The 60,810-nt window shown below is 31.0% G+C and overlaps 6 protein-coding genes and 2 pseudogenes across 8 annotated transcripts; 5 read left to right on the top strand and 3 right to left on the bottom strand.

The window, feature by feature from the left end:
- Positions 1–784: 784 nt before the first annotated feature.
- LOC137806326 (UDP-glycosyltransferase 89A2) lies at positions 785–5,091 on the bottom strand. The gene has a single exon (XM_068606367.1). It carries the CDS (start codon positions 2,353–2,355, stop codon positions 871–873), a length of 1,485 nt encoding a protein of 494 aa, XP_068462468.1. The 5' UTR covers positions 2,356–5,091; the 3' UTR covers positions 785–870.
- A 5,017-nt stretch (positions 5,092–10,108) lies between these two features.
- LOC137805766 (histone H2A.2-like) lies at positions 10,109–10,669 on the bottom strand (annotated as a pseudogene).
- Positions 10,670–14,516: 3,847 nt separating this feature from the next.
- LOC137806327 (uncharacterized) lies at positions 14,517–16,610 on the top strand. The gene is made up of 5 exons (XM_068606368.1): positions 14,517–14,934; positions 15,229–15,286; positions 15,375–15,458; positions 15,551–15,692; positions 15,770–16,610. Exons 1-5 carry the CDS (start codon positions 14,595–14,597, stop codon positions 16,046–16,048), a joined length of 903 nt encoding a protein of 300 aa, XP_068462469.1. The 5' UTR covers positions 14,517–14,594; the 3' UTR covers positions 16,049–16,610.
- A 3,922-nt stretch (positions 16,611–20,532) lies between these two features.
- Positions 20,533–22,473, top strand: LOC137806328 (GDSL esterase/lipase At2g03980). Its single transcript, XM_068606370.1, has 5 exons — positions 20,533–20,836; positions 21,150–21,274; positions 21,352–21,573; positions 21,684–21,936; positions 22,129–22,473. The coding sequence occupies exons 1-5, from the start codon at positions 20,593–20,595 to the stop codon at positions 22,314–22,316; spliced, it is 1,032 nt and encodes a 343-aa protein (XP_068462471.1). The 5' UTR covers positions 20,533–20,592; the 3' UTR covers positions 22,317–22,473.
- A 295-nt stretch (positions 22,474–22,768) lies between these two features.
- LOC137808835 (serine/threonine protein phosphatase 2A 57 kDa regulatory subunit B' kappa isoform-like) lies at positions 22,769–27,010 on the top strand (annotated as a pseudogene).
- Positions 24,910–28,706, top strand: LOC137806329 (uncharacterized). 3 transcript variants are annotated; one of them, XM_068606371.1, is made up of 3 exons: positions 24,910–25,077; positions 27,461–27,577; positions 27,684–28,706. In XM_068606371.1, the coding sequence occupies exons 2-3, from the start codon at positions 27,575–27,577 to the stop codon at positions 28,452–28,454; spliced, it is 774 nt and encodes a 257-aa protein (XP_068462472.1). In that variant the 5' UTR covers positions 24,910–25,077; positions 27,461–27,574; the 3' UTR covers positions 28,455–28,706. The 3 variants fall into 3 exon arrangements, with proteins under 3 accessions (XP_068462472.1, XP_068462474.1, XP_068462473.1); XM_068606373.1 differs by having other exon boundaries at positions 24,924–25,077; positions 27,461–27,582; XM_068606372.1 differs by lacking the exon at positions 24,910–25,077 and having other exon boundaries at positions 27,006–27,577.
- A 5,828-nt stretch (positions 28,707–34,534) lies between these two features.
- Positions 34,535–38,466, top strand: LOC137806330 (transketolase, chloroplastic). The gene is made up of 7 exons (XM_068606374.1): positions 34,535–35,189; positions 35,797–35,887; positions 35,984–36,089; positions 36,167–36,449; positions 36,685–36,833; positions 36,925–37,078; positions 37,311–38,466. The coding sequence occupies exons 1-7, from the start codon at positions 34,740–34,742 to the stop codon at positions 38,268–38,270; spliced, it is 2,193 nt and encodes a 730-aa protein (XP_068462475.1). The 5' UTR covers positions 34,535–34,739; the 3' UTR covers positions 38,271–38,466.
- A 10,020-nt stretch (positions 38,467–48,486) lies between these two features.
- Positions 48,487–51,596, bottom strand: LOC137806331 (phosphatidylinositol 4-kinase gamma 5-like). The gene is made up of 2 exons (XM_068606375.1): positions 51,107–51,596; positions 48,487–50,900 (listed from the first exon to the last, which is right to left on the bottom strand). The coding sequence occupies exon 2, from the start codon at positions 50,740–50,742 to the stop codon at positions 48,814–48,816; it is 1,929 nt and encodes a 642-aa protein (XP_068462476.1). The 5' UTR covers positions 50,743–50,900; positions 51,107–51,596; the 3' UTR covers positions 48,487–48,813.
- Between the last annotated feature and the right edge of the window lie 9,214 nt (positions 51,597–60,810).

Consider the following 60,810-nt stretch of genomic DNA (forward strand, 5'->3'; position numbering starts at 1 on the left):
TAATTGTCTCTAAGATTATCTGTATCACACTAGCAAACTTGATAGGCAACCAAAACTTAGTATTATTTGTTATTATAAAAAATTATGGGTGACTTTTTAAGCAGAATATTCAAATGTAAACTTATGTCAGATCATGAGTGAATTGTCTATATTCATACAAGGTAAAACAAAACAAATGATTCTATCATAATTTGTTTCAAAACTTAGTTTAATTCAAAAGCAATACATTAATCATATATTAATGCAAAAAAAAATAAAAAATTAATTGAACTCATGAAATAGTAATGCAAGTTTGTCACTAAATCTATTTAACTTTTCTTTTAATATCATGAGTTAATGTTGAGCTTAAACATATTGAGAATTATATATCTTTCTCACTTATGTCACAAATTCTCAATACTAATACCTTTTTGGAAAGTTCGTACTTGAGGTCTTCACATCATTTTAAGATTATCAAATTAAAATAACCTAAATATCCCTAAATGATATAAATTTTAACAAAAATAATTTACAATTCGTTTTTTTCAAATAACCCATGAAATATTTTAAAATTTTTGCCTACCAAAAACTATATTTCAATATAAAGAAACAATTATTTCAACCACTGGTATGAAATACTATTTCTAAAAAGGATTTCGAGGATTAGGATTCACAACCTAACGATCCTAAATATGATAATCACTTCCGTGTTAAACGATATTATTCATGAACACAATTTTAATTTTATAAAACTTGAATTGATAACCAATTTAGCAAGAATATTGAATTGTTGGATCATGGAATATACTTGAACCTCATCTTATTCAAATTCTTACACTACAAAAGCTTTCTAAATGTTTTCAATGACTCGTGTAACTTGAGAATTTGTTTTCATCTTCCTTGTTTATCCCCAAGTTGCAGCAACGCTTCAATGAGCCTATCGACCTCCATGGAAGAATCGCCACCTTCACTCACAGCCCTAACACCTTCCTCTCTCATTAACTTCGCTCTTTGCTTTTCGGGACTCTCCGCACTCATAACCCTCTTCACAACCCGACCCAACTCATCCGGGTCGGGCACAGAATCGCCTCCCTCACACACCCGCACCGCCACCCCTCTTTCCTCCATCAACAGCCTCGCGTTCAAAAACTGATCCGCCTCCATCGGCCACCCCACAATCACAACCCCACTCACCATTGCCTCCGTCACCGAGTTCCAACCGCAGTGACTCAAAAACCCCCCCACAACCCGGTGGCTCAGTATCGCCACCTGCGGGACCCAACCCGTAACCACCACTCCTCGACCCGAAACCCGATCCACAAATCCATCCGGAACCGACCCGTATCCTTCTTCCATTTGTTCCTCGGATGGCGTCGGCGCAACCCAAACGAAGCGCGTTTGGGATCTCTCCAACCCCAACGCCAACGCTTCCATTTGTTTCTTCTTCAACAGCTTCTGACTCCCGAAACACACGTACAACACCGAACCCTCTTCCTCCAACGCATCAAGCCAGTTTAGAACCTCGGACCCTGCGCTTGGGTTTTCGGCCCGGTTAGAGCCCAACGGCCCAACCGCGTACACCCGCGCGTGGCCCAGCTCGGCCCGGATGTGGTCCAAGTAAGTACTCTCCAGCGCGTGGAACGTGTTGAAGACGCAGGCCCATGCAGCGTCGTTGGAAAGAAAACTCTCTTTAACGAACTCCGCGTCGGGGTCAGACTCCCTGTAGCGGAGGAACACTGAAGGAAGGTGGTCCCGCTTAAACGACGGCGTTCCGGGAATTCCGTGAAAGTGAATTTCACTATTATTATTATTATTGATTTCGTTTGAGTTGTGCCAGCAGCGCGTGAAGACAGTGGTGAAGAAGGCGGCGACGGAGTAAAAGGCGATCCTGGGGATGGTGAGTTGGTCGGCGAGTTGCTGAGTCCAGCCGAGGAAGAATTCGGAGAGGAGGGCCGCAGGGGGATTAGGGTGGGTGGTGAACCAGTGGATTATCTGGGGTTGGAGTTTGGAGAGGGCGTTGATGAAGGGGTAGTTTCCGGCGTTGCCAACCTCACGAATGTTTTCTGCAGCCGCGGGGATTTTAGGGTGCGGCGGGAATGGGAGGACGAGGGTTTGGATGGTGTTTGGATGGGAGGATAAGAGAGGGGTGAGAATGGGAAGGTTTTTGGGAGTGATAATGATGGTGATTGTTATGCCTGCGAGCGCTAGGTGGTGAGTGAGGTCGAGGAGTGGAAGAATGTGACCCTGCGCTGGATATGGGAATACCAGGATGTGAACTTTGGACATGGTGTTCGATTTGAAGAGTGGAAGATCTGTGGAAGAAGAAGAGCTATGGATGCAGGCTTTTTTACTTCCTCTGCTTTCTCTAATCACCATGTTAGTATGGTCTTTCTTTACGTGTGGACCACACGACTCTATTATTCACTTGTTGACGTTGACTCATCACTCTTCCTTTTGGTTCTTTGCATTTATGTCCAAGCATTAGAGACTTTCTAAAAGGTAATGTTCTCAAAATGCCATTTTAATATGGTTCAACTATTTTTTACCTCCAAGTGATGCGTTTATTATTATATAAATAATTAACATCTCTTTTGACAAATATTCAACACCTATTCAACACTTTCAAGTACAACTATTACACATCTCTATATGCAATTAGTCTTAATTTTCTTCAGAGATCAGTATTAATCTTCTTCTGAGATCAAGATCTCTCCACAAGTCAGAAACACTCTCGATTAAACATTGGGAGCACAGAGGGTTATCTTCACATAATGAAGAATTTACAATATATGACTCACTCCTTAAAGAATAAGTGTTTTAGAAAGCAATATGAAATACAATCACAGTAAGACTATTCACACTAAGAATATGATCGTGTTATGTAAGCTTGATATTGTGTGTTATCTTCTTCATCTTCAAGGTCTTTATATAACTTTCATATTATGTTCGTTGAAGGTTTTATTTCTTTTCTTGTTCTCATAGTTGTTAGACGATTGATATGGAAACTCTTAGACCTAATTGGCTCTTTTGCATCTTGAACTTTAATTATATTTTGAGTTGTTTCTTTTTGTCCAAATGTGAATGTTAATACTTCAATGTTGTAATCTTGAGTATCTTCAACAATATCCTTTGTTGTGATGCACTATTCATCATCTTCTTCTCATCAGACGCTATATATGACAACTTCTCTGGTTATATATTGTGTGTCTTTGAGGATATGAAACAATTTGAACTTTTTTAATCCTCTGATGTGAACGTTAACCCTTCAATATTTTGTGACTAATTCTTCATTTAATTATGTTATGTTGTTTCTTCTTGAATGTAGTAGATGCTTGATAAGGAAACTTTAGTTTTTTCATTATTTGTGTGTCATTATCATTTGATATTTGCATCAATGCACTTTGAATTCCTTCTATACTTGTGGTTGTTTGAACATTGAAAATTTATCTGGAAAAGCTTGAATCACGTTCTCCACTTCTTTATCACAAACTCGTTCTTTCAAATAGTTTCATTGACTAAATGAACAAGAACGTTGTGCTTGATCTATTTGAATTTGAATATTCATACTTCATCTCATCCTTTCTAGTATCATTTCTTATATCCAACACTGAAATTAGAATGTTCTGATATGAGCTTTGAATATGCCTTCAATACTTCATTGAACTAAGAAATATTTATTTCTTTATATCTTCGTTCATAATGGCTAAAGATGGTTTCAATTAACATTTGTGAAAATCTCACTTTGTAGATTTATTTGTCTATCATTTAGATGCTCAATTTCGAATGTTCTTATTTGATTCATGAACACGTCTTTGCCACACGCTTGCTTTTAGAATAAATTTGTTGTGTGTATTTCCTCCCAACAATGAGTAAATGATGCTTTAATGCTTGATTTCACAAATCTTGTTCATCAACTTCATTGCTTCCTTGATCAAACGCTGAGTATGAAAACTTTGGATATTGACTTTTTACACATCTTTATGTTCCTTTGATAATTTCTAAAAACATTATGAGTATCAATAAACTTAATCATAATAATTCATGGGTATCACTAGAAAACAATATCTTTGGATAATCGAATCTTTTTGTTCTCATATTTTAATTCAAAAATATATTATCAAAGACTTTCCAAATCAACTCAAACTAACATTTAAGTTTAATTAGATTTAATTTGGTTTATATTCTTTTAAATATAATTCAAAAACTTGTTAATACATAATGATTCATATACTCTATTTTTCGAAACCTTCCCAGTTTAAAACACTGAATGTTCAAAAGCTTTTCTATACAGTCTAAAATTAATCATTAGTGTATAGAAAATTATATTTCCTTTTTGAAACATTAAAGCACATTGTATTTTCATAAAATCAGTCGCACCATGTATTTCAAATCAATTTGCAAACACATTTTATTTTTGGTTTCAATTTGTTCTTTTTGATTTAATTTGTTTTCGATGTCAAAACAAGTATAAAAAACTTTTAAGAACAATTATAAAATGTAAATACTGAGTTTGGGAACTTTCCTTTGAAGATCTTCCAACGTGCATCATCATTTGTCATGTATGACTTGAGTATTATCTAACACGTTTTAGAGATTTAATTGTGTCAGATTTCTCTAACACTTGTGCATTTAGCTTTGCTCTATGAGTTCTTTTATGTGTTTCGTCTAACTCATACTTTTGACATCGTTTGATGCTTTCAACTAGGACTTCATCTATCATTTTCTCTCTTGTTATCATTAGACAAGTCTTTATCTTGTTCTTTCAACATCTAGTGAGTCTTTCTTATCTTTTCAAGATGATCTTGACTTTGATTGTAGCGTTTGTTCACCCAAGTCCTTTGATTGTTATGGATATATAGTATTTGACAGTGTCAAATACTTGGATAACACCATCTTTCTCTTTCTTGGACAACATTTGTTATGTATTTTTAAACTCGTTGTCTACTTTGTTCATCCTTTTGACATCTCTTTATTTTCTAAACAACTTTTGATGTGCCTAAAGCTTTTAGGAATTGTCTATCACATTCGTTCTTTTCATCATCACTTACATCTGGAGGGAGTTTATGTACTTATATATTTTGCTTAGCTCTACAAATTGTCTCATGTATTAATTTCATCACAACATATTTGATAGTGTTTGTTATCATCAAAAACACTTTTAAACTTATAGTCTAACGAATGGAAGATCATCTAAAGGTTTTGTCTAACATCTTTTCATCATCAAAATTCATTTTGTTTAATAGCTAACTTAGTGGATAGTTTTCCTCTCGATAGTTCCTTTTATGCTTACAAGTTCTCTTATATGTTTTTTTGCAATTTGTTACATTGATATGAATAGTGCATGGTAGTGCAACCTCCAATACACCAACAATTTTTTTTTTTATAAAAAGCTTTCATGTTAGGCATCACTATGCTACTTGACATCTCAGCTAGGCTGACACCTCAAGTAACAACAATCATTTGCCATCACATGAAAAAAATATTATTAAAAAAAAGAAAAAAAAATACAAAAATATGGGGGGACTAGACAAAAAACCCATATGTTATTTTATTTATCTTTTTTTGCAAGCTATGGAGGTTTTTATTTACCTTCTTGTGTTTCAGGTTATTATTTCAGGTCCATTTTATGTGAGTTATCCAGAAATGGCAAGACTATGAGACACAAATCCTATGATTACTCCAACCCACATATCTAATAACTTTCTTTTGGATCTGAAACTGCTTGAAGCCATCTTTACACAAAGATCAAGACTACTTATTTTGGGGATTTCTTATTACATCCCATCATTTCTCCCTATAAACCATACTCTTTTTGAAAAATATCAAAATTATCCATTTTACATTTTACAATCTAAAATACAAATTTTGCATTTTATAATCTAGAATACAAAATTTGTATTTTAAATTATGCAATTTAAAATATAAAATGTGTATTCTAAACTGTACAATCTGAAAATCTGAAATACAAAATGAAAACAAAAATACATAAAGGTGCAGGAATATTAATATTTATATCGATTTGGGGTTGTTTATTCCTGTACCTCCATAGCTTCTCCAACACCATCATAGGTCAAACAAAAGATCATTTTATCTTTAAAAATACTTCTAGTTTCTACAATCTGGAAATGTTATATTTTTTTTCTATTTACACCTCCTTGATTCTATAATTTGGAAGGTATTTATGGGATTCTGCAATTTGAAATATTCTTTTCTTTAAAATCCAGAAGATATTCTTGGATATGGTAATAGTTTCTGGATTGTACAATCCATAACATCCCCTTACTATAATATGTATTCCAATCTAGAAGGTAAAATATAATTTGTATTTTAAATTATATAATTTAAAATATAAAATGTGTATTCTAAACTGTACAATCTGAAATACAAAATGAAAACAAAAATACATAAAAGTGTAGGAATATTAATATTTATATCGATTTGGGTTGTTTATTCCTATACCTCCATAGCTTCTCCAGCACCCTCATAGATCAAGCAAAAGATCATTTTATCTTTAAAAATACTTCTAGTTTTTACAATTTGAAAATGTTATTTTTTTTTCTATTTACACCTCCTCAATTCTATAATTTGGAAGGTATTTATGGGATTCTACAACTCAAAATATTTTTTTTTCTTTAAAATTCAGAAGATATTCTCGAATATGGTAATAGTTTCTGGATTATACAATCCATAACATCCCCTTACTATAATATGTATTCCAATCTAAAAGATATTTTTGGATCCGAAAACACCTTTTGGATTGTACAATTTGAAATACATATTATAGTAAAAGAGTATTATGAATTTTATAGTCCGGTATACATGAAAAGAAAATGAAAAATAACAAGAGAACATATAATGAGAAGGGTAAGGTTGAAATTAAAAAATATATGGAAATGTTGGGAGAATATAAGGAGGTGTAGGAAGAATTTGTCTTCTTTATTCACCGTGTAACTTAACATATTTGTCTCTTAGCACAAATTGTGGCAAAGCACCCCATGCTTCTGGTTCTAACAAGCACCCATTATGCTTGAATGTGCATTTTTCCCTGTTTTATACCACATAATTTTTTTCTTAAGAATGATAATTCATGTGAATCTTGAATCCTGAAAATTATGATTTCTAGGAATGTTTAAATTTTGAATTTGGTTGATAAAAAATATTGTTAATAATATTTATATCGATTTTCTAAAAGTTAGAGTAACGTGTTACTTTTATTTAAAATATTTATGTTAAAGATAAGGATATGATTTGATTATACTAGATTTATAATTTGATTAAATTAAACAGAGATATATGATATGATTTAATAGAGAAATGTCTTGTTAAATATTTTCCAGATATTAATTTAGTTATTTATTATTCTATCTCTTCTTCATTATAAATAAGAACACTCGTCCCTACCCTAGACATAAATTCATTATATTCCATCTCGATTTATCTCAAACATTGTTTTCTAGAAATGTTATTTTTAAAACGTAAAACCAAACATGGTATACAGTGTGGAATTGTACGCAAGTCATTTTGATGTTTTCTTCGACAAATGTGTTTAAATATTTTATTTGTCTTAAGTAATTAGTGATTTTTGTTGGAGTTTAAGGTACCATTATGGCAACTAAATTAAGTTTACTCTATCATTTTTTGCCTTATTTTATCATTTTTGTTATTAAACCTAGTATTATGTAAATTGTAACATTATGGTTAAGGGTAGCAAAATGGACTACTTTGGTAAAATTGGACGACTTGAAAATAGTAATTTGTCCCGTCATAGTATCAGTTGGTTCGCTACTTTTCAATTTTTTTTATTTTTTATTTATTTTTTAATCTATTAACTTGGTTATAATAATTGATATCATTTTTTTGACAATAAAAATACATGAAAGAGTCATAAAATTAAATCAATTTTTAATATTATAATGAAAGAAAGTTTAATATCTAACAAAATAAAGTAAATATTAATAATACTTCAATGAATCAAATAATGTATAAATAAATTAATGTAAATAAAGTTCTATATAAAACATTAACCACCACTAATTTTTATTCAAAAAGTATAAGATCCCTCTTTAAAAGTGTCAAACATAAAAAATGGTGGATTGGCAGACCAACCTGCATTGCTCCACCTGCAGGTTGACGGGTTAGATGGACAGAACCAATACGGATTGGCGGGCTCAAAAAGTTAACCCGTTAGACCAGATCCTTTTTGTCATCCCTAATTATGGCCAAGAACTCCCAACTGCAGAAAATGAATTAGACTTCTACCATCACCACCCCTGTGTTAGGCACAATGCCTCTAAGTGTAGAAATCCCAGAATCTGGTAGTTAACTTGGATGATATTTAATATTGATTTTTAACTTTTAAAAAAAATACCATAGCATTCAATTATATTTGAATCTCACAAAAAGGCTCGCTATTATATTTTACAAGTTTAAAAAAAAAAAAACTTAGAACCATTTTGTGATCAATGCAATAAGGGTAGTTGCATGATGGGAGAAAGATTGTTTTTGTGAAAAAGTTATCACACACATCAAATCAAATCAATGAAAGAAAGAGTTCATGAATGAGGTGAAGTTATTAGCTCGTGTGCAGCATTAGAATATGATGAATTTGGTGGAATGTTGAAATGATTATAGATGTTAATGCATATTATAGGTAAAATGATAAAACTGAATATATGTACTTTTGGATATGTAAATGCATATTATAGGTGCAATACATTAGATTTGAAATTAATTTGTAATATATATGATTATATTGAATTATATTTGAATATTGCATAGGATTATGTAGGAATAATGCAAATGATTTTTGTTTATATTTATGTCTTAGTCAAGCAAAGTATTTATGAATGTTGCATTGACTTATGTAGGTGTAATGGAATAAAAACATGGATAGCATGTAGAGTTAATTCATGCATGATTAAGTGACAAGTTTATCCATATATTTTGGTTTGAGAATGAATACAATGGACCTACAAATAATTACCATTACTCACGGATTTTGACTGAACAATAATTTATCCACATAAGTTGAGATGTAGGAAATTACCTACACATGATAATTGGTGGGTAAAAAATGTATGTACTTATCCATGGATGACTAACGGTAGGTAATTTTTCTCTGGATGCAATACAGTGCAAAACTCACCTACGGATAATAGCTTGTATGTATTAGCCACCAAATTATACTTTCCAAAGACAAAAATTCATCCAAATTTACCTATGAAATTTATTTTGTAATCTATAGGTAACTTATTATTATCTACATATTTTTTCTATTTCCTACAAATTTTTATTGTAGGTAAATGCAATTTTTTTGTAGTGTTCACTACAATGTTGCAAAAATAATTCTAAAATACTTAAGAAGAACTACAAATGTTGGACTATGGTATCTAGGTTGTGTTTCTCTAAACTAAGTTGGTTTTTCAAATTTAGACTTTGTAGGTTGTAAATTGAAATGAAAAATTACAAGTGGTATTTGTTATCTCCTTGGATCAAGCTTGGTGACATGGCATAGTAAGAAGCAAGCATTTTCAACAACTAAGGCTAAATACATTGTGCTAGTAGTTGTTGTGCATAAACTCTATGGTTAAAACAACAATTGCAGGATTATGGTCTTCAACTGAGTAGGGTACCTTTATTGTGTGATAACACAAGTGCAATTAACCTAAATAAAAATAGGTATAATTACCTTATTGGTCCTTACATTTAGGGTCAATATTCAATTTAGTATAGTGGTTTTTAAAAAAATCAATTTGTTCCCTGTGTTTTTTAAAAAGTATCCAAATTGGTCCTTTTCGTTAACTTTTTCCCAATGGCGTCAAGTGTTGTTGATGTGGTAGAGAACCAGATACACATTGGAATGGGTGTTATGTGAGGTGGCAAGTTTATGGGTTTTTGCATAGATTAACAAAGTTTAACATTGGGGTTTATGGTTTCTTTCATTTAAGGGATGCTTCAAAGGGAGTCCCCTCGTCTGCACCTCCTTCAATTGCACCTTCCACTCTATCAACCACCTGGACCTTGAGCATCTGCTCCTGCAACTTATGCATATGGGTATTTTTTTGTGAAAACAAGAGGTTTCGATAAATGAACAAACTCCTTCAAGCAACACAATTAAATAAAAGTACAGTGTTTCAAACATCAAATTCCCTTCCTGTTACAACCAAAGCACCCTAAACACTGATATACAAAACTAAATTAAAATATACTCTAAGCCTTCTTGGGGTATTGGTAGCTTTAGATGGAGATTTTGGCTCCTTGGAAGCCTTATCGGTCTTCTTGGGCAACAGAACATGGTTAATGTTTGGAAGAACACCACCATGGGCAATGGTCACACCAGAAAGCAATTTCCCCAATTCCTCATTGTTCCTCACAGCCATACTCTTCTAATAAGAAATTGGAGTCTGACCCTAACGAACCTTGTGACCGGCTTCTTCTTTGGCCCACCGCCCTTTCTTCCTCCGACACCCTTCTTAATCTTTCCACTGGCTTCCATGTCGGAACCCTAGAAATTAGCTGTGCTTGAAAATAAGAGAGGAAGTAAGGAAGGAGAAGGTTAAGGTTAAGGGATGTTGAGCATAGTTGGGTGTGATGAAGGTGGTGGCGACATATGGGTACAGAGATTTGCAAGATGAACAAGGAATTTCTCTGAGAAATTGGGAGGAGGAGGGTTTGTTTATGTTTTCAAAGGAGCGTTAGATGATTCTAGTATGGTAGCAGTGAATAAGTTGGAAAGTTTTAGCCAAAGAGAGAAACAATCCAAGGTTTCTTTGTTTTCTCTGCCACATCAGCAACACTTGGCGTCGTTGGGAGAAAGTTAATATATATGACCAATTTGGGTACCTTTTAAAAAAAACAGGGACCAAATTGATTTTTTTAAAAACCACTATACTAAATTGAATATTGACCCTAAATGTAAGGACTAATAAGGTAATTATACCATAACAATATTATAGAACCAAACATATTGAAATAAAACACTTTACTTTTTAATGGATTTGTGTGTTGTAACAATTGATTAAAATGACTTAATTCAGTTATGTGTTTTTATTTTATTTTGTATTTTAATATGTTAGATTATTGAATTAATTGATTAAATAAAATAATATTGTTTTTTCTAGCATTTGTCTTTCATTGTTAACACTACAAGAAAATTATGAAATAGAAACCAATTTTTAGAGACTAAAATAATTAGTTGCAATAATAACTAAATTAGAGACCATTTTAGAAACTAAAAAAAAAATTGGTTTCTAAATTAGTTTCTATTATTGTTAAATAGTTTCTAAATTGGTATCTAATTAGCTCCAAGGTTTTAGAGACCAAATTTAGAAACTAAATAATTGGTAGTTAAAACCTTAGTTGCTAATTATATATTAATTTATAAACTATTTAACAATAATAGAAACTAATTTAAAAACCATTTTTTTTAGTTTTTAAAATGGTCTCTAATTTAGTTACTATGGCAACTAATTATTTTGGTTTCTAAAAATTGATTTCTAATTCATGATTGTCTTGTAGTGTAACCTGTTAAATTTCATTTAATAAGCTAATTTGTGGTTGTTTTGGTATGAAAGGGAGTCAAAATTCTTTTGCCACCTATTACACTATCATCTGCTACTTTGACCAAGTTGATTTTTTATTCTGTAAAATTTTATTTCCAATAAAGTATTTGTCTCATTTGAATTAAAATATGTATAGTTTTAATTTCAAAATTATAAAGTAGTTACAAAACATCTACAATTCACTTAACCGCATAAAATCACTAAGTTAAAACTGATTGATTGCAATATATATATATATATATATATATATATATATATATATATATATAAACTCCATTTGAATGAGCATATTGCATTTCTAATTTCTTCTCAAGTCCAAGTATGGTCGTAGCAGTAAGAAGGTTTTCATTGTTAACTCATTAGTCAATCTAATATCCCTCTTAGTGAAAGAAAATCATAATTTGTTGATCACTCAGATTTTGTAATTGTCTTGAGCTAAGAGTGACTTGTAAAAGAATATTGCATTATGTCTTGTAAAAAAAATAATTTTTAGGGTAAACCAAGAATGACTTGTGAAAGAATATTAGTCAAGATAGAAGTGGCTTAGGAAAGAATATTGCATTGTACTTCACAACAATAGTTTGCTTAGTTGAAATTTAGATGGTTGGTCCAGAAGTGGACGTAGTTTGTGTAATTAGACAAACTAATATAAAAATATTGAATATTTTTTTCCTTGATCTTTGACATTGCATGTTATAACGGTTTATCTAGCTAATGAAGGAGGAAAATTTAAAACTCAACTTACAAAATCATTTAATATATCATAGTATATCCATTTACATATCATTTGGTCGTGTATACTTAGACGATATAAGCGAAAAACTTCAGAATTTAAAAACACAAGTCAACCCTTCCTTCTTTTATATACTTGTTTTCATGCTTTAAAGATGTTGCAAAAGAAGTCACACACATTCAATGTTATGTCAAGAGTATTTAATACGTCTTGAAGTTTTAAATCATGTTCAAATACAAGAAGAAATAGTAACTAAAAAAAGTCTCTCACAACGAATACAAAGATTGTGAAACAACTCTTTTAAAAAACAAGCTTGAAAAATTATAGACAATGTATTTGTCAAAACTTACAAATATAATATATTTAAGAAAACTAATTAACAAATTATTTGTCAATATAAATTTAGTCTCATGGCACTTATTAAATGAAACTTTAAAAAAGGTTTCGAAATGTTTCAAAACATAATTCAACACTCTCTTTTCTATATTTTGATAGTGTTACTCCTATATTACAAATTTATAAGCATAAACCAAATTAGCACATTAGATTTTGCTCTATATGATTGAAATAATAAATATATAATAATATCTAAATAATTGATTTCGGTTCAATTCACTTTACAATTAGAAATGTTAAACCAGAATACCATAAATTTAGTTATTGTAAAAATATTCAAATCAATCCAAAAATATTAAGATGTAATTAATTAACGATTTTCAATTTTATTTATTTATTCAGTTCTAAACCACCGGTATAGTTATTTTTTTTAACGAATAAATAACCAACCAAGTCAAAGGAATGGGCTAGGTTCAAACCTTTGTCCTCTGTCGAGAACAACTTGACACAACATCCAACTACTGTGCAAAGTATAATATTTATATAATAAATATTGCAATTTATATTATTCTAAAACTATTCTTATTTACATCCACTACTTATAATAATTATATAATTTAAATCTAAGGTATAAATAAATCAAAGTATGTTAATTAGATATCTTTTTTAATTTTTTTAATATAAACTAAGTCAACTGGATTAATTAACAATAAATTGATTTAAGAAGTAAGATCGTACCTCGATTGATTATATAACAAAAGGGTTTGTTATAATAATATAAACAATGATAATTCACAGCCCATTGAAATAAAACAATTATTTAATAATTCACTATATTAATATTTTAATTATTGTTTAAATTCAATTTTAATATATTATTAAAATAAATAACTGGACGTACCAAAATGACACAATATAAAGTACTTGAAATTGTCCTGATAAAATGTGAATAATATATTTGTTTTAAGTAAAAGGAGGAAAAAGGATGACATATCTCTGTCTAAAATAGGCAACAGGTATGTATCAGACTTAAAAGGCCTATTATGAGTAAGAGTTAAGAATGATTTGCTGTGAGACAAACTCCACAACTACTGTGACTGCTCTGTCTTTTGATTAGGAGTCTCATTACCTTTCAACTAGTTAACCTCTCCATGGTAACACTTTCAGTAAACAAAGAAAACCCTTTTCAAATCATTAATGTCTTCAGAGAAAATATGAGTTAATTAGTGGTGATGATGTTCTTCAATAAACTGTGCCATTTTCTTCTAACACCATCATGTCCCTTCTAATTACTAAGATTATGTTTGGTTGTGGCATAACTTCAACTCTAAAGAACACAAATTACATTCATCATTATCACTCTTTTAATGTTTCTTTTCTCTTGCAAATATTCTTGGAAACATTGATTCCAAAGCTGGTAACATGTGTGATATTATTTATGACTCTTGCTAATCACGTGTATGCATCATGATTTGTCATGTGAGAAGTTAGGCACATGGATTGTTGAGTATTCAACCTTGGTAACTTTACCATGTCTTAATCTGCTTATAATTGAGAGTAATGTTCATACCAGTAATTTGGTAAGTGAGTTTTCCTATATTTTTGTACTGTTTTGCATTAGAAAATGGTATGTTAGTAATTTTTTCGATCTCAAATCTCATAACATCTGTGATTAACGCACTTAAATTCAGAACATAATTGTTTGTTATAAACAAATGTTGGCAAATGCAGAAGTGTCTTTTATTAATTTTGTAAAATTGGGTACCCAATGGAATTGAATATTTCTTAAAATCTAAGAAGCCTACACATTTCAAAAACTTGAAACTCACATTTCACCAACCAACTTAAGAATTGTTCTTACTTTCCATCCATCTCCTTTTGAATCTCTCACTATTATGAACACCAACCCGTTTTGACATCATTCCCATTTATAACTATAGACTTTTCCTCGACTTTCCCTATATGCCTATGTAAGAAGGCATGCTATGGAGAAGAGAACAATTTCCCAAGAGTCACGAAAGTTGAGCCAAATCTTTTTCCCCAAGCAACTCAACAAAGTGTACCCTATTAGGCTACAGAGAAGCTCTTCAACTTCATCCATATCCTCCTTATCATCATCATTGTCACAAAACTCAGATGACTCTTCCCTTACAGATTCTTTGAATCTAGTGGATGACAATTTTCAATTTGCATTGAATTTGATTTCACCGAGTGGTCGAAGAAGAGGACCAGCAGTTACTACTACTACTCCTCACCAACAACAAAGTTCGCATACTGCTGAGCCTGGTGAATTGAGAAGATGCAATTGGATCACAAAAAACTGTGGTATGATCAATTTCTTTTGCACTTCAAACAGATGTTACTGCATAGAAACATTCAATAGGAAACCAAAGAAAAGTGTCAATATTCATGTGTCACTTCATACCATGTTAGTCCTTAAACAAGTATAGTATACATCTATATGTTTACACTAATTTTCATAACGATATTCATGTTTCACACTTTACATGGGTCTTATGCTGAGAAATCCAATATTACTTAGCACTTCTATTTCCAGCTTTTGATAGTATTTTCCCCAAGAAAAAATAGAATCAGAACTGATATAGAATACTTGTGCAGATAATGCTTACATAGAATTTCACGATGAGTGTTGGGGGGTACCAACCTATGATGACAAGTAAGTAAGATTTCTGTATGATATATAACGTTTTCTTTACCTAGTAAAATAAGCACTATCCAATTCTCTGGTTTGATTCGTGAAACAGAACATTGTTCGAGCTTCTTACATTGTCAGGACTGCTGATAGATTACAACTGGACAGAAATTCTAAAAAGAAAGAAAATTCTTAGGTAACATTGTGTGAGGAAAAACTCCATTTGTGTCCATGTTGCTTGGTTTGTAACTACATTAATATATCTATAAAATGTTATGCATGACACAGACAAGTTTTTGCTGGATTTGATCCTACTACTGTGGCCAAAATGGAGGAGAAAGAAATCATGGAAATAACATCGAACAAAGAAATTATGTTACCCGATTGCAGAGTAAGATGCATAGTAGACAATGCGAGATGCATAATGAAGGTAAGAACAAAATCTCTAATGTGACTTGACCAACATGGTTAAGTTAGTTGTTGAATTAATCATATTTCATCCCACAGATTGTGAGGGAATGTGGATCATTCAGCTGCTATATATGGGGTTATGTAAATCACAAACCAGTGATTAACAAATTCAAATTCCCAAGAGATGTCCCTCTAAGAACTTCAAAAGCAGATACGATCAGCAAGGACTTAATAAAGCGTGGCTTCCAATTTTTGGGTCCTGTGATTGTTTATTCTTTTATGCAAGCTGCAGGGTTGACAATTGATCATCTTGTGGATTGCCATAGGCACAATGAATGTGTAAGGCTAGCACAGAGGCCTTGGAGACATTTGTAACATATTCGAGGAGTGTTAACAACACACTTTTTAACATACTCTTTCTAAAAACATTTGCTATTATTGGTTAAAATTTTATTCAAAAATACAAATTTTCAACTGAGACTCATTATATGTAAAGTGAGACTTGCAATTTTGTGATTTACAAAAGAATCCTATCAATAATAAAGAATGTATTTAAAAGAGTGTGTTAAATAATGTGTTTTGGTGTTTCTCTTTGTAACATTCAGCAGTTTACTTGCATAAACTTTTCTTGTTTTTTTTTTGTATCAACAGCTATTCAGTTTTCCATACATACCTACTCTAGCAAGGAAAAAAACATGCATGCTTTCAGGTTTTTTCTTTGGGTTTTGGGGTCAGTTTTCCTTCTCTTCTTTACACAATGATCAAGTCAACCTTTGCCATTGTCAATAAATTGAAAAGGGTTTCTTGCTTGCCTTTGAATTTGAGTGATGATCAGAGTGAAATGTTGAAGCGTTGGTTGTTGTACATTACATGTTTGGTTTGGAAAGTGAACCAGACCAATTAGTAAATGAAATTGTTCTTGTTTTAATTGTTTTAAGTCTGTTTTTTGTTTGATTTTTATATTACCAAAAAACACTAGCTTCATCTATATAACATGGTATCCGAGACTAACTAGTTTCCAAGATGAATATGATAGTGGTATTATACAAGGTAGTAAAAGAGAAATGAAAATACTCATGGAACTAACTCCAAAACCTATAGTACTTGCTTCCTTCCTTTCCCTTTCAAAAAAATATGTTCCAAAATCATCTCATCAAGAGTAGAAAATCTTATAGAATATTGGTATGTCCCAAAAGATGCACAAATATCTTGAACAATCTCTCATCTCCTCTCCTTAGTCCTTACGATATTTTCAAAAGATAAACATATTTTCTGATATCTATATCTAAGATCATCACAACAAAGAGAGGCCTACTGTTAAAGAATATCTACAATATTTTAGATATACTAGTGTATCATTCAAGCCTCTTCCAAATAACATTACACAAATTTGGAAATCCTAAGAGACCTAATCTATTATTAGCAATGAAGGGTATATTGCTCTTCATTTTTGTGTAGTTAGATTAATTTTTACTCTTCATGGAAGAAAATGACTACTAGTTATAGCTTGGGTGGCCTTATTACTCAGATTATCTCCATTATGAGAATGTCGGCATTGAAACTATGCTAACTACTTGAGTTTCTCCGAATTACAATGTAAATCTTATTTAGATTGAATATTCAAGCAAGCTTCAAGATATTTGATGTCTCTTGTTGAGACGATGATGGTTCGTAACCTACTAGAGAGTCTGAATAAACTATCTATGAACAAATTTTAAAGTTTTGATATAAAACAAATCCTGCAAGCGATTCATATGCTCAATATGTTTAAGATCAAGCTAACCAAGCTTTAATGTGATAGATATCAAACTCCATCATAGTCTATCTTATCTTTCAATATTATCTATTTGAATTTGCTTATTATTTTTATTACATAAACAAGTCGTAAGTGAACACATATTTTTTAAATAAATCAAGTAACAAAATGTTCTTATCAATCAGATAACTTATCTGTTAAAGTAAATGCTTTAACACAAAACGATCATATTGAAAACAATTTTGTAAACAATTTATATAGAGATCTTAATCTTTCTATATCTACAAACAGTGTGCGAAATTATCTATATTTATAGAAATATATCTAAAGAAAAAGTTCTTAAGTTTAGATCAAGACTTTCCCATAACAAAAGTCTACCTTGAAGAAGATATTAATGAGAACGTCTTACCTGATCAAACCTACACAGTCATATCCAAGAAGTTATATAAAGTGTCCAAGGATGAAGATAAAGATATAATATGAGAGAATAATTGATGTGCATAATTTTAATCAACTTTATAACCTTTAATCATAGCTTTTTTGCATTCTAATTATGAATAAATTCATTATTTTAATTAGGATTCATATTTATTTTAGTCTTAATTGTTATTACTGTTAATCTTGGATTTTTAGTCACAATAGACAATCTAATCACTCTCATAGTATACACTCTAGTGGTGGCATAGAGCAAACGATCAAACAACTCATCTGTAAGACTTAACTAAAACACCTTAGTAACATCAAGTTTAATAAAGACAACGATGTAGAAAGAGTTTGATGTGAACGTATTAGACTAGATAGTCTAATAGAACCGCGTGATAGACGGTCTAATAAACGTTATCGTTATGAAGAAAGTTTATTGTTGCGAGTGGGCCTAATCAATCAAAATCCAAGTTCATTTTCTGAATCGAAATGAGAAACAAAAACCGAGTAAAAAAAATAGAGAATAATATCTCATAAATCAAAGTGGAAGCAAATCTTGTTGTAGACTCTTGTACTCAGAATTCGCTCATTTTGGAATTTGAATATTTTCTTAAACTGAGAATTCTCTCTAAGTTCTTGATTAGAACTTTTTGTCCTTATCTTTGAGTTTCTAATTCAAAGTGACACATCTTCCTTTACTCATCAATTTCTCTTTATTGTGGCATCAATGAAGGTAGATTGAAGTTTCTTCATCTCTAATCTCTTTCACATTTTCTATGCTGTTAATCATTCAATGGAAATTTTAGAAAACAATCCTATACATACAAGTAAGTTTTCCATCAACATTAAACGGTCTACTGCCTAAACATTTTTAGAAAAAATTGAAACTAAATGATGAACAAAAGTTTCTTAGTCAAATAATCCTACACAACCGAGCTTAAATTGAATCTGTGGGCCATTACAGGATATGGCGATGCAGGTGAGTTTGACAAAAGAGGAGAGAAGGGAGTTTGGGTGAGGGTGAAGATGAGGTTCTCATGAGGGAGAATGGATGGAGGGAAGGGGAGAGAAAGGTGTTAGATTACATTTGTGCATAAATGTGTCACTCTGTATGTAACATCATCATCACTCAACGTCGTTTATGTCAATTTAACTTAAGGGACCAAATTACATACTTTAAAAAAAAACTTAGGACAAAATTGATTTTTTTAAAAATTATTAGACCGATTGACCCTTAATGTAGGGACAAAAAGGTAATTAAACCTTGATTAAATCATGATTGAGATTATATCTATTAGAATATATAGATGAAATGTGAATACAATATGTTTGTATGATTTAATATATACAAGTATGAAAGTTTTAAAACTTTAGCTACTTTATTTGGTGTGATTGTGTTGTTGATCAGTTATAATGATATTGTGTTACAAGAAAGAAAAGAAGATGATATTGTAAGTATACATTGTTGTAGGAGGACATTCTCAATAGAGATTAGTTGAGAATAAAAAAAGGAAATTATAATTTGTAGTTCTTAATTCCTTTTCTTAATATATATATATATATATATATATATATAATATTTTTTTTTTACAATAAAATTTTTCTCTTTTTAGAATATATATATATATATATATATAATTTTTTTATGATAATAATTTTGAAATGTTTCGTTGTTGATCTAACTGTAAAAAAATGTCACACTTTATTAATAATTTAAGTTATTAAATTTTAATTTAGTACTAATATATACTGAAAATAATTTTTTATATTCACATTAATATGGATGTTCATTTTTTTATTTTATATTAAAACAATGTTAAAAAAAAGTTACTCCTTATTATTACTCGTACTTATAAAGTACAACAATTTTAACACTATTACAAAAATTAAATTAATTTTTAATGATCGTTAAGTACATTTTTAAATATTTTAAATACTTGTGATTTTAAAATTATTTGTAATAGTATTAATTTTCATTAATAAAGATTTTAAATATATTTTTTAATAATTTTAAATATTTATTGTTGAATAAAACAAATTTAAATTTTTAAAAAATGAATTTAACTTTTATTTTGACTTTATCAAAGAAAAATAATTCTAGATTGCTTATTTCAGTAAAAAAATTCATTTTTATACTTATAAAATAATCACACCATAATTAATAACGTAACATAATTTTTTTATATTACTTTTTTAGCATTCTTTATTAAATGTTCATTAATATTAATTCATAGCTATTAATTTTTTTAATCAATGTAGTTATTTAAAGTTTTTATTATTATTACATTTAATGATCCAACCTCTATATATAACATATTATTAATATTAAAAAATTAAATTAAACACAAAAATATATATACAATTAATTTTTAAATCCTTTTTATATTTTCAGCCTCTTAGAAAATGTAAATAAATTTTCTAATAATTAAAATAATTTAACTAAAATTAATTAATTAAAAAAAAAGTATTTTCTGTTGTTTAAAAAAGTCAAAAAAAAACCATACTAGAATTCAGTTCCCGAAAAATTAAATTCCTACTGTCACCCATACAATTAGAATTGTAGTAATGAATGAAATATATAATTGGCTCAATATGCTATCTCAGTACATTTTTATGTCCAAAGAGTTGTCGGTGGAGAAAAAATTTGTTCATAATTGACACTATAAAAGGGAAAGCAATTGAAACAAAGCAAAGCAGAGAGAATCTTTGTTGGTTCACTTGCACAGAATACACTCTCAAAATGAATATCTGCTATTTCACCCTTTGGTTTGTGTTAACTTTGGTCTTACCCTTATCATCATCATCATCATTACTCAACTCAAAAACTCCTGCTTTGTATATTTTTGGTGACTCTCTGATTGATTGTGGAAACAACATCCATCTTCCAAGTGGTGGAGATTCTTTTCTTCCTTATGGTATAGACTTCATGCATGGCAAACCTACAGGTCGAGCCACAAATGGAAAAACTGTGGCTGATTTCCTTGGTAACATCACTGTGCCATTTGGGTATTTATGATTCAACTTTGTTCCATAAATTGGTGTTCATTGTTGTTACAAGCTTTTCATTTCCCACAAGTTAAGTATACATACTAGGTTTTCAATTTGAATACCTATGACAAAATCCTAAGAACCACAAAACATCTTGTTTGATTTTCATTTGAACTTAAATTTTCTCAAAATTAACAAATGATGACTTCTCTTTTCAAAATATATTACATCTAACTTATATTTATCAGTTTTGTTAAACATATTTCATCGTATAGTATGCAAGTAAGTGTGAGTTTTCTTTCTATGCAGCTATACATTTAGGACTACCCTTAACCCCTCCCTACTTGGGTCTTTCGAATCATGAAAGGAACAAAGTAAGCACAGGCATTAATTATGCATCTGGTGGGTCTGGTATTCTGCCAGATACCAACAACGTAAGTTAATGTCACCATTATATTTATCAGTTCAGGTAACTTTTTGTCTTTGACATGATGTACCCTTTTGGTTGCAGATTACGTCTTTGACACTAGACAAACAAATTATGTTCTTTCATAGGACTGTTAAGCATAATTTGCCTAAGATGTTCGCTGAGAATGAAAAATTAGAGAAACATATTTCTGAATCCTTGTTTTTTGTCTCTACTGGGGTGAATGATCACTTCCATAATGAAACCTTCCGTGGCAACAAGAGATTCGCTTTTTTCCTTCTAAGTCAATTCACCCTGCGCATCCAGGTACATATTTCATGTGACAGAAAACTTGCAATTCGTGTTTGCATTTGTACACAAAGAATATCCATCGACAATAGTATCAAAACTGGGAAATTTCTTTTGTTTTCTTGCAGAGAATGTATAGCCTTGGAGCAAGAAAATTTTTGGTGAACAACATTCCCCCAGCAGGTTGCTTTCCATCAAAAGCTATCCACACGAGACCAATTGGAAAATGTGATGAGAAAATAAACAAAGGGATCATGTTTTACAATAAGAGGTTGCGTGAAGTACTCCATAAACTCCAATCAAAGCTTCCTGGCTTCACCTTTGTACATTCAGATCTCTATGGATTCCTTAAGAAAATGCAGCAAAATGGAAGTTATTATGGTAAGAAGAAACCAAATTGCATTCATCGTCAACAAATAGAATCTAGTTTAATATGTCAATAAATTAGCACACTTATTAGCTAATTCTTATCAGCTTCTACATGTTGTTATTGTTTGTTTTAGAATTTGAAGTTCTGTCACAGTTTTGTTCTATATTAGACCTATCAGAACAAATATTTTTTTTTATTTGCAGGAATAGTGGAAAGATGGAAACCTTGTTGCCCCAATACCATTTCTGGTGATCTCAAATGTAAGCCAAACAGTGTTCCTTGTGCAAACAGAGACACTCATCTTTTCTTTGATCCATTCCACCCCACCCAAATCGCAAACCAAGTATATGCATTGCACTGCTTCAATGAGGAGATTATTTGCAAGCCCTGAGGCTTCAAACTGTTCTTGCAAGTCTAGTTCTGTTCTGTGTGATTGCTTTGTTGTAATTCCTATCAAAATCCTAGCTAGTTTAAACCTAGCCGACAGAAAGTATAAGAAGATTGTCGACAAAAAATAATTATCAAATAAACATATTCTCATGTCGAAACACTGAATGTAAATGAGAGAAAAACTTATAAACGTCAAGATAAAATTAATGCAGTCTTCATAACAAAAGTCAAATTAATAATATATTGAAGCTCCAATGATCAAAGCATTTTTTCAAGATTATTTTGATTGATGTTTATGCTAAACTCGTGGTCCCTTAGAAATTTCTTGATTACCTTGTCATCTTCTTAAATTAAACACATGTAAATACAAATGGTAAAGTTTCTAAGAAAATAATTATTTCCCCAAACTTTACACAACGCCTATAATTTGCTCTTAGTTTGCTAAGATCCCAAATGAGGAATGTGGAGTATGATGATGGTATTGAAGGTTGCAAAAACCATGGTCTTCGCAGACTGCTTTTTTCTGAAAGGTGACCAAACTCAAGGATTTTTGAAAGTCATTGGGTTCTTAGAAAATTGTTGCATTAGTTAGGTAAGTGTTATTTCAATTTGATTTTATTGTTTTAATGCTCGTGCTCGTCACCAATTTGGATTAAATTTCAACACGCATTAAGTTTAAGGGAGAATATGACCAATTTTGCAAACTCAATTATTGTGGTTCTGTTTAGGAAAACAAAAATATATGCAATTCTAGTATTTGTTTCTATTAAAAGACACAAAATTACATCGACTTGACCAATATCAAGAAAGAATTGTGTAATCATTTGACTTGATAATACTGAAAAACCATATCCAAATTGCGACTAAAATAGCCACCAATTTTTTTGACTCCCTCCTTCCTCTAGATTGTTTGTTTCTGCTTCATTTGATGTGTCATTAATAAAATCAATTTTTCTTATTTTTCCCCTATTTTCTTGAAGGGGTGTGATGCCTCCGTGTTGTTAAATTCAAAAGGAAACAGCAAAGCAAAAAAAATATTGGCCACCAAATGTTTCTTTGCATGCATTCTATGTCATTGATGCAGCAAAGAAAGCATTAGAAGCTGCATGCCCTGGTGTGATCTCTTGCGCTGATATCCTAGCTCTGGCAGAAAGGGATGCATTTTTTCTGGTAAGTAATCTATTTAAAGTACCAAATTTCTCATCAATAAGATTCTAAACAATTGTTATGTCTTTCAGAATTGATAATTGCACTAAGGTAAATTGTATCTACAGGTCTTGACCTATGTAGCACAGACACTGACACAGACACTGATACGACACGGACACGAAGATACGTAAAATATCTAAAATGTAGGATATGGGACACAGATCTATATATTATATAATTATGAATTATATAAATTGACAATATAGATTTATGTGCACAAGTATGTTTTAGATTATTTTTTGGAGTAGAAAAATATTTTTCATGAGTGGCTCACAAGTATTTGTTTCTTATTTTTATAATCATAATAACAATTTATACAATAAAGTTTAAAATTTTAAAAAATTAATATATTTCTTCTTTTTAAAATTGTGTTAAAATTGTATTAAAATTGTCATAAATCTAACAAATACTTTTTGAATTAGACACTTCACAGATACGTGTCCTACAGATGTCATACGAATGTGACACCAACACGTCATTTAAGAGGAGTGTCTGTGTCTTGACTAATGTTATAAATATATTCTATAGTGTGGAGGACCTACATGGATGTTTCTATAGGAACAAAGGATGGAAGAACATCTAAGGCCAGTGAAACCATATAGTTACAAAAGCCACAAGCACAAACAACCCATTCAAAATCATAAAACGACAAAAGACCCAAAAAGAAAACCCACTTACCTTCTCGTCGGTCCTCGCACTCCGACCGCAAGTCCTTCACACTCCGGTCACAAGCTCCTCGCACAACACCGCAACCTCTTCACACTCCGGTCGCAAGCTCTTCGCACACCACCGCAACCACTTTGTGAAGTCACTCTTTCTCGTTGTTCCTCTCTTCCAAAGAATACCACGAACGGGAGACTTGAAGACCGGTTCTGCAAATTAAAATTTCTCCTTGCATTACTATTTTACAAAATTGCCCCAGCCACGTAATCAACTTAGCCACGTCACAAAGTTGTATTTTGCCCTATGAGGTTCGAACACACTTCTTCTTAAATGACGTATGACACATGTATCTCTGTCGACACTCGTACGATACTTATCGAGTGAAGTGTTCGATTCAAACAAATATTTGTTGGATTTTTGAAGATTCTATCATGGTTCTAACACAATTTTAAAAAGTGTAAATACAATAACTTTCTAAAAACTCAAATTTATCGCATAAATTTTTATTATAATTATAAAAATAAGAACAAATTCTTTTGAACCAGTTATGAAAAATATATTTCTTCTTCCAAAAGAATCAGAAACATACTTTTACACATAAATATTTATTTTCAATTTATATAATTCAAAATTATATAATATATAAATTCGTGTCTAATATCCTACATTTTAGAGATTATACGTATATCCATATCCGTTCGTATATGTGTTTTATAGATTCTGACGCAAGGGGTTTATGGGTGTCGAAAAATTATTTTCCATTTTTATTTGCTTGCTATTATACTGCGAAAGAACACAACACAGTGTCACCCTAACCTGAATCCGTTACGCGAAAACCCCAAATTTTCTCAAACTAAAACCACACTTCATCTTCTTCATTAACGGTAACGGTAAGTCCTTCTTCTCTATCTGTTTATGAACCCTAATTTATTTCAATCCTTTAATATCTACGCACATAAAATTTCGTTTGTTCCTATATGTTATGTGTATGCGTGTATATGACTTAAGAGAAACGCGACACTGAATTTGTTTTCCTTTCAATAACTCCAGATAAGAAAAGATTAAAAACCTTCAATTGTTGATTCTTTATGTTACTATTGCATAGTGAATGGTACCATGTTCATGTCAGTGAACAAGCACTGGAACTTACTTTCATAGATCATTGTGAAGGCGTGTTTATTCTGTTTGTCAACTAATTGATTGGGTTGTTTGATTCGGAGATACTAGGGAAAGGGATTGCTTGAAGGCGATTCTGCATAGGATTTATGGGAAGTTTATGGTGCATAGACCCTATATTCGGAAATCTATTAACAATATATTTTATCGCTTTGTGTTTGAGACTGAGAAGCACAGTGGGATTGGTGAGTTGCTGGAGATTTTTTGGAGTGTGATTACTGGGTTTGCTTTACCCTTGAAAGAGGAACACAAAATCATGTGGAGGGTTTTGGTCCCCTTGCACAAGCCGAAATCAATCGGGGTCTACTTTCAGCAATTGTCCTACTGGGTTATGCAATTTATAGAGAAGGAGCCCAAGTTAGCGAGTATTGTCATAAGGAGTTTGTTGAAATATTGACCAGCAACAAATAGTCAGAAAGAGGTGATCTTTCTTGGTGAACTGGAAGAAATTTTGGAAGTAATTAACATGGTAGAGTTCCAGAGGATCAAGGTTCCTTTGTTTTGGCAGATTGGATGCTGCATAAACAGCTTACACTTTCAGGTGGCTGAAAGGGCCCTTTTCTTTTGGAACAATGACCACATTGTGAACTTTATTGCACCTTCCTCTGCCGCCTCTCTCTCTTGTTTTCTCTTTCTCTCTCATTGCATAACATACCTTGTTTTCATTCTTACAAATCCAAAGTTGAAAAGATTGTCAACAAGGGAAGACACAAGTTGAACCTCAAAGGAACAACACACAGTGCCACCTCAAAAATAGATCGAAGAAACCTTTTCTTTTATGTGCACAACCCAACTTGCAGCTATTATTGTAAGGATTAGATTCTGACAAGGATTTCTCTATGGGAGAAGCACCTATTATCATTTGTCAAGACCTGCAGCATGGAAATGACAATGACTTTGAATCAAATGGTGATAAAAAGTATGTCATTGGTGGAACCGCTGGTGAATTTTTTTTATGTGAACAAATGTCCTGGGGAATGGGTTAATGTTGTTGAGCTAGGAACTAAACCCATTTCATGTAATGGCCACTCAGCCATACGTTTGAAAGACAAAATACTAATTCTTAGGAAAAATTCTAACCCAGATGACTGTATATGTTCTGGAGGTGGACACTACGTTTGTCAAGCAGCAGCAGAAAAAAAAATTGGGGACTGAGGATGTAGCATTCTTTGCATGTTGTGTTCATGGTAATGTTTTAATAGGAGAGGCAGCTTTTTCTTGAGATGGATCCTCAAGATAGTGGTATTTATGTTTTGCTTGCTAGCAGGTACAGTGAGGCAAAAATGTGGGAGGAGGAAAGAAATATATAAAGGAGAGAGGAGTAGAAAAGACTCCTGTTTGCAGCTCAATTGGAATCAATGGAATCCTGCATGAGTTTGTGGCCAAGGATGTGTTACAACTTACATCCTCAGTCTGAACAGATTTATGCCTGGTTTCATTGACAAAGCAACTGGAGTTTCTTGTATTTACATGTGACATTCCTGTTTATGGAGATAATTTTTTCTCCTAAACTTGTCAGTTTGTTTTCTCTATTTCTTTTGCCCATTTAGTCACGCTCTTCCCTGAATAGCTTGTACCTATTTTTCATTCTATCTAGGGTATCCTACCTTAGAAAATATATGTAATTTTGCAGACATATTTCTCCTATCATGCGACTTTTCACTGATTTTTTTCAATCTTCTTATTCCCCTTCATATAACTTGTAAGTTTATTACAGGGGGATACAGAGTAGGTATTTGATTATTATTTGTGTCTCTACTTCAGTGTGTTAATTGGAAAACTTGAAGACTTGTACATCATCAAATATTCTTTGTTAGCCACCCACATGTATGGATTTAATTATGCTTGATTCAAACTGCTGGTACCATGTTAAAGGCACCTTCTCTTCTACTAAATTGTGTCAAATATTATACATTGGTAAACAAGACTGTGTTTGTGAATGCATAATGGTTCCGGACAAGATTCACATATATCTACTTACGTTAGCTTCCCTGCATTGTGCATTTTTTAGTTTATTTTTTCTTGCTGCTTGTTTCTACTCTTTTTTTTCTTAATATTAATATCAACAACTAAATTACTCTGTCGTTTCTGGCTCAGGAGGCGTAGGAAGAAAATTGATATTGTAAATTTTGTCTTGAAATTGACCAGTGCAAGTCAGAGCTGGATTCAACAAGGTCATTCGTGTATCACTGCCAAAGTGAACACCGGTAAATGGTATGGTGGGCAAAAATCTTGGTTACTTCCACTACCCCAGACCCTTTTTACTTGTGAATTGCATTGAACCATTGAGGTTTACTGACAGTTATCTGTTCAATGATAGGCTTCACACAAAGAGTTAGCAAGAACTGCTCAAATTCGCCTTGTGAGTTCCCATCAGGAGGTTTATGAACCATGTGATGATTCTTTTGCACTGGTTGATGCTCTTCTAGCTGATCGCAGTAACTTGCTGGAACATCATCCATCATTGTGCATGGAGATAGGTTGTGGAAGTGGATATGTCATCACTTCCCTTGCTCTTATTCTGGGGCAGGAAGGTCGTGGTGTAAACTATATTGCAACCGATATCAACCCTCATGCAGTGGAGGTGACCCGTGAGACGATGGAAGCACATGGGGTTGGTGCTGAGTTGGTAATAACAGATATTGCAGCTGGATTAGAGGAGCGTCTGGCAGGGTTGGTTGATATTATGGTTGTGAACCCTCCTTATGTGCCTACCCCTGAAGATGAAGTTGGTGTTGAGGGTATTACCTCATCTTGGGCTGGGGGAGAGAACGGCCGGAGTGTAATTGATAAAATTTTGCCGGTTGCAGACCGTCTTTTGTCAGAAAAGGGATGGCTATACATGGTCACCCTCACTGCAAACAATCCTTCTGAGATATGCCATCAAATGAGAAAGAAAGGATATGCTTCTAGGATTGTTGTCCAAAGATCCACAGAGGAAGAAAGTCTCCATATAATCAAGTTCTGGCGTGATTTTGATACTAAAGGGAATGAACCAGACCAATCTGCTTCTGGATTCATAGGCTCCTTGCTTACACAAATTCCTCTACTTTCATTTTGGAGAGGTACCAGTAGTGACAACAAGTGTTGAATGAGAAAGCAATTGATTTCTGATGCTATGATCGTTTGTCCTCACAACTAGTATGTTTGCATTGCCATGGCATTCAGAATGCCTTATAAGTACAGCAACCAATTCTTACCCTGTTAGCTGAGGTCAGCTTTATGAATCAATTAACTACCATCAAAACTTTGTGAAAAACTAAATTAAAATTTTCAATAAGAACCACTTTTAGTAAGGTCTTAGTTTCTTCTAATATTTTCTTTGCCTTTTTATTCCATTTAATTATATTATCTTCAATATGATATACTTATATCTTTACATTCAGTACCTCTATTTTGACACTTGTTCAAGATCCAATGATTCTCTAGGCCAGGTGCTAAAAATTGTTAATGTTGATTTAGAACTTGTCATTTGTGTTAACATCCTAAGATATAATAGATTTTTACCTACTCATATTGGCAAATACATGTACCTGATTATTCAGTAATTTAAAAAAAATTACTGTACAAAAATGAAAGTAGTTAACTCTCTTAATTGAACAGGTCTAGGTAGGCATCAAATTTATTGGTTTGATTTTTTTTAGAATAAACACTTTTTTTAATTAGGTTTCTATTAATTACAAAAGTTTTTAACCATGTTTAATGCATGGCAAAGCATTTCAATAATTTTAAAGCAATTGAATAAATTGAAAAAGGAAATACAAAGATAACATTAAACAATTTAAGACTACATACACACGAATGTTTATAGATAATTAAAATTATTTACAGTTCTTCAAAATATAAACATATAATTCGATCTTCGTTGTGACATTTTAATCTTTTATATTTTTTTAGCTGAAATTTAGTATTCATATATTTTAGAAATTATTGTACTTGTAATCTACATTAAAGGCCTAAACCATTATTTTTACTAGAGATATGGAGAGTGTGCCATAAATTTGAAATATGAAAAGGTTTAAAAAGTTGAAGAAAAAAAATAATGAAATTTAAATGATTTTGTAAAAAGTAAAGACTTCTTTAATCAAGTGTAAGTTCGAGATCTTCTATTTTTTATTAATGATCTTTGAATCAAAAGCCTATACTGATTTAAATAAAATAAATAATTGAATTATCAGTGATTTATCTTAATAAAATTATTTAACAATTCATGCTTCACCCTTCCTTTTGTACTCTTTCTTTTATTATGTCTTCAGAAATATTAAAATCTCACCATACCAATTTTTTTAATCTATTCGTAAATAGATTTGTTAATATGTATCAAGCGCCATGTTAAAGAGAAAGCAGGGGAAAGATATTGTATTTTTTTATATACGAGTTTTATAGAATTAAACTCACATAACAGAAAAGCAATTACGTAACTATTACTTCACTAACAGGATTGAAATTTGTGAAAATAAAAAAAATATATTTATATCCCAGTGCTACATATTTTACACAACAAAAAATTTATAAAAATATATTAAAAATTGTATTAGAAATATATTGTTGGCTAATAACTGAGAGACGAACTAAGGTAATTCTCTTCATTTACCTTTTTATCAAACTAAATTTTTTTATAATAACTTATTTTCATTGTAATTTGAAACTTATTTTTGTTTTAATTTATATTTCTCATGTTTTTACATTAAATTACATTCATATGTAATCGTTGAAGATCCCACATAATTCATTTTATATAAGTGAGTGGAAACCTCACATCATGAACCGGTTTTAAGAGTTGAGTTAGACTTAAAGTCCACTTTGTAATATAATATCAGAGCAATTTTGAGCATATCTTAACGAGAATTTCTTGAATTTATCCGATCACCCGCTATTAGACCACTTATAATATGTTATCCCACGTACGAGTCGTCACTAATTTTCTATTTTGTAAATGTATACTATTAACACATGATTTTTTTTTTATTTAATCAAATCTCTTTCAAATTACTAACAAACTTATTCAATTTTTTTTTACTTTCTACATTATTTTCAATAATGCATACAATTTTTAGTCCAAATATTCCTCTTTCTGTCTGTCATAATCCTAACAATACTTCAGAATGAATATTATATAATAAAAGGCATAGGAAACATCAATTTGAGGAGTCTCATTCGTGAAGAAACATCAACTTCAAGAGTGGGAGGAGTCAAGAATTGTAGGTTAATTCAAAGAAATCATGCTTCTGTTCTATCTTTTTCTTTTCAATTCAAACGCATTAAGCATAATATATGTTTCATATAAAAGAATATATAAGATAGAGTTTGAACGTTCCATTATTGCATGAGTTTCTGTATTATTATATAGCAATGGGTTGAAACGTGTGATTTTTTTCTTTCTTTTAAAAATTATTATAGCTAGACTTTTAGCAACACATGAAGATAAATTATCCACCAACCCACAATTTTATGGTATGTGATTGAAAATTAAATCATTTTAAAATGAAAAAGAAAACGTAGTGATGATGTCATAGTTTGTAGTTTTTTGCACTATTGATGAATGGGAAAGTGGGAAAGAAAAAGGTTAAGGGCATAAAGTGCTAAATTGAAGGGTTAGTTATACTGACCCTTGTGATCTTGATGGGCCACGTGTGCAACAAAGACTGTTAAATATAAATAAATAAATAAATAAGTAGTTTTTTTTAGTAAATTAATTTTTAAACTCGTCAATATTATTTGATTTATCTTTTTATATTATTGACATTTTAAAAAAATAATTTTATGTTTTTAAAATTAAAATTGGTGCTGATCAATATTTTATATAAAAAATTTATTTATCATTAATTTTTTTATAAATTATTTTATTTATTAAATATTATTGGTATTTATTTTATTTTGTTAGGTGTTAAACCTTTCTTGATAAGAATATTAAAATTTGATTCAATTTTATTGTTTTTTTCTATTTTTTTATTATTTAAAAAATATACACAACCAAGTAAATAGATTAAAACAAAATAATTATAAAAAAAAATATTAAAAATATGGCGGTTTACCCACTCTCTGGATAGGTTACTAATTTTATTCATTACAACCTTGACAGTTTCATGTTCCATTTTTAATAAGTCAATGACAAATCAGATTAAAATGAACTGACTCATTGTACAATCCCTAGTTTTAACAATAGAAAAAAAATAATGGAATATGAAAATTATTTTATAATTGGTTAATTTATATATTTTTATGAATTTTTGTAAATTTTCATGGATTATTTAAAATAAAGTTGTATTTGTGGTAGATAGTCTTATTCTAGTTTTCATACCAATCCAGTTTAATAAATTTATATCTCTTAGTTTCGTATGCATTTATTTAATTTTACAATCAATTAAAAGTCGAAAATGATATAAAATATAATTAAAATAGAACGTTATTATCAATTGTTGCTCATAATATCACTTGCTTCTTAAAATCAGTTTTAATTATTATAGATACATGTCAACTAGCTGCTAAAGTATAATCACTAAATTATTTTAAAGTTTTAAAATTAATAATGCAATATTTAAAATGAGTTCTTAGTAATCTAATAATCTTGGAAATTGAAGAATTTCTTTTTCTTGAATTCAAAGTCAATACCACCATTAATATTGAGGTGAATTAAAGTCTACAAATTAATATTTTGAAAAAGGAAAATATAAGTTTAAAGTAAAAAATAATACTATGCATAATTAGTAGTGTTTTTCAATCAACTCAATTAATTTTTTTCTTTAATAAGTGATGTATTTAGAGAAATAAGTACTAAATTTAATTAGAGATCATCAATAATTGTATTAGGTAAGTTTCTGCATTATTCTTTTTAATTACCTTACTTTAAAAAAAAATAATATATAGGCTTTAATTCCTTTCAATATAAATAATTCTATCAATGAAGATAAATAACTGAAATTAAGAAGACACAAACATTCTCTTCAACATCTTAGATTAACATATTACTAATAACTAATTTTAAATAGTAAATTTGATCAATGTTATACAAATTTAATAGTCGAATTGTTAATTAAATTTATATTAAAAATGAAAAATATACTAAATATTTAACACAATCTAATAAATTCAATTGAGTTTATTATTTTTTATATAATAATATTAATATATAAACTAATAAATAAAGTTTAAGATTATATAATTTTATAGTTAAAATTTTAAAATATTATCGTAATAAAGTAATTAATGTTAAAATAAAATAATTTGGTTTTCTTTGATTTTCACCAACCTTCTTACCTAACAAAACCAGTTAGGAGGTTGTCACGTGCGCAGCAATACCGAAACATTGATGTGTGTGTCCTACTAAGGGTATTGGCTTCAAGATATTATTATTTAATTAATTAAAAATATTTTATGCATATTTTTAAAATAAAACTCATTATCTCATTGTGCATGGTAATTTATAATTAAGATATATTGTAACAATATTTCTATTTATAGTACATTTTAGTTAAATACAAACAAACCCCTCTTTCTAAATTTACTATAGTTTTTTGTTTTATAAATTAAATTACAATATATATAAAGTGAATCGGTTATAAAATTATGTTTTTTCAGTATTTTATTTTATTTATGAGAAATATTTATTTTAATTTTTTTTAGTTGTTTTGTTCCAATTCTAACAATTTCTCCCCATATATAATGAAAAATAATTAATGCAAACTCAAATTGAAAGTTAGGTGTCTTTTTCTTAGAAAATTTGTATTGTGAAGTCCAAGGATTTTGTTTTCTTCTTTTTATTTTCTTTCTTCCACCGGTTTATTTTAATAAATTATTTCTCATTTTTTTTCATAAATAAATCCTGTTAATTTGAAGATCGTTTATTATAAAATATTTTTATTTAATTAAAATTGAATTTTGAACAAGTTATCTTTTGCTTGCAAATTTTTCTACTTTTCAAATTTTATATCTATAAATGTTTTGAGAAAATATTTTTTTAATTCGTTCTTGATTTGTTTTAGTGATATTTTAAGTACCATAATTCATCTAATTCACATAGTTTGAAACATTTTTTTGGTATACTTATTTATACAATGAACTTAATTTATGAAAATAAGGTGAGTCATAGTTATATACTTATTTATATAATAAACTTATGGAATTAATCTTCAAGTAGACTAAAAATGTTTATAATAAGTCACGTGTTAGATTTTTGTGCAACATGTTTAAAACAAGTATTGCGAAATATGCATCTTATATATGTTATCTTATATCCATGTTATATATGTTATCTTATATCCATTATGTTAGAGGAAACATTAACAAAATCCAAGTTATTCTGATTAAACGCTTGCAACAAAGCGTTAAAACATGAATTTGTTTAATATCATATCATAATAGACACAATGTTGCATCTAATGATGATAAACAAAAAATGTTTTGTTTAACGACAACATATGCAAAACACTTTGCATACATATTTATACATATTTATGTATGCTAAGTTTATGCTTATGATAAATGATAAGATGAGTTTTGAAAAATTACATAATATTGCTCTTTTAACGTATAAATTATTTTACTATGTTTATAGAGAATACTCTTTTATTTGACCATCAAGATGATCTCATAAAAAATGTCAACATCAAAAGATTTATTGAGAAGTATGTCAAAACTACTTTACACCAACAATTTCAATGAAATGATAATATGTCATTGTTGCATAGTCCATCCGTCTCGTACAATCCTGACTTTTACTTTAGTTGAGATAAAGTAATTTGACCTAAGCATGATAAGTTATATTGAATATCAAAGTGTTCATTCAAATAGAATGTTGTGTGAAAAACATTTAATGCAACTCTCAACATGAAAAATGAATAATATAGATTGTCTAACACCACCATAGACTATTTATATTAAAATCATTTTATTTTACTAAACAACAATGATCATCTATCGAGTAAAACTTGATCAATAACGTGACATAATCTTGGTTAACAAATAAACTAGTATAAAAATTTTAGAAAAAAATACATTTTACTACTTTTACTTTTGCATTACATATATTATTGAAATATTATCTAATTTTAAAGAAAAACCTTTTTTAAATAGAGTGCATTTGACCATTTTAATATCATCTACTAATCTTGCAAAAATTACAAAAAAAAAATTTAAAATATAGTTAACTATCCCTTCTTTTATATTTTATGTATTGGGGGTTGGTAGGATAGTTTTGTGAGCGAACCGAAGTGAAGTGTTTTTAATTACCACTCATGCTTAATTAGTAGGTCAAACTAATAAAGTACATTCAAAACACTGATTCGTATATATCAGAAAACTCTCATTCTCTCCGCCACTCTCCTCCCTCCCCGCCGGCCACCTCGTATTCTCTCCCTCCGCCATATCACTGAAAACCATGGCTTCCTCTTCTTCCCTCTCCCTCTCCCAAGCCCTCCTCCGCCCCACCCCTCTCTCCTCCTCCCACTGCCCCTCCCTCCGCGTCTCCCCCTCACTCCGCCCCGCCCCTCCCACCGCCCCGCTCTCCCTCCGCCGCCGTGCAGCCCCAGTGCGCGCCTCGGTTCCCCTCAAGACAGTTGAGAAGGCCACTTCTGACATCGCGCTTGTGGAGAAGTCTGTCAACACGATCCGCTTCCTCGCCATCGACTCCGTCGAGAAGGCGAATTCCGGCCACCCGGGTCTCCCCATGGGATGCGCCCCAATGGGTCATGTACTCTACGACGAGGCCATGAAGTACAACCCCAAAAATCCGAAGTGGTTCAACCGGGATCGCTTTGTTTTGTCCGCGGGTCACGGGTGCATGCTCCAGTACGCCTTGCTGCACCTCGCTGGCTTCGATAGTGTCAAGGTAAGGATGGGGAAAGAGGAAATCCATATGGGGTGGCTCGGATCCGTTAAAGTTTTATGCTTTTGGGAAAGCTATTTCTACAAGAAAAAAAATATTGATTTTGTTTTTTCACGAGGTGGATAAAGTTAAAAATTTATATTTCTATTAAGTAGTATTCAATCCATCCATATTTCTGAGCTTCATGTTATTCAGTCCAAGAAACATGTCAGATTCTGGGCATCACAATTAAATGAAATGATAGTTTGTCATTTGTAATCTCTACAATAAGGATTTGTATCAAAACCAAAAATCGCAGTATACTGGACTTTCTAATTCTTTTAGAGGTTTATCTAAAATATTTGCGATATAACTATGTAGGGTGATTTGGATTTTAGGATGAAGGTTTTGTTTTGGGGTTTTGGGGTTGAGTGGGCACAAGCAGATCTAGGAATGCTAGTTTGTAAAGAATGTTTATTTTTTTTCCCTTTTTGTAATGGGGTTGTGTTTGTTTTTCAGTGTGTTGTTTTTTATCTGTTTGTGGGAAGCGTGATGACTGGATGAGTTTTGTGTATATTTTGATCCTTACTGAAGTGAAATTGTTGTGTTTGAGGGCGCTTTGACTTTTTAGGAAGAGGATTTGAGGCAATTTCGACAATGGGGGAGCAGAACCCCGGGACACCCAGAGAATTTTGAGACCCCTGGAGTTGAAGTGACAACAGGTTTGATATGCTTTTGAGTTTGCGCAGTGTGGAATAGTGATTCTTTTTCTTTTTGATTTTGTTCACTTATCCATCTTTTATTTCCAATTTTCATAGGTCCTCTTGGTCAGGGGATTGCCAATGCTGTTGGTTTGGCCCTTGCGGAGAAGCACTTGGCTGCGAGATTCAACAAGCCTGATAATGAGATTGTTGATCATTACACGTAAAATAGCTAAATCTTATGCAACTTGCAAGGTTTTAATTGTGTGGTGATTTGCTAATGGCGTCTGTTTTATGCAGATATGCTATACTGGGTGATGGTTGTCAAATGGAGGGTATTGCAAATGAGGCGTGCTCACTTGCTGGCCACTGGGGACTGGGGAAGCTGATAGCATTTTATGATGACAATCACATTTCTATTGATGGTAACACAGAGATTGCATTCACCGAGAGTGTTGATAGTCGTTTTGAGGGACTTGGATGGCATGTTATATGGGTGAAGAACGGAAATAATGGCTATGATGATATTCGTGCTGCCATTGAGGAAGCAAAATCTGTCAAAGACAAACCCACACTAATCAAGGTTAGTGTAATAGGCAACATAGATGTCTTTTTATTATAACTGTCATAATCTGTCATTATTTATAGGGAATCCTTTTAAGCTAATGTTACAGACATGATTTCTGTTACTAAATACTGCATTGTATGTACATAATTTGCGAAGCTGGAGCTATTGGAGTGAAACTAATGCAGTAAATTAAGGGGCAGTTTATCAAGTGTTAATGGTTAGTCATTTACTGATTAGTTCCATTTAACAGGTCACAACAACCATTGGTTTTGGTTCTCCCAACAAAGCTAACTCCTACAGTGTGCATGGAAGTGCACTGGGTGCCAAAGAAGTTGATGCCACAAGGCAGAACCTTGGATGGCCGTATGAGCCATTCCATGTGCCCGAGGATGTCAAAAAGTATGGATTATGGGTTTAGAGATTTATTTTTACCTGCTACACTGCTCAGTATATAAATGTTACTGAATAAGAATTGCTTGTCTGTCTGCAGGCATTGGAGTCGCCACATCCCCGAGGGTGCTGCACTTGAAGCTGAGTGGAATATTAAGTTTGCTGAGTATGAAAAGAAATACAAGGAAGAAGCTGCGGAACTAAAATCTATAATCAATGGTGACTTGCCTGCTGGATGGGAGAAGGCACTTCCGGTTAGTAATTTTTGAACTTGTGGATTATTTGTTCATCATCTTTACGTGGAGATAACTTTGAAGGTAATGTAATGTGCAAAAATTGATAATGAATCTGATGTTAGTGAGTATCACGGTTTGATATCATGTTATTTAATTTTTTTAACATATCTGCATCCAAAAGTGACACCAAAAGCTGACATTGAGTTGTGTCTGGAATATAAATTGATTACCTTTTTCAATTTGGTATCAGACATACACTCCAGAGAGCCCAGCTGATGCCACCAGAAATCTGTCTCAGCAAAACCTTAATGCCCTTGCAAAGGTTCTTCCGGGTCTGCTTGGGGGTAGTGCAGATCTTGCTTCTTCCAACATGACCTTGCTAAAAATGTTTGGGGACTTCCAAAAGGATACTCCAGCAGAACGCAACGTTAGATTTGGTGTTAGGGAACATGGAATGGGAGCAATCTGCAACGGCATTGCTCTTCACAGCCCTGCACTCATTCCGTATTGTGCTACTTTCTTTGTTTTCACTGATTACATGAGAGGTGCCATAAGGCTTTCTGCGCTATCTGAGGCTGGGGTTATTTATGTCATGACTCATGATTCAATAGGACTTGGAGAGGATGGTCCAACCCACCAACCTATAGAGCACCTGGCAAGCTTCCGGGCAATGCCGAACATTTTGATGCTCCGTCCTGCCGATGGCAATGAAACAGCTGGGGCATACAAAGTTGCGGTGCTCAACAGGAAGAGACCCTCCATCCTTGCCCTTTCCAGGCAGAAACTGCCCAATCTTCCGGGATCTTCTATCGAAGGCGTTGAAAAGGGTGGTTACACCATTTCAGACAACTCCACTGGAAACAAGCCTGATGCCATTTTGATTGGAACTGGTTCTGAATTGGAAATTGCTGCCAAAGCTGCTGAGGACCTGAGAAAGGAAGGGAAGACTGTTAGAGTTGTTTCCCTTGTTTCTTGGGAACTTTTTGATGAGCAGTCAGAAGCATACAAGGAGAGTGTTTTGCCTGCTGCTGTATCAGCCAGAGTTAGCATCGAGGCAGGATCAACATTTGGGTGGGAGAAAATTGTTGGATCTAAGGGAAAAGCCATAGGTATTGATCGTTTTGGAGCTAGTGCTCCAGCAGGAAAAATATACAAAGAATTCGGTATCACTAAGGAAGCTGTTATTGCTGCAGCAAAAGAGCTTATCTAGATGTTTTAGTTTCTTTCTGTTCATGTAAAACTTTTCATTTTTTCCTCTTTTGGTTTTATTTGCTAGAGGTTGTTTTGGCATAAGACGTTGCTTCCACTCACTCACTCACTGTTTTGCTGGATTTCTCATGAGAAATTTGCCATTTGTAAGAGTAATAGCCTTTTGGCAAAATAAAAGGAGGTTCCTACTTTATACATGTATTAAGCATGACACTGTCGTCCTAAATAGGTGATCAATTTTGAATACTCAATAGTAATAAGATTTAGTGTGGTTAGAACTATGGTAGTTGAATTGGGAATCTTATCATGAATAAGACAACTTATATTATTTTGAATTGGGAATCGCTTTATTTCATAGATCGTTTTATATTATATATAGTAAAATTTATAAATATTTAAAAAATATAAGATAAGACATATAAACATGGAAGAATATAATTAATAATCACAATTGCATTCAAAATTGTATCACTCGTCATATTATGTTAATATTTGTTTTTTTTTATCAACAATAAGGATTGAATAACGGGAACCAACCCATACCTATATAAAAGGAATCAATTTCTCTGGTCTTCCAAACGCATCAAAATGAGAGAGTAAAAAATAATCTACCACTATAAATTCCGTACAATCTCAAAACAAACACATTACAATCTCACAAAAACCAACAACTATCAAAATAAAGATACCAATCACCCTAAGCAAGCTGAGGGTATTTTAGAAGTTATCTACCAAACCTTCAATTGATTAATATATGGTTAGACTAGATTAATATTATAATGGTTGAATTAGGCTGGATTATATAATCCAATGTTTTTGTTAAATGAAAGAAAAAACATTTGATGTACTCGTCTTTTATAAATGAAGACACCCACAACAAAAATCTCTCCGATTTGTTTTTCCTAAAAAAAAATAGTACTTTTGTTATTGGTGCTGTTTTTCGGGTAAGAAAATTAAAATTAGACTTTTTATAAAATTAGACTTTTTATAAAACCAATTTAAGTGATTTGACACGTTCACACCTAAATCCAAAATAAAACCCAAATCGCTATACGAAATCGTTTTGCAATTCATACAATTTTTAATACAATTCACACAATACAACTGTGATATAAGAATAAAAATATTATTCTCATAATTTGTATCGTAAGTATTCAAAACCGTATCATATCCTACTATTCGTATAGTAAATAATACTATACTTACTATGGTTGGAACCTAGATCTTACCGAGAAATTTGTTTGGAAATATTTGTCAAACAAGACCTGTCTTCACTATTAGAATGCTCATAATCCTTACAATCATCTGAAGACAAAGTATACTTGTAGCTATGAAATCTCAAGTTGTTTTTAAGTACTCAATGGGATAGTTTTTGATGAATTTTCTATCAGAAATCACTGACAAATTTAAACTGCCTGATATGTCCATCCAAAAGGGTAAGACGCATGCCCCTAAGCTCTTAATCGTCTCTAGGTTAAATTACTTAGTTGGTTCTTGTAGTTATAATTTGTTTTTCTTTAACTTTTATACTTAAAAATTCATGTTTTGATAATGCTCTCTCTTCAATCCTCACTGTAAGAACTAAAAGAAAGATGTGATGAGATTAAAATGAAATGTTTATAAGCATATAAAGGTAGAAGGAAAATATTGTAACTATAAGGACATAACTAATAAGTGTTTTTCGGAATCTTCCTAGACACCCCTTTCCAAAATTTATAAGTGTACTATGGAAAATATTTTCTGAAAATTCTGGAAAGCATTTTCTGAGAAAAAAAAAATCAGAATAAAATTTCCGAAACATGTATAATACATTTTGGAATGTGTTTTTCGGAATAATTTTTTTATAATGTATTCTGAAAAGAGCTTTCTCGAAAGATACCGGATTAGATGAAGCATTTTGGTCTTTTTACCTATTTGATGGGGTGACAGGAAGAACTTTGTTGGGGTGCAAGAAACACCTAACTTATTACGGTAGAACCCCTCTTTATTCATATCATAACTATAGAAAAATATGACTTCCCTTCAGATTGTTTTTTGATAAATCAAAGAAAGTACATTATTAATTGAAATTTAATGAAAAATGCACAATTTGAATAGGTATAACATCAATAAAAATATTAATGAGAAAACTCAAAGGAATTCCAAAAAGAGAAGCAACAAAATTAAGGCACAATTTGAAACAAGCATATAAAAAATTTTATATTACTACAAGAAAATTATTAAATAGAGATAAAAAATAATTAGTTGTTATATTGATTAAATTAAATTTTATTTTAAAGATTAAAAAAATTATTGGTATCTAAATTAGTTTTTGTTATTGATAAATAATTTTCAAATTGGTATCTAATTAGTTACCGATGTTTTAACTACCAACTTTAGAATCTAAATAATTAGTAGGTAAAACTTTGGTAGCTAATTAGATACAAATTTAGAAACTATTTATCAATAATAGAAATTAATTTATATACTAATAATTTTTTTAGTCTCTAAAATAATAATTAATTTAGTTAATATAACATTTAATTATTTTTTATCTCTAAAATTAGTTTTTATTTAATGATTTTCTAATACCTATTTACTTGCCTACTAAACAAAATCAAAACTCAAGTTGAGTTATGAAGAAAAAGAACCACTCCAAGATGTTTGAAACAACACATTCAATTAGTAGAAACTAGGTCATGCATCAATCTGTGAATTTGAGTTATTTTAGGCTTTCTTTTACTCTTGTTTCTTCTTCATATATCTCAGACTCACTATTTTTTCCAGCTCTAAGTTTTCTTTTTATTTTCAGTTCAAGAAGCCACCAATTATCTTTTTATGCACGCAATTTTGAACAACTCACAAACTAGGCCAAATTTCACTTCTAATCAACTAACAAGTCATGGGTGTTACTGGTTTAATGTTTTGATCTTCCAGGATTTAAGAGTGACTTTCTTGGTGTTTTCTTGTATAGTTGTTGTGTAAACATTTTGATTTAGTGGAACCTTGACTAGTGTAGTCGAGCAATTAGACGTAACTATTGCATAAGAGTAAACTAGTATAAAATTATTGTGGATTTCTTCTTTTATCTCTTGTTATTTTTCATAATTTTTATCTATTCTTTAGTTATTGTTTTTCTTTTTTAACACATTAAAAAGAACTTAACCAAATTATGAAATTGATTTTCTCATTAAAGATTCATTCTAATTTTTTAAATTCTTGATAGTTCAATTCACACCACTTGAACTCGACCTTTAATTCTAGTAGATGGTCAATTTCAAGTCTTCAAAAGAATAAATGATAATGCATATGCACTAGATTATCCTCCTAAATATGGTGTCACTCACCCTACTTTTAGTATTTGTGATTTATCTCTTTTTATAGGGGTTGTTGATTTTATGGATGATTTAGATTTGATGACAAATATTTTTCAATGGGAAGAATCTAAAGGAGGACCATTTATGAAGGAACATATTAGGTTTATAACAAATGGTTAAGAAGATTGAAGAAGAGGAAGAAGTTTAGTTTCTCTTATAAGCCTAAAAAACTGAGACACTTCAACATCTCTTCAATTTTTGTTGCATCTAATCATCTTCTTCCATGAAAATTGCTTCCTTTTTACTCCTCCAAGAAGGATCTTCATCATTTATATTTGTTTTTGTAGGTATAAAAATACTTTCTAAATGCAGGTATTAAGTAATCTATAAAATGGAAACAATTAAAAAAATATGACAACCGTTGTTGCAGACACTTTCAATAATAATTTTTATATCAGCTGTTGTTTAAAAGTATCAAAAAACACAAAAAGAAACATTTTGACGAAGAAAAATAATGAAAATAATGAAAATTATTTTAAATTATTTTTCTTACCTATGTTTTTCTCTATCTAAATAATTTTTCATTTTCAAATTGCTTTTAATTAAACAATGATGAAAATTGCAACAATCATGAAAAAAAATCACCTTGCATCGAAAAAAAAAGTAACATTTCAAATCCTCATTATTTCAATCCTAATTCTAATATTACTGTTATAAACTTGTTTCAAACGTGGTTTAAAACTTTATTTTCCTAGTGGTGAAGCAATAAATAAGACTTCCACTTTAACTAGAAGAAATTAAAGAGAAAAATTATGCCATTAAGATAAACATGAGGTAATCAATATGATGGTGGGGAATTTGTGTCCCTTTTGGAACAAAGTAAAAGAAAGGCTCAGTTCAGAAATCATGTGGTCTGGAACAAATAATCACTTGAGCCACTTTATGCAGTTCATTGTTTTATAATCCTTTCTTTTCTTCTACTTTTGACTCAAGGAAACAACATCAAACGTATACCAGATATTTTTTAGATTAATATTTATAGTAGTTCTATATATTACAGGCTAAATAATGTCTATTTAAAGTTAAATATTTGTCTGTTGAAAATCTCACATCGACTAGGGATTAGAGCCTTTCATTGTATATAAGTGGTGCAAATCTCAATCTTATGAATCGGTTTTATGGGATTGAGTTAGGCTTAAAGTTCACTTCGTAATATGGTATCAGAGCCATTTTCAAATCTATCCTAATGAGTATTTGTTGGGTTTATCAGGCCACCACCCATAATATGTTATCCCACGCACGAGCTTTATCACTCTCGACGTGAGGGGGGAAATATAATGATAATATTATAGTGAATAATTTAAAGTATTTGTAAGCAATATTTAAACCTTAAGATTAATGTCATGACATTAATGAAGTTTCAGAACTCATCTCATTTAAATTATCAGTTAAACAAAAATAGATATTCATTAGTGATAATCTTTGTGTATGTCAGCAACAGAGAAGCATCATTATTTTTCCTGAAAATTTGGATTAAATTTGCAGTGAAACTTGATCCTCAAGAGTTGAAGTCAAAGTTTAGTCAAACACAAGCATTTGCTCTGCTTGACCCACCTGTTCCTGGTTCCTACACCTATGGCTTTATTCTTTTCTGTGATTCACGTCAGAAAAGTGCTTTTAACTCACTAGCTTTCCCTTGTTCACAAACATTCTCACACAAATCACCCTTTGTTGTTAAGTGTAGATGGAAGATGCTTGCTTTAATTGACAATTTTAAATATCAAGTCTAAGCCCTTAAGTTATCAAGTACTTAGACAAGATAAAATGTTTTTTTTTTAATTTCAAATTCAAATATTTTATATTATATAATTAAGAGGAAAATTCACTTTATAAATCAGTATTATCACTACAAGAAAATCATGAAATAAAAATTAATTTTAGAAACAAAAAATAATTAGTTGCTATAGTGACTAAATTATAGACCATTTTAAGGACTAAATAAATTTTTGATTTCTAAATTAGTTTATATTATTGTTAAATAGTTTCAAAATTGGTATCTAATTAGCAACCAAGGTTTTTTTAGTTTCTAAAATGGTCTCTAATTTAGTTACTATTACAACTAATTATTTTGATCTCTAAAAATTGGTTTCTATTTGATGATTTTCTTATAATGTATAAGATTTTTATGAATCGGTATTATAAGGTTGTAAGTTAAGGTTAAAGTTTACTTCACATTGATTAAAGATTATTGAAAGATTTTATAGTATATAAATAAATAAAACTTTATCAAAATTGAGTTAAGGTTTAATATATTCATATTTTATTTTGTAATCCCTAAAACAATCTTTTGACTTTCAATTAGTTTTTTTTGAAAATTTCTTACTTTAATTTTGGTAATACATTTTTTTTAAGTCTCTAATTATAGATTATTTATTTTTATACTCTATCAAACGTTTTTCAAAGAGAACTAATTAAAATGAAAACAATGTTATAATAGCAAAAATAAAATAGATATATTAAAAAGCTAAAAGTAATATCAAACCAAAAAAATGAAATATTATGAAAACTAATAGTCAAACAAAAAATGTGTAAACTTAATAACTTGAATCATTACTTTTTAATCTGAATTATCAGTTTCTTCAAATTGAAAAGTAAAAAAGAGCTATAAGCAAAGCTTACCATGACTTTGCTTTGAGATGGCAATGAAGGGGACAATGAGACATGTCTGAGTTGCACTCTTCTTCTTGTCTTTTCCTCCTCTTAGGTGCATCATTCTAACTTGCAATGCAATGCAATGCAAAGCATTAAATGCTTGGCATTTGGAGACCCTCTCATTGGTCAAACCTCATAACAAGTGGCAATAAAAAAAACACTTAAAAAGAAAACTAGGTACAGATTAGGATGCCACTTCATCAAAAGTCATTTTCAACTTTGTACAATCAGACAAATATCTGAACACTATCTTAACTAATATTTCCCTCACAAATTCAAAACTAAGTTATGTCCCTTAATGGCAACTATTATTAATCTAGGAAGATTATGCAAGATGCAAAATCCTTTCAGATCCACAGGAAAAGTTGTTGCAACTTAGATTGTCACTCATCAACACCTTCACCAAATCTCTCTATGCTTATCTAACTGACTGAAAATGACATCTACATTGCAATCCCTTTTTAACTCCATTTATAAGAATTGTTGGTTCAATCTTATTATTTTTGTGTGTGTATGCTATTCTATTTTGACCTCCAATAACTATTATTTGTTACTATATTTGTAGGATATGTCATTTCTTTTTTCATTTCATAAAATATTCATCTTAGCTTAGTGAATTTGTTTAGTGACAAAAATATATTATTATTTAATCATGAGTTATTGTGTATAGTTAAATTATTTGTTTTATAATAACTAGTTTTAAAAATCATATATGCAATAATTTCTAATTTATTGAAAATATAAAATTCTTTAATCTAACAATGTATCAAAATTAAATTCTTAAGTCTAATTTGTATAAGTGTTTCCATAAATACTAAAAAGATAAGGAAAATAAAGTAAATTTATAAACTAAAATCATTTTATGTATTGAGAATGTTTCATTAAACTGTTTTTACTTTGAGTTGTTTATGAAATATTCTCGTCCTAAGGAGTTGTGAATGGGTGTCTTAGGTTCGATAGGGAGTTGTATCTGAAAAATGTATTTTGACGCTTCCATTAGTTTGGATGTATGTATGAGTAGTAAATGTAAATGTAGCTTAGACGAAAGTATTTGATGAATTTTATTGAATGAAGATTTAATCTATATAATGTATGTGTGAGTCTATGTTTGTATGAGTCTGTTTATTCTCTTAGTTGTAGGAATAATTGGTTTCAGAAAGATGGTTGAATGGAGCATATAACTTCAATCGTGAATTAAAAGACAATACAAAAGCAACATCTAACAATCAAGAAAAAGAGAAAAGTAAGACACATATTTATAATGATTCACCCTATCACACTTGAGTTGAGTTACATCCAGTCAATTTAAGTAAACTCTTTAAGATCTTTTACTAACCAAAACACTTGGCTACAACAAGTATACAAACGTAACTAAGTACAACGAGTTTTAACACCTCTCTAGCAACAAACGACTACAGAGACTCTCTAGGTACAACAAGTATTTAGACCTATCCAGGTACATCATTCTTAATATCCCATGAGGCTAAGACATCTTAAGATATGAGAAAGAATCTCCCAAAGAGATAACAATGAAAAATCACTGGGTATACTTCACAAAGTGAAAATTTTACAATGCTTAGCTCACAACCCGATAAACTAGACACTCTATTTAGAGTAGATGCGAATCTTGTGTTCTGATACTTGATAGGCTAGACACGTGATTTTTTCTTGTCTTTCATTTGTTTTATGTAGTGTTAGATTGTGATTGGATAGGATTTTCAATTGCAGTAAGGTAATTTCGGATTATGTTGGGTAAAATACTCTTGTAAGGTTCAAGAGTGTTTTTCATAGAGTATTTGTGTGTTGTAAAAGACTTGTTTTTGTGAAATCTTAGTTGGTGTAGCTGAGAAACTAGTTGTAACTCTTATAAAAGAGTGAACCAGTATGAAAGTTGAACATGTGATCTTTCTCTTCCTTTTTCTTTAATTTCTACATTATGTATGTTTATTATAAAATAGAACAGATATGAACAAAAGAGAACAAAAGATGAACAAAATAGTAAAAGGAAGACAAAGGATATGAGAATGAATATATGTTCTATTGTTTAGGTTATTCACCTCTATACAGAGAAACAACTAATAATTAGAAAATACACAATTAATATTAGGATCCTTCTATAACTCTAGTATACATCTCCTTTAATAATATTCTTTAAGTTTTCTTGATTGGAACAAGAATTAACAAATTAATCACCTTATTAAAAATAGTTTGATTGGTTGATTGATTTTTTAATGTGTTGTTTTGTAACCTAAAATATTTGAATCAATTGATTTTAAAAAAAAATTCAATCTAAGCTCTAATTTTCAAAGAAAATCTTGATTGTTCAATTAATCCCCCATTAAACTTAGTCTATATTATTTACAATAACTATAATTAAATATATTTTTTTTATCAAATTAATGTCAACCTAGTTAGAGTTGTAGTGGACCATCACATAAATGAGTTTGGATTGGTATCGACAATAACAAGTATATCTAATCTTGTTTTATCATAATACAAATAATTTAACGTGGTGTTTGATTATGGATTGAACTCATACTCAATTATTTTCAAGATGTATTTAACAAGTTTTCTATATTATTTTGCTAGTTTTAGATAAAGTGAGTCTTATATGTGTATATGGTTAATATGGATATTGTCTCTCGACACTATGCAGTAGATGTATACATTAAAGTGAGGTTTTTAAAGAAGAAAAGTATTAGTTTCTCTAAAATAAGTCATTCTAACTTATATGAAAAATGTAAAACTTTTATTATTTTTTTCTTGGAAGTTTTATAGTGTGAAAAGGAAATAAGAGAAAAGAGGTTTGTTATTGCTCCCTTTTGTTGTAGACAGGAGAATTGAAGAGGCATTAAGTTGCATTAATAACACTTGGAATCGATTAGGAGGATTGAGCCTCTCGACATAATGAAGGGGCAGACATTCTTGTCCAATGGTTAGTGGGAGCTACTTGCTACTTCTTCATATCACTGCAACCTTTGTTTTCTAGCACTTCACACTTTGCTGCTTACCAATTAATCTAAACAACCCAGAAATAAGCTATACTCGTGTCCATTTCAACACACGCCATCAATAGGTTACATATCTACAAATTAACCAAAGGGAGATTTGGTTCTTCTTCTTTTTGGTCACAAAATTTTGATTTTTTTTTTTTTTGTCTTCTTAGCATCATTAAAACATTCGAATAGTTGGGGCGGCAGAAAAATAATTCAGAGAATTGATCACAGCCATTTTAAAAAAGAAAAGAAGCCGACTTGAACAGTGTGACTCCCTGTCATTTAAGATCTCACTTTCTATGTAAATTAAAAATAATTATTAGGATATAATGTATTTTTTTAAGTTTCTTAAGTTTTGATAACAATTTTATTTCTTTGAATTTCTAACTATGTGAATACAAAAATTATCTATGAATTAGCATGGGTACTCTCACGTGCCTCAATGACAAAAGTGTTTGGTTATGGCACAATGCAACAAAAGGATCCACGGTTTTGATTAGCCTTGATTCCTTTACTCTGTACCCACCACTCAAGATGTCTTTTTCAAAGAAACCGAGTGTCTTCAACATCTCAAAGATAAGGAAGTGACTAAATACATCCAACTTTTTGAATTTTAAGACACAAGTTATCTAGAAATCATTATTTCTTAACCTGTATTCATCATAAAGTTAAAAACCATGTTACTTTTAATCAATTATTGAGCAAATGGATAAATATGCAAATAAATGAAATTATTCCATTCAATATTGTTGAATTGTTTGCAAGCTAGTCCATGAACATACTAATCTTATAGTAGAAATCTGACATTCAGAAAATTGACCATTGAATTAATGATCTGTAGGTTGTTTTGCTACATAATCGAACCAAACATAATAACAGGAAGCTGGGTCGATTTTGGAAAACTAAACCATATAGAAGTCTTTCTCATTTCACGAAATCAGTCATTTAACAAAAGTTATTCAGAGTGCATATAGCAATGCAATCAGCTGAACAGCAATTGGAACCGGTGTGAGCTAATGGTGTTTCCAGAAAACAAGTATATATGCAGGTATCAGGATTTCAAAAAAACCAACAGTACAAGTTCGTCTGCAACATCAAAAAATGTTGAGACCACACTTGTTTGCCGCATCTATCACACTTATTTATGCACAGTATGTCACAGATCAGAGGCACGTAACGAAACCACATGTTAAAACATTGACAGAAAACCAAATTAAGGGGGAAAAAAGGGGCACGTGCCATTTCATTATATACACAAATTTCATTTCACAATTTTATCCTACAAAGAGAAGAAGGGGTAAAGAAGAAATGAAATCATGAAATCAAAATACAAACAACTAAACTAATCGGCTCACCACTTAGCTGATGCCAAGCATATTTACAGCAGGTTTTCCTAAGCTCTCTCCCAACCAAAGCACTCATTCAAACCTCATAAACCAGAACTATCTTTAACAACCCTTCATGCATTTCCCTAAAACCTACGAAGCCTTATTTTTCTTCATCTATGGTTCTCCCTATCATACCATTGTATTGCTCAACTTCAAAACTGGCACGAAGTACCAAGCCTCTGTCTCTGCCTCTGACCTAAGGTTATGGATTTCCTCTTGGCAAATGCCGGATACAGCAGCTCCTGAAACTTCTCCAGAAACAATGTCCATTCATCATCAGTCATATCTGCCACATCCACAAAGCTTATGCTTGCAGGAAGCTGCTCATTGGCACTCTTGTGACCAGACGATGAATTTGCAAAATAGCCACTATCCACCTTTCCTCCAGAATATTTCTGTTGATTCTGGTTTTTCCCATCTAAAATGGTATTTTTCAGCTGCACAGAAAGTTCTGAAACAGTTGGAATCTTTTCTTCAGCAGAATAGGTAACAAATTCCTGAGGAGATTCTCCCTCAGCTTCTCCCTCCTCTTCAATGCATTCATCCAATTTGGAAAGCGGGTTGCGAGCATACCCGTTCCCAAGTGCAGGCTGAAAGGTCGCTCTGGTTAAAGGGTCATCTATTGCCAATTTTGGTGTAAAATCTTGTCCAACTTCTTCATAATCTATATCAAACTGAAACTCATCATCTTTCACCTCAGCCCTGGGAGAGGGCCTGGGAGACGGTTCCTCCCTTTCCGCCACCATCTTCCTCGCCTCCAAACAAACAACCTCGAGTTCACTGGGCTCCTCCTCTCCCCTGCGGAACTCCCTAGTCATCATCTCACCAATTTCAGCAAGACAAAGACCATAAGCCGCAGCCTCCTTGAGGAAAATGGTGCACAGCACCAACACTCTGAGACACGCATCTCGGATCATAGGAAGCTCCCTTCTCAGCATCTCACAATCACGATAAGGGTCAAGATCTTCAATGTAGGCCAGCTCATCTTCCGTAAACGGAATTGAAGCCTGTGGCCAATGAATCCACTCGAAATATGGATCCTCCAAAGTTTCAGGAAGGCAGAGGCCATGATCAATGGGGATCAACTCCATCTGACCCAAATTCCCAATGCCATCAAGTTTCCTAACCAACAGGTTCCCAGCATGCCTATCTGTGTTAAGAATCCTAATGTCCAAAATCCCTATACGATGCACAGAAGCAACCGGGAAGCTCGATGTCCCATGATCACTGGCGTCAAAATCATGAGGAATGAACTGCTGGAAAGACGCAATCTTACTAACCAGCCTCTTCCTCCAAAAATTGTTCCCATTGACACCATCATTCACATTGAAAACCGAGTGTGTAATCTTCACCAGTGCAGTCGGCGGCACATTGGCAAAATGATCATAGTCAAGAAGATATGCTGCAACCTCCCTAAACCCGGTTTCCCCAACCCGAACCGATCGCTTCAGCCCAGGCTGCCCAAGTGCTTTTCCAACAAAACCTTTTGGGTTATTTGGAGCAAAAGGCTCCTCATCCGTTGGTTTCACAATTGCAACACTATCCCCCATACTGTTCCTGAAATAGTATGCACCGCCAAGCCCTCTATGCACTGGAATCGGATCAATCCCCATCTTAATCGCCTTCATAATGTCCTTGATCATGTGCTTGATCCTATCAAGGCGATTCGACTGTCCCAATATCTCAATAGGGCCACTCTTATCCCTCTGCTGGATGTCCCTCCCCTTTGGAGAAAGACACGGCGTGGAGGAGCTCCTATGGATGTGATTCCCCCTGGTGAGCAAAAGGGGAGAATCATTCCGAACGGCACTAAGGTCATTCTTCAACACAACATCCCCAAAAGTCAGATAACTACCCTCTTCAATAGGGACATTCAGAGCAAGCTGCAACCTCCTCTTAACCGTGTGTGCATTGTCACCCCGATCCAACTCCATACCCAACACACACCCTTTCTCTGTTTGCACAAACACGCGCCTTCGCCCCGCGGGTTGCTTTCCATGATACTCTCTCCCAAGGGGACTGCTCCTTATCACTGCCACGGCCATCTGAGTCTGCACAGGGCTGTCGAGTTTCCGAGACATCAACAGAACAACCACAGCACAAGACAACGGCGGAAGAAAGATTCTTTTTCTTCCCTCCCAAGTAGTTGTCAACTACAGTGAAAGCTTTATTCCAATGTCCGGCAACGATCATTAATTTCTCACATCAACCAAACCATGACTTAGTGTCCACCTAAAATCTGCATATATATTACAAAAAGCTAAATTACAATTCACAAATACACTCCGTGTGCGCACAAACCATAAACATTATTAGCTTCAATCTACTTAGAAAGTTAACGATAATAAAAAAAAAAACACATATAAATGTTAAGGGCGCCATGAATCAGGACTGCGAGGGAAAATTAGAAGATAACAACAAATCGAACTGAAGGAATGGAAGTACCCCTTATTAAGGGAAAGAAATTGAACAGCGTCGATTCAGCTGAAACTCGGATTCGAACTCGCTGAAATCAATGCGAGATCTGAACAGGAGCCGAAGCGAAACAGTAGAAAACCCAGCAAACGGCGAGTTGAGGAGGGAAAAACGAGGGTTTAGGAAGGGGAAGGGGACAGAGTCCGAGGACGAAACCGTACGATGAGGCAACTCGTCCGAGTTGACTCGGAGGGTTTTCTTCGCAACAACACGCAAAAGCTTGTTGAACCTTTGAAACCCTCTCTCTCTCACACTTTCCCTTTCTATATCTCTCTTCTTCTCTTGGTTTTTTTTTTAATTTTCTTTTTCCGTGTGCTTTGTATTTCTCGCTCTCACTTGCTCGCGCTCGAAGTGTTCTTCTCGCTTTAACCCGATGCGGAGAGGCCGGTTAAGAAACTAACCCTGGTTAACCTGACTACTCTCTCTCTCTCTGATGGGAGTGGAAGGGTCTAGAACCAGCAATGAGAGCCGTTGGATCTTGGCGTGCGATAACTACACGTGTGAGAGAAGAATGACGTGGAGATAAGGAACCAGAGGGTGAGGTGGGACTGAGGTGTCACCGTCAATGAAGGAAGTTAGCGAAGGAGGGAAGGGATTCAGCAATGTTGTGTGCGCTGATTTTGCATCGTTCATCGCACACGCGTTTCTCGCACGTGTGCCTGTTCAATGTCAAAACTACCCTTCCCAAAAAATATTAACCACTAATCAATGATTCATTCATTATGGATAACCACGCACTTAATGGCTCTCTCAATTTAATCTTCTATAATTTCAATTCTGCCAATTCATTATCTAAATATCATAATTATCTGATTTAAAATATTAAATAATTATAATCGAATGAACTGATTTCTTATAACTTGGTAGAACAAAAAACTTTTAATTTTTTTAAAAAGTGTATATATATTATATATAAATCATGTAGGAATAACTTTAAATGCAGTTCAATATTTTAAGAAAACTTTTATTGATTAAATAAATATTATAACCCACAATGTAGGAATAGCTTCATTGTTTTTTAATATTTTTAAGGAAACTAAAAAATTAAGTATACAATGTACTCTTTAAACAATCTTCTTGAATGTTTGATTAAGTAAAAATTGAAGGACATATTAATTGAACCTAAAAGTGGGAAATTTTTAATCGGATCAAACAATTGAAAAGATAAGATTAAATAATTAAAAAAAACATGGAGTCAAATCAACATAGTTTGACCAAGAAGTAAAAAATATCCCTTTTGTTGTGGGTCCTAACATATAAGATCATCGGTTTCTTCATAAGATTGTACGGTTCAGATTGAAAGTAAGAATTGTCATCCAGATCATGTACCTTTTCGTTGTTTTTAACCCATCTCAATCTCATTACAAATTTACAGGGTATTTGGTGACACTATTAATTTGGGTAAAAAAAAAATTACGATATTATTGTTGCAAAAAATATATTATTGTCGTTGCTCTCTAATTAAAATAATTTTTTTTATTAAATTATGCTACATTATTTAATAGTCTTATATAATTTACATTTGACATTTTAAAATATATATATATATTTTAATTTATCAATAATTTTTTTAAGATAAAATTATGATGAATTTAGATTTTAAAAAAAACTAATAGAAGAAAATAAGAGAAGACAAAAGATTCTAGAAACTGATGAAAGATAATTACACAATATTGTAAAATTGTTGAGCCGATCTCATACATCTTGATTTACTTCAATAATATATATAATAAAATTATAATTACTTAAATTATAAAATAAAAATACTAACAAACACAGTTTACTAACCATTAATACAATAATAAGAATAAAATAATTAAAAAATTAAAAATTAAAAATTAAAATTAATAATAATAAAATCTGAATTAATAATAAAAAACTATATAGTAATTGATTTTAACAATATTTACTTACAATCGAAACTCCATATTTTATTAAAATAAAAATTAGTTTTTTTAAAATTGATGATACCCTACAGAAGATCAGAAGGTTTCTCTGGACGACGTCGCTTTCAATCGAACTGTCGATGCGGTGAGTGAAGCATTGACTCGGTCCTGAATTGGCATGCACAAACTTTGTCTTGATGGAAGAAACATGATGTGATGATAGAGTCAAGGCCAAAAATGTCTCATAAATTAACTTTTTAATTCAATTTTAATTATTTAATAATGTCCAAAAGATAATTAATGCACACTAAACAAAATTAACAAGTAAACTAATAAATAGATCTAACTTTGGCCCCACTTCGGTTTCTTTATTTAGTTTTGGGTTGGCGGTTATGTTTCCCATTCATGAGGTTTTGCCCTTCAATTTTGTTAGCATAACTTAAATAAATAATACATAATTTTGTAAATTTAGTCTTAAAATTTATTTTTTACTTGAAAGATTCTACTGTTATTTTTAAATAAATAAAAATTATATTTATATCATTTATCACGTGATAAAATTATTTTAATTTTAATAAAAGGTAAAATTACCTAATCAAAATAATATCAAATTAAAATATTGTACCTTCTTTAGATAATAATATTTTTTATGAAATAATATAAGTGAAATATGTTAGAATTCTTTTTATTAGATAAATTTTATTAAAAATATAAATAAATTTTAATAAATAATAATAAAATTTATAAAATCAGCAGAGATGTATTTTAAATATATATAATGGAAACATAAATTCAAGACTAATATCTTTTACACACTTTTATTGGATAACTCATCACATGATGTTATTTTTTAAATTAAGAATTAGTTCTAAACATTAAATGAAAACATTTTAATAACTAAATTAATTTTTAAGCTGTAAAATGTAACATCTCATTTACATTACTATAAATACTCATATCATACTATTCAATATATATATATATATATATATAACTGATTTACATATTATAAAATTGTATTTTTTTATAAGGATTTTCAAATTTATATACATTAAAATAAATAAAAATTAAACTTTTCTTTATTAACTTCTCAACTCAATGTTGAGATCCATTATTTGTAGCTTTTATTTCGTGTAAAACATAGTTATAGTAGATTTTTTTTAAAAATCACAGAGAAGAAAACAAGGTAAGTTACTATTTTTTTTTTAAACTTCCAATACAATTCTATAATTGATGTTCATTCAAGAATGTTCTCATATATCTCAATTTACATCACAACACATGAATCATACACTTAATCTAATTCATGTATTAAACAACCAAGTGTCTCTAAGTATCTCCTGTTCAACATCACTCATATGCCAGGAATCCACTAACACATAAATAGTCGACTCTACTTTTGGAAGACCAGTGCATTGAAATTAGAACTTAGAGACATGCACTTCTCATACTACCATGTTTTCATCACAACATAGTCTCCCCTTCAGGAAATCCATCATCATATGACACGAGTAAATCCATATGACCTACTTTGATCATTTCTTTCAAACCTCATACTCAGTCATATGAACCTCCTTCGACTCTCACCACTTAGTATTCTTCATCTATATGTTTTCAATATATCAGTAGAGTCTAGATCGTCCTTTTCACAGAGTTCTCATAATATGAGATAAATTGGTACAAGATGTAGTTAGTTAAGGCAATATATTCAACGTTATGCAGAAAGAAGAAGTGAAAAAAATCATCTTGGACCAATTAAAACCTATCTATTTATTTTCAATTTTTCTAAATTGTTCAAATTCGCTATCCCAACTATGTGCTCGTTGCGAGAAATTCTTAGAATAAAAAACTTGAGAATTTTGGTCGTTGGGAGGGCCAAATGATTATTATTTGGACCTCTGTCACTTCTGGCTAAGAGATTGAGTATTCTTTGGAACATAGTCATTCCTGGCTAAACAAACAAAGTTTGTATGAAAGTATGATTACAAAGATCACAAGGGTTGCTTACTAGAGAGAGTTAGCATCTTACAATGTATAGAAAGTTTAACCACTCTACTAATATTCTATTTGATCGTGAATAGTGTTCTCGTAAATATTTGGGTACTTAGAGGTTTGAGCAACAAAATAGACAACATTGTTGCACTTGTGAACACTTGCTCTATATTTCTTCAACTTGAAAGATTTATTCAAATACTAAATTGAGAAAAGAATCGTTGCACATCCTTTTTTCTTGATTGAAATCTTCATAGATGTCTTCTTCTTTTTATGTCTACCCATGTTCAGATGGAGAGATATTGTTAGGGAAAAAGCACAATACCTTAGGATTTTGATTAAGTGCTGAAAACAACTAATTGTAAAACATGGTCATACTTTGTCTATAAGATGAATGTTTTGTTAAAACAACAAATCACATTAGATGCAAGTGTTTCGTCTGACAGATGATACAACACTGTGCATCTTTTCTTTACGTCTAATAAGTATAATTGATGCTCAGGCGATACACACATATTAAGTTAACATCACATTACTTGAACATTTGTATGCTTACTTTATATTGTAGGAAATATCCACTTCCTTTTTGTAACCAAAGAGATTCATTCAAGTTCAAATACAAGTCAACATCAAGATCTTTTGAAGCACAAACTAAAGTTGGTTTTTATAGCAACTTTATGACAGAGAGTATTTCAACTCTGACTTAGCTATTTGTCCAATACATTGTGCACTTTTACCATGAATTGGTGCAAAATATTATGTTGGGATGACTATTGTTAGTGATCGAGAATGTTATCTACAAAAGAAGAGCATTTAAAGTTGCATGAATTGCATTGAACACAACGTCCATTGAACGCAATGTCCATATTCAAGCTTTCCAGATACAAAAGGATATTCAAGTGAGTTGAAGTTGCTCAATAACTAGAAACGGTCTTCTGCAACAATTATCTTCTTCCAACACCTATATAAAGTCATTCAACAAGAAAAAAAATTGGTTTCATTGTGCCAAAACACTATCCAAATTTTCTGAGCTTCATAAAGGTTCATGAAGAACACTGCGAGTGTTCATTCAACTAAGTGGAAAAGAATGTTTATAGTTGTATTCGTCGAAAGACACAATCCTTCCCTAAAGAGTTTTCTTGTATATTGTCTTTATCTCTGTTATAGGATTGTGATAAATTTTTATTATTGAAGTAACCTATCTTATATAAGAAAATCACATTTTCCTATCATGTATACTAGAATGAACTTGTATATTAACTTTTTTTTAAGTAATCGGGAGCGATAACAGATAATACTTGAATTTTTAGTTTTTGAAAAATATGATAGTGATGATCATTGAACATAAAAGTAGTGTTATTTGTATACTCATTGCAATCACAGTTTTTTATTAAAAAGGAATTCTTAAAAAAAAATTAAAGCACAACTGGACATAGTTTAAGAGTTAAAAGTGAACCATTTTAAAGTATCTTTCTTTTAATAGACATTATCGCTTATAATATTTCTAAAAAGAAATTGAATACTTTATACAACTTCTTCTAGAATATTTTATAGCATTAAAAAGAATCTATAGAATGTGTATATATTGCAGTCTTTAAAAAACAATAAAATCAGTTATATGAAGTTGAAGTTAATTATCAAATCTAAATAACTTGAGAAGGGCAAATAAAAGTATATGTATTTAAATTTTAAAAACCTAAAAATAATATCTTAAAAGTGGGAAGAATCTTGAATAAGAAGAAGCAGATTTTGATGGTGGCACCCACCCTAGGTTTTATCTGCCACCATTAAAGTGGTGTGGGAATCAATATTATGAACTGTGGGCTGATTCAAACCATGTGTGTGGAGACAAGCTATAATAAGTAGAAGACAACACTCTGCACTGGTTTTCTGCCTCACTATTGCTTTGAAGTGTGCAATAAATAATATAATTCATTTTTATATGACAAAAAGAAAGAAAGTAAGAAGAGAGTCATAAAAAAAAGAAAAAGTAAGAAGGAAAAGAACACAGCATCGAATAAGACATTTATTTAATCATTTAGTATAAAATAAATACTTCTTCTAGACAAAAATAATTTAATATAGTTAATTCAAGTATTTTAATATTATTCTTTCAAAAATAAGTATTCTTAAATTAATTAATTTATATGTGAACATTATTTCCAATACATATAATTAAAAGCAATTTAAAACATATTGTATTTGTTACGTGAAAATAAACACAACTAGTATAATTGAGTGATGAGAAAAGTAAGGTTTTAAATGTCTTATTGTTTATGCAATAAAAAAAACTCATAGTTTATATAACCATATATATAAATATAGACAAAAGTTAAATTTTCCCTTTTATGGATATGTTTTATTTAATGCCAATAGTGTATTAATAATAAATATATAAGAATTTGTTTCATTTAGATAGGAAAACTAAAAGTTAATTATAATAGAATCTAATTAATGTCAGATGCTTCTGTATTGTAATCGTTTTATTTAAAAAATTATGTGATAAATTTATTATTTTTTAATAATTATTTCAAAATTTCAATGGAATAATTAATTAGTAGACAGTAAATTAAACTCTTAAAAATGTATCACTAATTAAAAAGTTAACAACTTAAATAATGAAATATAAGAACCTGCACACATGGAATCTCAATATGTTAAGTTTATCTTGTTATTTTCAATTAAATGCTAAAATGCTATATATTTCATTAATTATCACCTATTAGAGAAAGTTTGTGTGACCTTTGTCACATTGAATGCATACAATGTATATGATGTTACCCTAACTAAAAGTCCACGAGATTGAAAAGTTGGTAGTAGCAATAACTATTTTCTCTTTTTTTATGTTCTTGAAAATAAATAAAAAAATTATAATTGATTGTTGTTTTTACTTAGAAATTGGAAGGGAAAAAGAAAGGGAATAAGGATAAAACATAATAAAAAATAGTTCAAACAAATATTACTTTCTTGTGCTTTGGTGTAACCATGAAGTGTCTTTATCCTTTTTAACTCATGCCACTAGGATGAAGGACCCATCACTTTGATTTGTTAAATTTATAAAGAAAGAAAAGAAGAAGAAAAAAGTCATTCTTGATTAAATTAAAAGGGACAATTTATATATATTCAATTCAGAGTCTATATTTTACTGTTTTTATTAGTTGCCAAATTTAAGATAAATACTTTCAAACCTTTTATTCAAAATTCTTTATATTTTTAAGGGGCGCAACATCAAGCATTTTCCACCACATTAGTCTATTATTTATAGCGTCCTACATGGGAACAAATTCAAAGAGTACATAAGGACTTTAAAGTAAAAAAAAAAATGTATATATATATAATTGTATTAATTCATAATTTAATATATATATATATATATATGATATAAAAATAAGGGCTTATACATAATTTTGAAATATGAGGATAAAAGGTTACTTTTTTTCTCTTAATATACATATTTTTTTTTTTAAGTTTTCATATTAGATCTCAATAAGTAGCAACAATCATCTCATCACATGAACAAAAATATTATTCAAAAAAAGAAAAAGGAAAGAAAAAACAAAAACATGGGAAGACTAGACCAAAACTCATATGTTAACAAAAACGATACATAGGTAGACTATACTTATTCATAAAGAATTCTAAGAACAAATTAGATGAAAGCCTATTATACAAATGAAATAATTCTCTATGAATAAATCATAAATTAGCCAACTTATCAGCACACGTATTCCCTTCATGAAAAATATGAGTAACCTTAAACCTGATTTTTCCACAGTAATTAAGATAAGTATTTCATCAATTACGAAACATCCACGAAATATTAGTCCTAGTAATAAATGCAGTACAAACCAAGGTGGAATCACATTCAAGCCATACATTAGTAAGTTCCATCTTTTGAGTCTCCTCCATAACATGTATAACTCCATAAAACTCATCAATTATAACAGTCTAAACTTCTCCCTAATTGGATCCTAGATGAGTCTAGTTGTTTCACTCTTAAATCGATTAAGACTTTTTTTTAGAACCAAGAGTTCCCTATGGTTGGGGTAAATTCATTTGGTCATCATATATTCTGCCTTCCAAAACTCTAGTGTTCTAGAAAGTTTTTCATGTGCGAGTTCCTACATATCAATATATTCAGAATAAAGGTTTGTATATATGTTCTATGTGTACACTTTTTGAAAAGCACGAGAAATCTATTCAACATTTTTTTTAATGTTCTAATGCTTTGCATATATTTGGAGTTGGGTTCGACAAATTTTTCTTACTTCTCATTTCTCTAATAAGGATGATCTTCTTTCTTTTATTAAGAGTGATGGTAGTCTTTTGGTTAAGTTGATTAAGCTTGTTGTGATAACTTTTTCTATTTGGATGATATGGTGTACGAGGAATTATGCTAGATTTCAAGATAAGATTGATGTTTTTAGGGCTATTTCGGTAATTAAAGATTTAACTTGTCTAGTGGGAAATTCGTCTAAAGCTTCAATGAAGAATAATATGTTGGATTTCAACGTGATTAAGTTTTTTGGTATTAATACTCGTACTGGTAAAGTTCTTCGTCTTCTTCCTCTTAGATGAGAGTTTCCTTCAAGATAGGTTAAAATTAACACTGATGGGGCTGCTAGGAGAAAAACAGATTTTGAGAGAGAGAAGATAAAAAAGAAAAAAAAAAGAGTTATAATTGTTATATATTTATTTATATGTCACTTATGAATTAGAAAAAACTTTACTCCATATAATCGAATGAGCTGAAATTTTTTAAATAATAACTTTTATAGAAATCTTGTATGTATATTTTATTTTAGAACTTTTAATGTAATTATACAATATTCAACTAGTATAATAGTATGTTATAAACTTTTGTTGAGCATTTTATTAATAGTAAATAAAATTATGATTTTTAGACAATAGAAAAAGTAAATCTGCATTTAAAATTTTGAAAAGATTAAAATTATGCATTCGTAAAAGAAAAACTTTTGAACAACATTGTAAATAGTAAAAAAAACAAACTTTACACATCTGTATACAGTACTAAATGTGTCAACATCCTTGGCAAAATTATAGAAGCTAAAAGTGAATTTAAACCTATACAATGTTTAAGAAGATGTCATGCACATTGGTAACTATTTATACATATATTTCATAAAATTCAGAAGTCATTGTTTCATATTACATACACAGTTCAGAATGTTTGGATAGAAATATAGAACAAAGTTCAGTAATGAAAACAACATCTTAACTTGAGAGATAATCTTCACCATCTTTATGAGTTTTGTTCCAACCCTGATATGAAAGAAAGGGTAGCTATGAAGACTACTATTTGAGGATTGAATATATACATTGCATCAGCAGCAAGCATGCATGATTGCACATGAAAAAGCATAACACGTGGAGGGACCAAAATGCTATTAAATGTTTACGAAACTTAGCATGACCATGATTTTTTTTGTTGATAACTGTGTTAGGTACGCATTTGTCACTACTTTTGATGCAACAGAAGCTAGTGTATATCCACTGCCACATGTTTTTGGCCATGCCGATTAGGTTTAGTTAGTGCCATATCACTGTCTCTGAAGAATTCTTGTGTAAACTATATGAACTGTTTTCTGCTAACTATTAATTTCACAGTTTCTTCGTCTTATTTCCAACAGCAAGTGGTACAAGAAGTAATTGATGAAGTGTGCAATGTTGGTAAAAAGTTTCTATAATATTAAAGGTTTGAATCGATGAGCACGCATGTTAATAAAGATTGCATCAATGACATAAATGAAATTATTCTCACCCTGTAAAAATAAA

Source organism: Phaseolus vulgaris, chromosome 3 (genome assembly GCF_000499845.2).
Source record: "Phaseolus vulgaris cultivar G19833 chromosome 3, P. vulgaris v2.0, whole genome shotgun sequence".
In the NCBI taxonomy this organism is placed as follows: Eukaryota; Viridiplantae; Streptophyta; class Magnoliopsida; order Fabales; family Fabaceae; genus Phaseolus; species Phaseolus vulgaris.

Bases quoted from the DNA above. Each gene is read 5' to 3' on its own strand.
- LOC137806331 (XM_068606375.1), bottom strand. From the start codon at position 50,742: ATGTCTCGGAAACTCGACAGCCCTGTGCAGACTCAGATGGCCGTGGCA.
- LOC137806327 (XM_068606368.1), top strand. From the start codon at position 14,595: ATGGAGAAGAGAACAATTTCCCAAGAGTCACGAAAGTTGAGCCAAATC. The intron at 15,459-15,550 runs GTAACATTGTGT...TGCATGACACAG, and splicing joins AAAAGAAAGAAAATTCTTAG to ACAAGTTTTTGCTGGATTTG. The intron at 15,693-15,769 runs GTAAGAACAAAA...TTCATCCCACAG, and splicing joins ATGCGAGATGCATAATGAAG to ATTGTGAGGGAATGTGGATC.
- LOC137806330 (XM_068606374.1), top strand. From the start codon at position 34,740: ATGGCTTCCTCTTCTTCCCTCTCCCTCTCCCAAGCCCTCCTCCGCCCC. The intron at 36,450-36,684 runs GTTAGTGTAATA...TCCATTTAACAG, and splicing joins ACAAACCCACACTAATCAAG to GTCACAACAACCATTGGTTT. The intron at 36,834-36,924 runs GTATGGATTATG...GTCTGTCTGCAG, and splicing joins GTGCCCGAGGATGTCAAAAA to GCATTGGAGTCGCCACATCC.
- LOC137806328 (XM_068606370.1), top strand. From the start codon at position 20,593: ATGAATATCTGCTATTTCACCCTTTGGTTTGTGTTAACTTTGGTCTTA. The intron at 21,574-21,683 runs GTACATATTTCA...GTTTTCTTGCAG, and splicing joins AATTCACCCTGCGCATCCAG to AGAATGTATAGCCTTGGAGC. The intron at 21,937-22,128 runs GTAAGAAGAAAC...TTTTATTTGCAG, and splicing joins GCAAAATGGAAGTTATTATG to GAATAGTGGAAAGATGGAAA.
- LOC137806326 (XM_068606367.1), bottom strand. From the start codon at position 2,355: ATGGTGATTAGAGAAAGCAGAGGAAGTAAAAAAGCCTGCATCCATAGC.